Source organism: Haemaphysalis longicornis, unplaced genomic scaffold (assembly GCF_048455015.1).
Source record: "Haemaphysalis longicornis isolate Haplotype H1 unplaced genomic scaffold, Haemaphysalis longicornis Haplotype H1 scaffold_1, whole genome shotgun sequence".
Lineage (NCBI taxonomy): Eukaryota > Metazoa > Arthropoda > Arachnida > Ixodida > Ixodidae > Haemaphysalis > Haemaphysalis longicornis.
In genome coordinates this window covers 168,728,595-168,800,399 of record NW_027526203.1, presented here as the reverse complement: position 1 = coordinate 168,800,399, position 71,805 = coordinate 168,728,595, and the positions used below count along the sequence as shown (strand labels likewise).

Genomic DNA, 71,805 nt, shown 5'->3' with positions numbered 1-71,805 from the left:
GGACACCCCCTCCCCTCAGGGGAAGGCCAGTGTTTGTGTGTTGCTCCAACGGAACCTCGAGAAACAGTTACAGTAACCGCTACAGTGAAGCTTGAACATTACTTAGTTGTACTACAACTTCTTAGTGGCGTCTTTCCCAGTCCAACTTTCCATTCCCTACCCACAGGGCTTTATTGGCGGTGAGCGCGACCACGGGCGGCGCTGCGGAGCGCGCCTCCGTGACGTCGGCTTAGGGATTCTCGCATTTGTCGTCTGCTTCACTCGGGCTCGCTCTCTATGCTGTTTCTTTGAGCGCGGTTGAGATTTTGTGCTTGTCCACAGCAGATCTCGCGAATGCGCAACTTTTTTTTCGTAACAAAAGACTTAAAATAGCGTAAACTAGCTCAAGGCGTGATTTTAAGTATAGCTTTTGATACCGCTCCGGAAAAAAAACATTGCCGGCGTCGCCCATGCATTGCTGCGAAGCTGATCCTGTGCGGAGCGCGAAGAGTCGGAGCTAGGCGTCAGCATCTGTGTTCAGCAGTCTTTCGAACAAAGGCAACAGCCGCAGGCTGACAACCGACAACAGCGAAAATGGAAGACCAAAACAAATTCCATGCCTTCGGGGCTGTCGGCTTTGGCAGAAGGCATTACGATTCCAGCTAATCGTATGTAAGGTAAAACAGATTTGGCAACCTTGCCTAGCACTCGAAACTATTGTATCAAGTCACTTTACGTTTACACGGCATGAAAGTGTGCCGACATGCACTATGGGGCACAAATAATGTAGGTTGATTTCCAAATAACCTGCTGTGTGTATAGGCGCGTGCTGGTTTTATACCGGGCTTCTAACCAGTATGCAAGCTTATTGAGCAAAACGAGTAACCTGTAAGGCAAACATACAGTAAGACTATGTTTGTTCAGATTTGGAGGGATATTTGGGTACATTTGCCACAGCCATATCATCCCAATATTCAGATAGGCGTTATAGTAAAACTGCACTCAAGAGGGGGAGTACCAGGAGGAGGAGAAAACTTTAACAGTAAAATCGAGCTGGTTAGTGGGCAGGCTCCTCAGTCCAAGACTAGAGAGTAAGATTCATTCTTCAATTCACCGAACGTCATCCCGAGTAGGCCAGGAATTGTTCTTTGCGACTGAAGGGATCGGAAAACAATAAAGAGCTGTCTGGACATATTCATTGGTTTCGAATTGTGTTATACTGAAAATTGGCATGTATACTATTTATTGCGTTAGTTAGCAAGTATATCAAGTTTTCAACACCGTAATCATGCCATAACTTTTCGGGTTGAGATTGAGTTTGTTGCGATATCGATGGTTCGATAGAAATTAGGTTTACAAAAGCCGCCTTCGAGTACTGTGGACAACGTTATCTGCGCCGTAGCACAGGTCTTATTGCATTGAATATTCACACGAACTTTGTGAGCCTCGCATCCCAGGACGTTTAGGACGGTGCAGAAAAATGAATGCGTTGGGCACAGAAAAAAAAAGCGTTCATCTAACAACAACGAAAGAAAGAGAAAACACCCGTTTTATTTCCTGCTGTGCGACCCGCTGCTTGATGCGCAGCATTAGACTGTTGAGTCTTCAGAAGAGCATCTCAGAAATAGTTAAGGGAAGCCTAAGCATTTTGAATACTTATCGAGGAGTTCTGAGCGCTGAAACTCGCAAATACGCTAGATAGGACGAGGGCGAGTTACACACGATTGTCTGAGCGATGCTCTCCGAAAGTCGTTCTCTCTCTCCTCGTGTGTTGTAAAATTGTGCGGGACAAAGCTTGAAATTATTCAGAGCCGTCAGAATCTGATTGAAAACACGCTTTTTAAAGCACCAAAGCATCAAAGCGGGCAATTTCTAGCAAAGGAACTGCAGCCAGTCAGAACCGGACGACCGCGGCGCGGGTGTAGCAGCGGCTGGCAGCGGGGCGAATGTAGCAGACGACAGCGGAGCGGGTCCCTAAGCTGACGTCAGATCCAGGGGGCGCCACTCAAACATCTCACCGCCAATAGCCTCCTCCCTGAAATAAAGTCATTCATTCACTTCATACATCGGCCGAGAATGATCTTGAAATACCAGACATAAAAACCTTTGTAATAACGGTGAAGCGCTTCACCGCTTAAGCGCTTCACCGCTTCACAGCGCTTCACAGAAAAGAATTGGCGCCAATTCTTTTCTGTACAAATACGCCGAATGCCGTGACAAGAGAAAGGTTTCCATAACAAGGAAAAGTTCCCGCGCTTAAATTAAGCAATAATTTAGGTTATGCTTAATAGAATGTTAATGAGCCGTTAATGAACCGATGAGCCGTTCAAATGAACCGGTTCACTTCCGTGAACGGACCCGTTCTGAGCAGCTCACTGAAGGGAGGCGTTTTGCCCATCTCTAATCCCCGCATTCTAGCCTCTCTAGATACGAGCAGGGGGTTAAACCATAGAGTTCGTTAAACAAGTTAGTGGTACTCGTTACCTCAAAATCGCGATGCCGGTAAGGCCCCTCATACGAAAAAAATAAAAAATCTGTATGGAAAAGTCGCTGGCAACATTGCTCATCTGAAGTCTTCTTTAAGCTTTAAGCCAAGTCAAGACACGCCAAGCCAATGAGGTTTGTGTAAAATAGCGGTGAAGTTAGCAGTTAGCAGCTATTCTAGAAACGTTGCTAGCTGTAAGCATCACGTGCGCTAAGAAGCGAGTCAACAATTAATTATGGGTCTATTCGATTCAGCCTGCACCTCTTGAACCAGTTCACAGCGGTGCAAAGTGGGTTCCGCCATCGGCGGAACCAGCCCTGCACTTTTTTCGTCTGCTTCTGCACCTCCTCGGCAGGGAGTGCAGGCAAAGCCGTGAACCCGTCCTGCACCCGTCGGCACCACCGGTGAATCGAACGGCGCGGTTCAGGTGCCGCGAGCTGCACCGCTGAAACGAACGGCGAAGTGCGGCACCGCCTGAACTGGTTCACGCGGTGCAGGTGAAACGAATAGACCCTATATTTCTAGAAGGTGTGCTGCAACTAGGCAGCTTTTTGAGGGAGTGCGCACATTGTGTTGGTAATGTTGAAGGAGGTATGCAGGGCTCCTAATTACCGGGAAGGCATGTAGGCCTAAGGCCCGTTCAGCCGGTTCAGCCCTCATTCCCACAGCCGTCACCTTCTCCGTCACGGCACCGTCACGTCAAAAAACCGCGACGGAGACGTAGCGGAGTAGCGTTCGTACTGGAGCTCTCCGTCAGAGTACAGGGTCGTCTGCCTAGTGATCAGTTTAGCCTAGAAATGAGCGTGTTTAATCGGAAAAGTAAAGATACGTGTGCTCATTTTTCGCTAAATTTAGCCCTAAAAATTTGTTTTCTGATTGGCTGGTCTACCACGGGGCGTGGTCCCGTTGCGTTGACGGGACGGAAACGTAGAGCTCGGCTTCCCGTCACCGTCGCACCGTTTTCGGCGAGAAATCGTCCGAAAAGCCGTCGCCCATGACGGAAGACGTTGACGTGACGGGGTGAAAAACGGCTGTGTGAATGAGGGCTAATTGGTCCCGACCATTCGCCAAAAACGATCGTCGCGCGACAAAGCGACGGAATTCTCTTGTTTAAGATTGAAGTGCAGTCATCGCAACGGTTTTATCGCATCGAGTGTCGACGTTTACTAGTCCTACCTTCGCGGTCGCGGGAACAGCTGTTCCCGCGACCGCGAAGGTAGGACTTGTTCATTACCTGTCTTTTAGAGATCAGGGCCTGAATACAAAACGGAGAGCTGAAACTGCACGCACACACAGAAAGGTAGACCTGTTTAATTTGTAAGTTGCCATGCACCAACTAGCCCAACAGCGCATTTGCTTGTTTTCAGTTTCCCTAATGCATAATAAAATCTTTTGCTGTACTTTCCACTCGTGTTGGTTTTGTTGGGTATAATAACGCTGCCAGCCGTGGCCAATTTCTACACAATCGAACCATTGTGTAGAAATTCTTTTGCAGTTAATTTAGGTAAGAATGTTTGTTCTGCCTAATTTTTTAAATGCGGATGTACTTGCGCGTTCATTATCTTCAGACGGAAGCACTTTGCCTTTTAGAACGCTTTTTTTGCACTGAAACGCGTGGACAAAAGTGTTTTTTTTTTTTTTTGAAGCTCGTAGCTGTTAGCTTCACCTGAGGCAGCAAGATTTTCATGGCTTGCACTGACGTCACTGTAGCGGCCATCTTGGAGCACCGATTGCACGGTGGAAGGCCGCGAACTTATCTCCCCCTCCGATCTCGAGCAGCACTGGGAAAGCGGAGAGCGGTGCTCCAGAAAGGGCTCTGAGGACGTCACATGCAAGCTATAGCTGTACTGCGCGTCCCACCTGGGTATGTAACCGGAGGAGGAGGAGGAATAAACGTTTATTGTGCACACCACGATGTGCTCAGCCTCCCAAGTCCAGGAGGCCGCGAGTCCGAGCTGCGTCCACAGCTCGTTGCACCAGGGCTTGCTGTCGCTCTGGTGCTGAGCTGGTCAGCTCGGACTCCCACTGCTCAGGGTTGGGGGATGGGATGGGGTTAGGGTGGTGAGGACAAGAGAAAACAAGGTGGTAAGTCGTGAGAGGTATGTGACAGTGCGGGCAGTTGTAGGGGAAAAGGGACGGCGAGATGTGGTGTAGGATGGGGTGATTATAGAAGGTTTCAGTTTGCAGGCGGCGATAAAGGGTGGCGTGGTGTGTTGGGAGGGAGGGGTGGGGCGGGGGGGTATATTCTTCGTGTGTGCCTGTAGTGGGACAGTATGGCACTGAAGGTGGAATAAAGGGCAGGGAGCGTGTCTTCAGTGGTGGGAGGGTAGCACCCAGTGTCGGTCCTTGAAGTTGGTAGTGCCCGGTAGTGCAGATCGCGGGCTGCGGCATGAGCCGCTTCATTCCCAACCAGGCCGGCATGGCCAGGAGTCCATACAATGGTCACTTCTAGGTCCGGAGGTAGGCAGCGTAGCATGGGTAAGGCAAGGCTTGCTGTGGGGCGAGACCGGCCTGGTAAAGGCGGCAGGCTGCTGGGAATCGCTAATGATGGTGAGATAAGGCTGATTTCGATTTGTAGTAATGGCATGGGCGATGGCCAGGGCTTCGGCTTCGTGTGTAGGCATATTCGGTAAGTTGCCGCAGTAAGGGTGTTGAACCCTAAAAAATAGAGTTTTAGCATAGCGGCTAGCGGAGGCTCACGCTGCCGGGACCCGACCGCGCATGCGCGCTCGGGGAGGGCGAGGAGGTTGCCCCTCAGTGGAGAGAAGGCGCGGGCATGGCGAAGTGGAAGGCCGACCGGCGGAACTAATCCCCCTACCGGAACGAATTTTCACCTTCCCAGACGGGCCCCGCTACCCGCCGCCGCCCTATTGGCGGTGAGATGTTTGAGTGGCGCCCCCTGGCTCTGACGTCAGCTTAGGGACTCGCGCCGCTGTCGTCTGCTACACTCCGCTTGTGAGGGGCAGCAGTGCCTGGGCTAGAAATCACCCGCTTCGTTGCTGTAGTGCGTTAAAAAGCGTATTTCTAGCGACTCAGTTATTTTGCCAGGTTCTGACGCATCTGAATAATTTGAAGCTGTATCCCCCACAAGTTTGCAACACACGAAGAGATAGAGAACAACTTTCTTCAGAGTATCGGTTAGAAGATCGTGTGTAACATGATTCGCGAGGATCAGCGATCAGAGCTTCTCGATAAGTATTCAAAATGCGTAGGCTTCCCTGCAGTATTTTTGAGATGCTCCTATAAGACTCAACAGTCTAATACTACGTACCAAGCAGCGGCCTCTACACGCTCATCGCACAGCAGGAAATAAAGCGGCTTTCTTCTGTTTCTTTCGTTGTTGTCTTGTATCGGATCAATGTTTCTTGCTTTTTTTTTTCTGCCCAACGCATTAATTTTTCTGCGCCGTCACCAACTTCTTATTAGGAGGTTTCAGGATGTTTGGGAGCCTCACAAAGGTCGTCTGGATGTTCCCTTCATTTTGTTTGGCATACATTCCCTTCTTCACAAATTGGCTTTCATTACGGCTGCGTGCAAGAACGTGCATATCCGCAGCGTGCTTTGTTTATTCACATGCAAATACAATGAGAAGGTTTGTGCTACGCCACCGCGATCGCGCCCTAAACAACGTGGTCCACAGTACCCGAAGGCGGCTTTTGTACTCCGAATTTCTATCGTAATTATATCGTTATCATAACGAACTGACTCTCAACTCGAACAATGATGACATGATTACGGCGTTGAAGGCATGATATACTCGCTAACTAACGTAATAAATAGTATTCCTGCATATATTACAAGACTCGAAACCGAAGAAGAATTCCAAGTAGCTCTTTATTGCTTTTCAACCCTTCCAGGCGCGAAGAACAAATCCTATTCTAATCAGGATGGCGTTCTACGATTTGAAGAAAATTACTTTTACTCTCTTGTCCTGGACTGAGGACCCAGCCAACTAACCAGAGCGATTTAATTGTTAAACAAAGCTTTCCCCACCTCCCCTTACTCCTCCTCCTCCTCCTCTTGAGTGCAGTTTTCCTATAACGCATATCCGAATATCGGGAAGATATGGCTGTGCAAAATGTTCCGAAATATCCCTCCAGGTCTTAACAAACATATACGTGTTACTATAAATTTAACGCAGACGTGACTCATTTTGCTCAATAAACCTCCATACTGGTTAGATGCCTGGTATAGAATCAGCACGCGCGTATATACACACTGGGTTATTTGGAACTCAACCTACAGTTTTTGCAGTCTATAGTGCATGTCGGCAAACTTTCATGCCTTGACAACGTAAAGTGATGTGACAAAACGCTTTCGAGCGTTCGGCAAGGTTGCAAAAACTGTTTTACCTTACATATGATTACCGGGAATCGTGATGCCTTCTGCCAAAGCCGACAGCCCTGAAGGCCTAGAATTTGTTTTGGTCTTCCATATTCGCTGTTGTCGGTTATTGGCAGCTGACTGTTCCTTTTGTTCGAATGCTTACATGAGAAGCTGACGCCTAGCTCCGACTCTTCGCGCTCCGCACAGGACCTGCTTCGCAAGGAATGGGGTGGCGCCGGCAATGTGTCTCCCGTAGCGGTATCCAAAACTATACTTTAATTGACACCATGGGCTAGTGTATGCGATTTTAAGCCTATTATTATCATAAAAAGTTACCCACACGCCAATTCTGGTGCGGACAAGCATCAGACGTTGACTGAGCGCAAAGAAACAGCAGGGAGAGCGATCCTGAGTGAAGCAGACGACAAATGCGAGAATCCCTAAGCTGACGTCACGGAGGCGCGCTTCGCAGCGCCGCCTGTGTTCGCGCTCACCGCCAATTGCGTTAGCGGAGTCGGTACCCGGTATGCTAAAACTCTCTAATACTTGCAGGAAATGCAGCGGGAAATCGCATATCCTCATCTGGAAATGCAGCCAGAAAGTACAAGATTTCCAGCTGGGAATGCGAAATTTCGAGCCGGAGTTTCCAGTTGTATTATGGAACTGGCAATTTCTTCCGGCCGGGAATCGTGCATGCCAGCTGGACAGGCGAATTTCTATAGCTGGGATATTTCTCAACTAGAAGAGATTTTCAGTTCCATAATCCAGCTGTATATGGGAACCTTTTTCATCTGACGATCCTGAGCGACTCGCAAGAGGCCGTCCATAGCCTGGCGAACGGCCAAGTGAGCGGCAAGGCAGCCAGGATCATAGAGAAAACGGGTGTCCAATCCAAGAAGAAAGAAAGCAGAGATCAGATGGATCCCGGCGCACGCGGGCGAATCGAACCATAACGAGACGGCCCACAGGGAGGCACACACCGCGCCCCCAGCGTGGGGAGTCGTCCCGAGTGGGCATGGTGAACGGAGACAAAAGACAGAGCCAGGGGTTACGGTGAAGCACTCAAGAATATGCGGCTGACGAGAAGAGCGTATCCGCCGCCCCACCGGACGCTGGGTCGCGAAGAGGCAACGTATCTCGGAAGACTACAGACGGCGTCGATCACGTCACCGGCAGCGCTACACCACATGTACCCCGACCAATACCCAAATGCCCAATGCAGCGTATGTAAGAAAGGGCCGGCCAACCAGTGACACGCCATGTAGGACAGTGCCTCCGAACCAGGCGGCGCAAGTTTTGAAGAATACCCGGCGAAACTACAAAGATCCATCGAGTCAATAACAAGACGGATCAAGCATGGGCCATCCAACAGCTCTTTATTGCGCTCGAGAGGCACGGGCTCCGCAAAGGGGCTAGTGCTTAGTAGGGCCGCAGAGAAGATGCGACGGCGGGCCATGTCGGGGCGGGGGTCGTAACAAACTCCAGCAGGTTTCGTTGGAATGAAGTCATTTCCAATCCAGTCCAGAGGAGATGCTGGCGTCCGCGTTAACTGAGATTGCATCCCATTCTGCGCATCCAGCAGGAGGCTCCTCAAGCTCAGCTTCTCGACTCTCGTATTCATCGAGCTTGGCCTGAAGGAGGTCCTGGATCTCGAATTCTTCATCGGACATGAAAACCTCGTTACCGCTCGGCTGACCTCCAGAGTCGCCGGCACAGCTGCGGTCGTCGCTGCGGCAGAGGCGCACTGCTGTGGCCTCCCACCTGAGATTGCCGGACGTATTCTTGATGCGCTTGGCGTTAAAGCGGACCTTATCTCCAACGGTGAACACGTCTGCGAGATTGTTGATCGACGGGCCGCGTGGCTTGTCCACGGTGTCCGCATGGAAGATGGCCCGGTCCCTGTGATTGCGGTCGAATTTTATGAAGCCATAGCTGGGCTTGACCGTTTCTACCACACCGTACTGCTTGACAGTGCGCGTTACGGTGTTGCGCCGTCCTCCGTCATTGTCGCCGTGGAGTGAGGGACCAGGCGACGACGAGGGAGGGGTCACGGGGGCACGGGTGACCCGGCTGGCTCGGAAGCGGGCTTTGCACTCCTTGGGCCCCTCCTTGGCGTCGAGAGTGACGCAGTCGCCCACCCGCAGCCCTGAGGATCGCAGGCTCCTGTGCTGGGCATTCTCAAAGACCTTCACGTCGAAGTAAACGCTCGTACTGATGGGATACTTGACAGAGATGAAACCGTAGACGCTGAATATGCGGTATACCTTGCCCGTGACGTTGGTCAGGCAGGTGACGTCATCCTCGTCCGTGCAGCTGAGCGACGTGGTAGCCATGAAGCCTGTGCCGTTGAGCGTCGAAGTCGGCCTGCGTTTTCTGCGCCACACGTACACCTTGCCCTGTTTGCCTACGACGTACACGTTGGGGAACTGCCGCAGGAACTCCTTGAGGGACTCGACAGAGTTGCCGTACTTTGTCCTCGTGCGAGGCGGCAGACGGGACAAGTGGTTGGTCAGCTCCTGGAGCGAGATGCCCTGGTTCGACTGCACTCGCCTCTTCAGTAATTTCACCGCGGCGTTGCTCAAGCAGCTCCTCCGCTTCGACGTGGGTGGCACGTCGTGCACCGGTCGGATAAAGCCTCTACATCGGCGCAGTATCACACGAGATTCTGCCTTGATCGCGGCTGACTAGCTGCTGGTTCTGTCTCGCGCTGGGTGTCGTGGCACGAACAGCGAGTGCGCGTGCGAGGCGTGCACTGCGCGCTCGGAGCGCCCCTTGTTTGTGGTGTTTGCGTTGACAGCTATAAAATAATATGGTTAAAAAATGCTAAACGTCATAAAAGAATAAAGAGAAAGTAAAAAATTGTACCGTCACCGTGTTTAGAGCCCAGGTCTTTATTTGGGGAGCGAGTGTTCAGTCCATGTCTCTCCACAGCAATCAGGGGTAACGATCGCAGCGCCCCTAAATGGTTTGACGCCATTTTTGCCACACTTTATCGGGCCCGTTTGAACCACGCGAAAGTTCTAATTCACTGTAATAATGGTTTGGCGGCATTTACAAAAAATGGAGGCCAGCGTCTCTTCGCCAAAAGTTAGGGTTGAGTAAAACTTACAATGCACCGTTTGTTAATTCCTGCGTCAAACTGCAGCGCAAAATTTGCGGAAAGAGCTGCTGGAAAGGACGAGGAAAACGACAAACACGGGCATGTCCTATTGGCAGCAAGTTACTCTAGCACAAAGCTTGCTGTCTCCATTAGGGGTTGCGCTCAATAACGTACTTCCATCTCTCGATAGGGGTAATACGTTAACGGTCAACTTCCGGAACATTTTCCCCGAAAATGCTAAAATGCTACCTGCCCAACTGCTCAATGGTATCCTACAAGATCATTTGGCCTTAATTCAGCAAGGTACTATCATATATAGAGATGCTTCTCAACGAGATGAAAAATCCGGAACAGGAAATCCGGAACAGGAAAAGGACCCTTCCCTAAATTGGTCCTTTTCGGTTCGTCTGGTGGGTTTTATCCCCATATGCTATGCGGAATTCTTGGCAATTGTCTTGGCACTACGAAAGTTTGCCATGTCGATATCGTCTCCAGTCATAATTGCAGATTCCCTATCCGTAGGCTTAGCCCTTTCTTCTCCTAAAGACTCGCCTCTTCTACGGACGTTTCGATCACTTCTGCCACCTCACATTACTGAAGTTTACCTTCTTTGGGTCCCTGGGCATGCGGGAATTACCTTGAATGAAATCGCAGATTCACTGGCACGGGTAGCACTCTCCGGGCCTGTTGTCGATGTCAATGAGACAACGCCTGTATTAACCGCCGCAAGGTTCCGTAGATTGCTGAAGCTGCAAGGGCAGCACGAATCAGTCTTATTGTCGTCGAGGGATTTTTGTCAACTAAAATTCCCCTGGAAACCGAATTGGTGCCCTTCACGCGACCTGGAGGTGATTGTAACGAGCCTTCGATGTCGTGTGCCCCAGTTGAATAGCTACCTCCACAGGTCTCGTCTGGCGCAGTCTGCTATGTGCAGTTACTGTAATGAAGAAGAGTCTGTCGACCATTTCCTTTTGTCCTGTCAACGATTTTCAAGCCTCAGACGTCAGCTCCATGAGGTGCCGCTTCATAGCGTGGTAATTGACATTATCAGTGCCGGCTCTGCTATCATTTGGGGCTTCAGAAACGGGATATTGCCGCCGGGATGTTTGTTCTGCTCTTCTGCGCTTCATAGAAGATTCCAAAAGATTCACAACGTAATTCGATTCTTATTCTGGCACCTCACCAAAACCCTCCAAAAGCCTCCATTTCTGAATATTTTTCTAATATTCTTCCCCCTCCTCCTCCTTCTTCTTTCTTTATTTATTCCATTCTTTCCCTTTTTTGTTTTATTTTAATATTGACTAACTTCCAAACTCGATTCCTCAAACACAAGAAGAAAAAAGCTTCCATTTTCTATGAGAGGAGGAAATACGTTTATTGAGATCTCTGAACGGTCCAGACGGCGGCCCAGGGGAGTGGTTCCTTCTTCACCGGAGCCCATATGCAGCCCGCGCCGCCTGTGCTCTGTCCACCAGCGCTGGGTAGGCAGAGAGGGGCTGGACAGCAGGATCTCCCATTTCTCTTGTTGGGTAGTTGACGGGGAGAGAGGAGGGTGCTCAGGGATGAAGTCGCACACCCCGATTACGTGGCGGAGTGTTCCTACTTCTGAGCAAAATTTACATTCAGCGTCGTAGGGATTGGGGTGCATTAAGGCAAGACGCGTCGGGTGTGGGAAGGATCGAGCCGGATTGTAATACGAGCCGTAGGGTAGTTTGTTGTTCCCTGTATAGGTAAGGGTGGGGCAAGGGTAGGGTCTGTCTCTGAAGGCGATAATGCTGGGTTATATATGACAAGCGGGTCCTCGTGCAGCTCCACATCCTGGGGGGGGGGGGGGGGGGGGGGGTAAAAAGCGCTGGCTTATTGGTGGGCGCATTCGTTGCCCTCCATGGAAGCGTAGCGGGCGTCCAGATGAGCTGCAGGATGAACCGATTAGTGAGTGACCTTGCAGTGCAGCTCGGGACACCCACCCCGGCTGGCAATTACGGTAGGCTTGTTGGGAATCGGTGACTGCCTTTAAAACCTTTGATTGAGTTAGAGCCAAGGTGATGGCTGCCTCTTGTGCTGCCGTCATGCCTTGTGTCTTGAGTGAGGCACACGCAAGAAGGTTGCTTTTGGTGGTAGCATCGATGTTGGGAGGCGCCTGTGTACGCCGAAAGCTTTGCTAAAGATATTTATTATACACGGTTGTTTGGAATAAACATTCGAAATTCTGTGGGTTAGGGGCAAGGAACGTAAGGGTTTCTAAATTTCTTAGCAGCCTCAGCGAGGCTTTTCTTATCCCTGCTTTACCCGCCCGTTGGACGTTGTTGTATTGGACTCTGTGTGGGTGTGACGAAACAAACCGCGAAACTTTTGGTCGGCCTGCCTGCCTGCCCGCATGTCTGTCTGTCTGTCTGTGACTCTGTGTCCCTCGATTCAGCCACTAGGCCAAAGCTAAAGGAATTCGTTAACGAAACATTTATATGGACGAGAAATTTTCAATGAAGGAAATGCAGAAACTGTTCGGTCTCACGTGAGAGACGACCGACTCATTCAGCAGCGGGTCTACACTCTAGCTCCTGATAAGGTCTAGCTGCGTACTGGGCGCCCTCGTAGGTTGGGTGAGTATTGGGGGTAAGGGATGGGGTTTAATTGTTGACACTCCCATACCACGTTGAACAGGGTGCCAGGCTGGAGACAGAAATTACAGGTAGCGTAACATTCTTTACAAGCTAAAACTAGTTGGGCCGTCGTATCACATTTCAAGCGCAGGTCCTGCTACCCTCTGCGCATGCAGTCTTCACGAGGTCAGGAGCTGTACTGCACAAAACAGCCGTCAATTGCTTTCATGACGGTAACTTTGCGCGCACTAAACGGGACACAATAAAAAGAGACACGAGGACCTGCGCAGCCTACGGAAACTCGGGCTGGCGCCTCGTAGGCGTTGTGAAGCGGCCGCCGCGAGAGCAGTCTGTCTTGATTTTACCTAACCGGCCAAACCACTTCCGCTCACTGACTAGCCAGAGTCACTGTTAATTATTGATAGTGACTCTGGTTAGTCAGTGAGTGGAAGCGGTTTGGCCGATTAGGTAAAATCAAGACAGACTGCTCTCGTGGCGGCCGTCTCGGGGTAAGGGGGGGGGGGGGGATTTCACAACGCATACGAGGCGCCTGCCGAAACTCGGGTTGGTTTACTTTTCATGAAGGCAACGGTAGGCGGCCCATGCGGCTGCACAGGATCGCATACACCATATTTATCTCCACTGTTCCCTCACTTGACTCCCCGACTTCACCACCTCGCTTTTCAATCGCGCGCCAGCAGGGGGGTTGTCAGGGTTGTCTTGTACCCCTCGTAAGGCGCAAGACATAGCCAAAAATTAAACCTTCCATTTGTCACTGACCAATAAATAAGGTAACTGAAATAAAAAAAAAATTATACCATAGCGTAACTTTAATTTCATCATAATAGTTTTTTTATGCTGACTTTTGCACCTTACGCACCTAACAGCAGCGATTGTGGATAGCTGGCTGAAACTTCTCGACATCCGTCATCCCGACGCGATGCTCTTCGTGGTGTTTTGCCAAGCAACTGAAAACTGTTTTTTAAACAGCTCGTGCTCACGTGCCATAGTTCTGAGCTAGCAATGATTGGCCGAATCTTACAATGGAAAGTCGTCATTTGTTTCTGCATCGTGGTTTCCTTTGTTTCTATTTTCCTCCGGTTTGAAAACAAGCTCGCCCTCCTTGAATCATCTCGTCTGAAACTGAGTAAGTTTTTCTTAACAGTTTGCTTGACTACGTTTGTGAGAAGCAGTTGAGTGTGCTAGAAAAAAAAAACAAACAAACAAACACACACACACACATTTATGTTGCATTGCGAGCTGTCATGCGGCGGTAATGTGCGTTGTTTGATTTTAGGTTACTGCCAAATTGTCCACTGTGGAGATGACATTTTCGGTTGTCCCGAGAGGGTTGGTTCTTTATCTGCGCTTGCTGTTCTTGGTCATTAATCTGGAGTGTGAAAATAGTTCGTAGATGTGGCTCTGTACTAGTGTACACTACAGTCACTAACTGTCTAGCGCACAATGTTTAACAAAAAAGGGAAATCCTAAGAAAATGTTTATCATTTCCTCCCGGCCACCTGTGCGACTGGAAGTGGAATACATCGTCGTTCTGGTCTCCCTGCTACATTTGTTGTCGTTGGCGTGCTTGTGAATAGCAGTAAGAATAAACTTCAGTGAGCAATCAAGTGGCCAAGGAGTTCACGTCAACGCGTCGCGCGCTCTTTTAAATGTGAGTGCACTCAACGTGAGCAAAATAGTGCTACGGGCTTCCGCAAACGCTTTTTTCTTCCCTGTTCGAACCTTAAGTGTATCGACCCCGCTTGTATCGAATAGAGCTATTTCGGACTATAGCAGATACCGACCGGTCCGAGAATATTCGTAAAAATTTCAGTTATGAGAGAGAGAGAAAGAGAGAGAGCAAACTTTATTTTCCTGAGGACCTAGGTCCAGGTCCTAATTGCATAGTTCACCGGGTCCACGTAGTGCTGAAGAATGTTCGTACGGATCCGGAGCATATGTTCACACGGAGCTCCCTGGGCAGTCTGTATGTTCACTGTCGACGGGGGAGACAGCCGAAGTCCCAGGGAATGATGTAGGCGAGGGATGGGTTGGGGAATGTTGAGCCGCACCCCTTGAACAGTTCTCCTCCCGAACTTTCCTTATTTAAAAAATATCGCAAAAAGACGTGCCAGGATGAAAGCAAAAAGAGTTCTGACCCCACACCAGGATGTCCGAGGGTATACATCCTTAATTGTGTGGCCTTCAGCATTCCGATCACAGTGGCAAAACCGTACAACTTGTAACGTAGACAGAAAGGAAGAAAAGAGGATGTCTTCATTACAAGTTGCGCTTTTTTGCCACCATGATCGATATCCACCAACTTGTCTAGCTGTCCATCCTTCTGCACTTAAGCATTTTGGTCATCGAAATCACTTCCCAGCACCTTACTTTGTTGATATTAGTGGGAAGGGTGGAAAAGCAATGATCCAGTGAGACAAATTGCTTCCTGTGTGTGATAGTTTGTTAGAAACGGAGGTTTCATTTTGTTCCCCTGGTCCTGCAGAAGCTTTTGTCCATTCACTCCCAATTACCCATGTTTGGAAACCACTAAACTTGTGAAGTGTCTCGCAGCTTCGATGGTAAAAGCACTGCAATTCTGATGGTAAAATCTTTGTAATAAAATTCAGGGTTTTCTGATGGGTAATTCCTTGTTTGGACCTCCCTAATAAGCTCTTTCCTTCATCCCATCAAACCTGCATTGGCAGAGTTAACGTGGAGGGCATTTGCGGTCTAGCTCTGACTTGACCAGCCGTAGTCCTGTTTTCCCACCATGTTATTGCTACCCTGTACTTTTGAAATGCTTTTGCATCTCTCATGCGTCGTGGTTATGAGGCCTGCATAATGAACCTTGTGGCTTAGAACTGGAAGTGGGCTGGTAGATTGCTGTGAAATAAAATGTGCACGGTAGGGCTGTGTGATTGATTTAACTTTTTAATGAATCCGACCACGAGCTCACTGCTACCATTGCATTTTAAAACTACTAAAAATGTGTCAGTGTTTCTGTTGAAGCTTATTTCAACATATTTTATGTATTGAATAAGTGATATACAACCGTCCGCAATCTCCTGTCAATACCTAGGTTTGACAGTATGAGTAGTCTGGCTGGGTTGCACGATGCGGCTGACTGTGCAGCCAACTAGGGGCACACGTGACGAGTGCCTGTACGGTATTCTTGTATTTGCAGTACTTGAAAACACTGAAATGTAAAAACAAGTTGGCCCATATTGGTACGTTACAGTGCCATGTGTACAGGTATAACTCTTGCAACAGCATTTTTTTAGTAATACTAGAAATGTAAGAAGTGTGAAAATGCATAACATGTGAAGATACATACAGTTGAACACGGATATATCGAACACGGATATATCGAATTATTGTCTATATCGAACAGTGCAAACATCCCCTCGAAAATCCCATGCAAAAGTATAGGGCTGTTGTGCGCGTGTATCGAACTCCTGATCATGGGCAAATTCGATATATCGAATTCCGTGCCGAAGGCTCCCCTGAAAGTTTGCGTACTGTGATGGGGTGGAGTTGATGATAATGTTGACTCATCGCAGGCGCTGCCTGGCTTGGTGAGACAGGGGCGGCGTCCGCGGCATTATATCGCTTCGATGGCCTTCAACAGCTGTTTTCACGCTAGCACGAGGGGCAGCTCCATGATATCTAGAACGCGGATAGTGGTTGGGGCGAAAGGACATAAAGGAGGAAAAGAAATTGACCGGAGGCACTCTTTTTCTGTGACTGAGCTGTTTGGTGGCTCGTGCAGGGGGACCGATGCGGCGTTGTATGTTTGTTTTGTACAAGGCATTTATTTCGGAGCAACGAAGGCGGGAATTCGTTGGGTGCAGGCTGCTGAAAAGATGTTGGTTGAAAAGGCGTTCGGAATTCCTCGCAGTAGTTTTGAGGGCGATGCACCCATCAACGTTCACGTAAAGGCGAAGGCAGCACAACCCGCCCCGGCTATTCCGGAGCGTGTCGGGTGCAAAGCGACTTCGTTGCATGCCTCCAGATGGGGGAGGTGTTCGGTTCGGATACTGAAGATAACGGCACGCAGTGCCTGACAACGTTCCCAACCGCCTACTGCAGCTGAGGTTACTTCAGCGTTATTCGCCTCTGTTGTGGCACAGTGTACAGCATTGATTTTCTCATTTGTGTGTGTTTGTAATCTTGAAGACAATTTGGCGAACTCTACGACGCAGAAAAAAAACAACAAGCGAAGCTCAAAGACATTTCAATGATAATTGAAGTGCGGTGGTCATCATGCTGCGGTTAGAATTTTCCGTGCTTTGACGGTCAAAGCGGTAAATTACCGTTTACCACGACTTCAGAAAACTCTCCGTGATGTGCGGAGTTGTCAGATAATCTTCATATAGGCCTATTTTATATATCGAATTATCGATATATCGAATTCTTTCACGATCCCCTTGGAGTTCGATATATCCGTGTTCGACTGTAGTACACTATAGCAGGCTATACTTTGTAATGTCACAAGTGAATAGTGCTATAGGATTTGTGACATTTGTGATGGGATTGTGACAATGGGAGGATAATCTATATGTAAAATAAGTGAATCTGGGAAATTTTGCTGAGCACATGTTGTTTCCTAAACACGAACTTCAGCTGAGAAACATTATAAAACAGAATATCTTGTTAAAGCCAGCAGTAGGTTTTGTTTCAGTTTTGATTTTGGTCAAATGTTTTGTGTGCGTGAACGCATGGGCTATTCTTCATACATAAACTCAATTCACATTTTTGATTAATTCAAACAAACTTCGAAATTTTAGTCGTTAATGTATTTTAATGTTGCTTAATTCAAACTGCTCTATTGCGTACATTCGGTTAATTCGTACTTTTTGCTTGTTCTCGCCAGAAAATATCTGCTGCATTTGCCACTTCTAGCTGCACATTTGCATCCTTTCGGCATATTTGTGGGATCCGCAAGTTCCCGACCAGTGCACAAAACCCTTGCAATGAACTGGTTGCCCTTGCTGGCATTGCAAACTTCATTTTCAACTCTCATGCTAAGACAAAGCAGTCATCCATTCGTGATTTTTTTTAAAGAGTGAACAGCACTTCAGTATTGGTGTGAAGGTTGTATTATTGAATTCATGTGAATGTTTTATTACAGCACGAGTTGGTATGTTGCCCCGAGTCATATTATGAGGACTTCTGGTAATTCGAACTTCTGATCATTCAATCAAAATCCTGGGACCCCTTGGAGTTTGAATTATCGCGGGTATACTGTATATATATGCATACACACAGTAGCCAGTGACATAAGGGAGAGATAATTAGTGTTACTGGCTATGCTGCCGGCTGGCCGGTTGTAAACTTTACAGGTCAGCATCCCGGCAGTGTAATTTTCAACACCTTTCTCCTAGGTGGCAGTACCGCACAAGAGTGGTCGTCTGGGATCGACAGGCTTACTTTTTGTGCTCTGAACTTGGTCCTTACAGGTTGCAAAGAGTGAAGGGGAAATGGGGAGTGAAAAGTCAACTTTAAAGGGGCCACGAAGACCAAATGCAACCTTGTCAATTTGAAAAAGAGTTAGCCTTCGGTAACTCACTCCTCTCTATTCCAGCCATGAAAGGTGTTTTTTAACCGTAAAAAGAAACAAGCAAAATATTGAACAACTTTCGAATTCCGCACGACATGACGGCAGCAGGGATGCAGTAGAGCGAAACACTAAAAGCATAGTCATCTGTGTATTAGCTGCGTGTCAGCATTCAAGTGATATGATCAATTAGAACTAAAGGCCCCCCACTACAATAGCACAGTCATATTTCTTGGTGGGTGCTTTATTTCGATGGCCGCCAATTCCACAAACAAGATTCTGTGATGTTGCAGATACCTCGCCAAAAAGTGGCTGGGGTATCATCACCGCTTCATCGGTTTTCTTTAATACCTAGATTATTTGCTTGAAGTTTGCGATACAATTTGTGTTATTGTTATGGGGAAAAGCAGTCTTTTTAATAGACCAAACTTGTATTCTGTTTTTGTGGCTCCTTTAATTAGTACGTACTTCAAGGAGGACGTGGTAAGTAAAACGACTTTTTAATTTATGGACCAAATTGAATAACATTAAGAGTATTTATGTAACTAACCATTCTAACAACAAAACTAAAACCGGTTTAAGGATACCTTCCATACTTTTTAAGTTAGAAGACTAATTACCTGAAACTTGTATTCAGCATAATCTTGTTGGCAAGAAGTCAACAAGATGTTTACGTCAAAATATCTATTCTATGCAAGGAAGCTATTAGATTATTGCATTATATCCTTTAGGCATAATGAAAGCACAAGAAAAGTTTCACCTTCCTTTCGAAATCGTAAATAGCTTCATGTCAAAAAGAAAGTGAAACTTCTGTCTTTTTTTTCGGATACCTAAAGGAAATGAAGCAATAATATAATAGCTTCCTTGCACAGAATAGACCTTCCTTATCACACTGACATAAAAATCTTGTTGAGTTCTTGCCTAATTAGCTAATTAATCTTGGGGCGACTTTGTGGGAGTAATTAGTCTGGTAACTCAAAAAGTAAAGAAGATATTTTTAAACTGATTTAAGTTTTGCTATTAGGTTAGTTAACTACATAAATGAGCGTAATTTGACTAAATTTGGTCCACGAATAACAAAAATGGTTTTACTTGCCACGTCCCCCCTTGAACAAATGAGGCTTTGTTTGTTGTTGAACACAAGCTGAAAGAGTTATGGCAAGTGTTAGCCTTCATTTCAAGCTAAAAGTTATTCAGCCCAGTGGGAGTTTTTGACAGTAACTAAAGAAAAATCATCTTTTTTGTTGTTGTTGTTACCTTAATCAGAACCCCAACGCGGAATCCTGTGCCTGTGGTCTATTATTGTTGTTCAGTGCAGCTAGTTGCTATGACATCGCACCTATGAATTGGCTGCTTTGTTAATTGCAAATTGTTCTGCTTAGAAGCATTCTTTTTGTGCCTACTTGAAGCATTGCTAGGGTTATGTGGTCAAAGAAAAAAAAAGACAAAAATAGAGCGACAGAAAGGGGAAGTTGGAAAAATGGCTTGCTCTGTGCTGCAGTTTGGCGACCAGTGGTTGCTGCACTTTGTTCCGTCGAATGGCACATGTCCACCTTTGTGACCCCGCAGCGGACACGGTTGGCAGGCTGCAGCTGTTCTACCTGAACGAGCGGCTCCATGACTTCCCTCCCGTGCAAGAGAGCCGCACGGATCCACCGCTGGACGACTTTGGGCTGCCGGAGAAGACGATGGACAACCTGGTCATCGTGTACAACCGCGTGCCCAAGACAGGCAGCACCAGCTTCATGGGGGTCGCCTACGACCTGTGCGCCGTCAACAAGTTTCACGTGCTCCACCTGAACACGTCCAAGAACATGCACGTCATGTCACTGCCAGACCAAGTGAGCAGTGGGCTCTTCCGAGGCGTGCTTAGGCCTTTTTTCAACTGCACAGTATAGCAAACATGGGTGCTGGTTTTGCTTCGGACATTAGGTGTTTGCCTTTTTGTCTTGGTCCTACCTGTTGCATGCAGCCAAGGGCCATTATGGCTTGTGACGTAAGGGCTGCAAGTTGGCTAGATAAAACCATTTTTCGTTTCCCTCGTGGAGAGCAGACATGCATATGGCGAAGAAATAGTGTGATCATTGTTTTGCTCATGGACTCAATCGGTGCAATGCCCAGATGCAGCGCAAGGCAGGTGAACCATGCATTAACCACACCACTGCAGGGTGCAGTAGCTGTGGCATTCTACTACCACAAGGAAGTTGTGTGGCTCATTCTTGGCCACAGTGGCCGTTTTCCTGAGGCAAGAAACGAGGATGCTCATTTTGACCGGATTTGGGTGCTCGTTAAAGATCTCCTTAGGTTTCTGAACTTGTTCGTAGCTGTCCACTGCTTCATAGCTGATGTGCAGTTCTAGTACATTAAAGGTGATAGTTTCAGACGTGGTTGTACACAGGTGACTTGAACCAGCACCATAACCCTACATCAGTTAGGAGGAGCTAAAGTAGCATCCTTTCCTGTTGTCCATCGTATTTCCCTTTCATGGAAATATGCTGGCTGTCCATGATTCCAATCAAGGGCACAACACTGTTCTGGCATCGCTGCACTGCAAAACTTGCTGTTTTACACCAATTTTTCTTGCACTGAATTGGCATGGTAATTTTGGATGACTCCTTGGTAATGGGCGTCTTTCTACCCAAAGTATAGGAACAATCCTGGGCGTGGGCATTTAGAAGAACCCTATTGGGAAAAGAAAACCCTGTCCCAGCCCACCTGTTAAACCCTTTGAGGGTCGAATTTGTTCGCCAAACGCGACCCCCCAGGATCGATTTTTGTTATTGCTGATTTAAATTCTTTGGATGAATCTATTTCGAGAAAAAATGATAGTAATCTTTTTAGGGTGACCATAAAGTGACAAAAAAAATCGTTTATGTTGTTACATATATGTGGTTTATTCATTAGTAACACAAGAAAAATTCTAAATAAAAACGAGAGAGTAACAAGGCAGCACCTTTTGAGTGAATCAAAATCAGATAGACATCAGTTTCGCGGGCGCAAAAAGGGGGAAGCGCACAGAGGACGATACCAAAACCAGCCACTGTGTGCGGGTGCGCGCGGCCGGATGCGGGAGTGATAGATGGCACTCCGCTCATAAAATACAAAAAAAGGAGAAAAGAGCCTCATCAGTTTCGCAGGTGACCTTGGTCTGTGGCAGGCGCAAGAAGCGAGAGGTGCCCGGGTGCCAGGTGAGCAATACCCAGCGGGCCCCCTCGTTAGCGGATGCGCAAACGATAGCCGGCGCTCCGCTGAAGTAAATCATAAAAAAATAAAAAGAAGAGCCATCGGCGCAAGAAAAAAATTTGACGTACAGTAATCCCTCGTTATAACGAAGTCAGCGGGACCGCGAAAAATTTCGATATAAGCGTCCAGTCAAGAAAAACTAAAGCAGTTGAGCTTTAATTGCGCCACAACTGGGAGGACTAAAAACAATGTATTCAGAGAAGCAAAACTTTAATTCGAGTGCAAAAAAGGCAGTGAGCTTTGACTGTTTTAAGTTCTTGCCGGTCGCGAGCAACTCCTGCTCCAATTTGACGACGCCTTGCATGAGGCTGTGGTCGCCGTGATTGGGCGCCGTGAAGAGCTGTGACTGGTGGCCGAACGCCTCGCAGACTAGATAGCGAATGAGGAGGAAACGCAGTGGCAAAATTTATAGGGGCGCGCGGGCATCACGGAACGCTACGAGATTTTCGTTCTGGGAAAGGCCGCAAATGCCGTGGCTTGACTCTGAAGTTGTGTTTGTGAGCTCAAAAAACGATTAACGGCTCATTGTAGGTACACAGCGCAATCATGAAAACAGACCGGTTTCGCACTAGGGACTTTGTGTGATCACTGGAATATTTTTTTCTGAGGTGTGCAGCCGTGATCTTTGCAAAACAAGAGTTTTTCGGCGCCCCATTGTCGATGCAGCCGCTAATTCTACGGTTCGAGTGCCATTGTACGCGCACCATCGCGTCCATGCCATTGACCAATGTCTAGGAACAAAATTGAATGACCCTGCCACGAATTTGGACTGTTTGTCTAAAGTCCGATGGCGCACATTGTGCATGACCGGTTCGAGAAAATCGCCGGGGAAACACGGGCTTGCATTGACCCGCCATGTTGACAGCATGACTCGCCGCTGGGTTGCCGCCACTCGGAGACACCCCTGGTCGCCTCTTCGCTATAAGCGGGTCACACTCTTCGTGTGCATCGAGTAATGCGGTCCAAAATGCATGTGTTTTGGTTGGAACCAGAAGAAATTTCGAATAAAGCGATATTTCGAATAAACTGATTTCGTTATAACTCGGGATTACTGTATTTCCGAAGTGTGGCAACATGCCAAGCAAGAGAAGTTGGCAAAAAGGCGCGCTTTTTAAAGATACAAGCAATGCCGTGCATATACGTCATGGACCATTTTGAAAGTGTTTGCCGATGCCGTACATGTACGGCTGTGACCCTCAAAGGGTTGATGAGACAGTTTCAGTGTTGGGAATCACTCATTTCGTTTCCTCGCACCAACCGCTGACTCCACTCCCCTGTGTGCCTGGTGCCACAGCAACACAGTTCCATATTTTCAACAAAGGTAACAGCAATGCAGGTGCTTAGCATTTTTTCAGTGAGGTCATTTCTTTTAACAGCAGAGCTGTTTAAGCTTTTAGTTCTGCCGGCGAGCGTTGCCAGAAAACTCAGTCCAGCCAAGCGCACGTGAGCGTGCACCTTGTGTGGAGTGCCCGGAGTCATCCAGGCTTGTGCGTGGGCTTTCGCCACGTGAAGAGCTCAAGAAAGGAAGGGGAAAAAAAAAAAAAAAAGATTGCATGTGAGCTTGCGCCTCGTAAGGAGTGCCCAGCGTTGGCCACCTCGACTTTCGTGAACACTCTTCCCAGCGTTCGTGGAGTGATCTCTCGCGTGCTGTTCTCCTTGTCAATTCACGTGCGTTCGTGCCTGAAGTGGGGAGCACAGATGCTGAGTTCGCACTACAGACGTCGAGTTCGCTAAGGTGGTTGCCGCGGGGTCAAACTTTGGGAGAGATGTGAAAGCCTGTGGATGAATCCGGGCCTGCCAGTCATGGAGAGCTTTCAGCGGCAAGTGTAAAAAACAATTCTACTGGAATTTTTGCAGTGTTTCTGTGTCTGCAAGATTTCACAGCACAGTTGCAGCAGTAAAAATATTCAATGCAGTGACAGCCCTGTGTAAGACCAGCTTCCCTCGGAGCTTCTCTCAAAGTGCTGAGCTACACTTCATGCAGACTCCAAAAGGCCTTTAATGGCTGTACCCATAACGTTTAGCTTGTAACTTGGAGCAATAGATTTTTTTTTTTTTCAGAGTTATCGATGCCAGCGTTATTAAAGGTGTTGACAAAAAAAGCAAGTACATAGAAAGTATTTCTCAGCCTTTCGGGCTGTGAAATACTTTCTACTTGCCACTATGTTCCGGGCCACAGGCACAGCTCTTCCTAGTCCTAGGGAAGAAAAACTCTGTCCCTAAAAATCAGTTCTGCAAAAGGTGGACCAAGTGCCGTATAAACTCAATTATTATAACTCTGGTTAGAGCACTGTTTTGTATTTATATAGCAATTTACATCAGTGGCATTGGCAGCTTTATGAAGCTTTATTAATGAGCTGCTTGTTACAAGCCTTTCATACCATGTTTTTGGCTGTAATAATGATTTCTGGCTAGAATAAAGCAACTTGGATGCAAAATACAAAAGTAATCAAAAATTATGAGGACACCTAAAAACTTATTATCCATTTGAACGTTGCTGAGTGCTCCTTTGGGTTTGGTGCTGCAAGCAATGTTTTTGAGTTTTGATGTGGTGTACTGGTGTGGACAGTGAGTGACGTTTCACTACTGCTTATGTTGTGGCCGCCGACGGTGTAGAGGCTTCAGACTTCATACTAAGTGGTACAGTACGTACTGCCACAAATCGTGGCCTGCGCAGAGCACACAGTGGAACGCGTTGCAGCCAATGTTGGGGGGGGATTAGGAACTGCTTTGCATCTACAGATGCCAGACGCTGGCTTTTTCTTCAATGGGCCATTTAATGCTTTCACAGTAAAAATACCGATGCACATGGGAAGGACGTTGTGCCCTGTACTACTCGCACGCTTGTCATTTTTCTACTCTTTAAAAGCATCACTGGCTTCAACACAATATGTTCTAATGCACTCAATACAGGTGTACTTTAGTATAGCCCAACTCTGCAAGGTGTGAACCAAGCACGATTGGTAAATAGACTGGCACAGTGGATATTGTAATCTGGTTCTTTGTTATCTCCTTCATTATTGAACACTTTAAATTGTTTTTTTCCCCCTTTTTCTTAGCCTGGTTGCAACAATAATTTGTTTTAATTAAGATATAACAATGACATGTTGCCATAAAGCATTTTTATGAGTATGTTTGACAGTGTCAACTGCATTATATTATGCTTGTCATTTCATAGATCAATGATTCCCTTGCCTTGAATGTGTCAGAAGCCCTCTCGACTTTAAGCATAGTGAGACACCTCAAAAGACTTAGGATTTGGAGGAGGGTGTTGAGACATGGCGTATTGTCAAAGCAATTCACTCATCCATTTAAGTCTCCTGCATTCACTAGTTTTCCAAATGTATTTTGTGGATTTGGCTTTCTTGCAAAGAAATAAAAAGATGCGTGTGAGAGTGGTCATTGTTGGAGGAGGTGAGGTGCTTTTGCACTCCCTTTGACTCCCATTTGGGATTATTAATCACGTATTCTGTACCATTCACATGCTTACACCAAGCTTGTCTCCTTTTCATTCTATTTCAGATTCGATTTGTGTACAATGTGTCTCTGTGGCAGTACATGAAACCTGCTATTTACCACGGGCATGTTGCATTTCTCGACTTCGCCAAGTAAGTAAAAGGAGACCAAAGCCATGTTCCCTCATGGATTTTTTTGTGCTCTTTGCCACAGTGTTGAGTCTTAAAGGGGGTTGTCTTGAAACACGGTTCGAGTAGTCTTTTGTGGCAAAAATGTGGTTCAAGCAACTAGAATAACATGGTTATGTACTTGTTTCTTCTCTCCTGCATTATTATCAATGCTATGCTTGGGACAAAGCCCCCTCTTTCGTTACTGCTGGAAATTGACCGATTTTTAGGGGTCTAAGAAAACATTTTTTTTTTCTGCAGGAAAAATTGGTTAGGCACTAATTCCAGAAACGCAAAATGCAGATGATTTAACCCTCTTTCCAATAACACCAGTTTTTTAAACGTTTTCATATGTCATAGTTGCGGAAAAAAATCAAAATCAAAATGTTTGTCAAGTTGTTGAAGAAAATGGTAATAAAGGAGTTGTGTATAACAAACCATCGATAGCAAAAAAAATTTCGAATGTGCATTTTGTAGGGAAAAATTTAAAAAATACGGCCTAAAAAATTTTACTTTGCGCAAAACAGTTTATCAGATTTAAAGAAATGTCATCATGCGGGGTGCCTGTGCCATGCAGTGAAGCCCAGCCTCCATTTCAAACTGGGCAATTTCGGGTGATTCCCTGGAAGAAATCTGGCAGTTTGACGTTATCAGATGCACCAATTTGTCCCCATGTGTCGTAAAAACATCTTCTCAATGACTGACTATGCATTTTTGGCCAGCACACTATTCGGGACAAGCACGCACTGGGGAAAAACATGCATGGAGTTGAAAACGAAACTCCGTGGTTGATGCTTGTTGACGTTCACTGTCAGTTACCTCTCAAAAAATAAACTTGCAGTTTATTATCATCTTCTGACTCTCTAATGTAGCCGTGCTTGCAGGAATAAGGTGAGATGCGCTAGAACCGGCCCCTGCAAACTTTGGCCGAGTAGCGGTTGCACGATAAACAAGATCAGCACTACGAGCCTCCTCCATTGCAGCGCTACCTAACATTTTTGAAATAAAACAGTACAAAACTTATTGGAGACTCCGTCTGAATAGACAGTTCAACTAAGAAGCAACACTAGACCCCCGGAGGTACCCTCGTATGGAAACGAAACTGGCAGGCAAACAGCTGGCGGTGTGTTAGTCCGGTTTGAAGCGCACTTCTCGTCGGAACAGATATCTGGCGACTGGGTGTTATTTTTTGACTTGCATCAGATGTTCTTATCGCAGAAATCAGGTTAGGGTTGGGTGAAATCAGGAGCGGCATGCTTTTTTTGAGGATCAGTCGCGGACACTCAAGGCGCCATGGCAGGTACCCTTGTAGTTGGGTAACTGCGTAGTAGCGCCAAATATGAATTTTGTTATGCAGAAACAAAATCGAAATTGTTGTAAGCTGTCCGTGACTGGTCCTGTGGTAAGTAGAACTACAACACATCTTAGAACAACGTGCGCAAAGTGCGCTGCTGAGCACGAGGTCACGGGTTCGATTCCCGGCCGCGGCGGCCGCTTTTCTGATGGAGGCGAAAAGCAAAAACGCCTGTGTGTACGAGATTTCGGCGCATGTTAAAGATCCCCATGTGGTTAAAATTAATCCGGAGCCCTCCACTACGGCCCTCCTCATCACCGGCATTGTGTCGGCGCGTTAAAGCCTACAATCAATCAAATCAACGTGCGCAAAGGCAATAAAACTGCCTAAAATCATAGAGTAGCTTTGCAAACAGGCACTGCTTGACATTTTCAGCCAATTTCAGGGATTATTACTGTCAGAGTGCAAACCTGACGATTGCAAATCGTTTGCTGATTCACCATTCGTGCCCTGATAACAAAAACCAAATGCTGACGCAGAGTAATTATGAGTGGCACGCTTTCTTCGTTGGTAGCAGTGACGTGCGATGACCATGCCCCTTTTCCACACTCACGTGATGCAAATGCGTGTCAAAAATCACGTTTTTGTTGCACAAATGAAAACAAAACTGATTTTAAAAAAGAATTTTATGAGCTAACTTCAAATAGCTTTACTTGTTCCAGAAATGCCTGGAACGCTATGAAAGGGGGCTCCCAAGGGATCGTTCAAATTGAACGATGTTGAATAGGTGTGGTAATGAGAGTTAAAGAAACACTGAAGTGATTTGTAAACATTGCGGGATTACAGTTAAATCTCGTTATAACCAAATTGAAGGGGCGCTGCGATTCGTTCGTTATAACCAATATTTCATTATAGCTTTAGCAGGCCTTTATGCCAATATTGGGCTTTGTACTTGCCCAAAAGAAATAACTGGTGTAATTGCATGGTGGTACACAACAAAGTAACCGCATTCCGGAGATAAAAAGCAACATTTGCGCACCTACTTTATTGCAGTCCAAAATACGTAACTCGTATGTCAAACAGGCTTAGCTGCAAGGAAGCTCGTAATTGGACGTTGATGCATCTTTCTGATGCGAACAGTGGCTCGCTAAGCTTTGTGTTTGATGTCACGGATTTTAGAGAGTTTTAGCATGGCGTTAACGTGTTTGCGGGAGTTGACTGCGCATGCGTGAGAGTTACCGCGAACGGTAACTTACCGGCACAGGCTTTACCGTTGCCAGCAAGCATCCTGAGCAGACGAAGTGTGCCCTCGCGTCTTGATTAAAGCAAATGCAGTGCACTTGGCGCTTGATGCTTGGTACAGCCAACAAAGGTATTCTTAGTTGATGTTGTTTGTTACGCTTTTCGTGTTAAATGATGCTCAAGAGCACAACAAATGACTGTTTTTTTAAAGGAGCCATGAAGAGAAAACACAAGTTTGGTTCATTCAAAAGATTGTCTCGTTAGAATCATACTGACACCACTTTTAACGTAAACTTCGCTCAAATAAGCTACATAATTAGGAAAAACGGGAATGGTCATGCGACCCACCAGCTCATTTCCCGCAACAGAACCTGTGATGTCACATGGGCTAAGCTCTGCGATTGGCGGAGGCTGGCAGAAGCAGACGCAAATTAGGTAGAGCTTACAAACTAGACGAACGAGCGATTTGCGCTTAAATTTAGGGCACATTCTTTACAAAGCAATAGGAATGATGGGACAAACAGTGGAAGTTACGAAAGCACATGTAAACATAGAAGTGATGTTCAAATATCTAGCACATGTAAACATAGAAGTGATGTTCAAATATCTAGGTATTATCTTTGACAGCAATTTAAATTGGAAGAACCAAATTACGCATGTTTGTTCGAAAGTAGCATCCGGATGCTACGCTATTTTACAAGCTCGTGATTGTTTTGACGCAAACATCCTGCTTATACTTTACCATGCCTTTATCAGCAGTCACCTAACATATTGTTTAGAGTCCTGGGGATGGACGTTCACAACGTACCTTAACCCCATCAGACGATTGCAAAAACGTGTGATTAGAATTATGAATTTCGCCAAATACAATGAACACAGTAAGCCTTTGTTTACTCAGCTTCGACTATTACCTTTTGATCACATGCGTGAGGATAAAATGGCTCGAATCACGTACAGCATAGTAAGGAACAATCATCCATTTCCTGTCTCCTTATTTAATAGTCCATTACGGCACACAAGAAATTTCAGCCTTAACAATTTCAATCTTCCCCTTACTCATAATGTTTATGGAGAGCGACTTATACAGTACGTTGGTGCGAAAGTGTGGAATAAAATCCCTGTTGACCTGAGGAATGACCATAACTTCTGTAAAAAACTGAAAAATCATTTTCTGTTGTTATATGCCCATGAATGTCCCCAACACTAGAAACGTACTTGTTTTTTTTTTTTTCTTTCCTTTTTGATCGCAGCACGATCACTTGCGTACAGTCGCAAAGTTCGCGGCTTTTCTTTTCTTTTCTTTTCTTTTTTTTTCGAATAGTCATCACGTGTTATGTTGGTACTGGTTGTATTGGTATTGGTTGTATTAGGTATTGGTTGTATTGGTAGTTACTTTAATCTGACAGTATGTTTATGCACTGATTGATAACAATGAGACTGCTTATAACTATGTATTTCCGAATTTGGACCCACAACTAGCCTTTGGCTAAGGGTCCAAGCACTGTTTGCAAATATTATGTACCTATGCTTGAAATAAACCAATGATTGATTGATTGATTGAAGTACTGATGCGTTCTGCTGTTCGTACTGCGCACAGCATGCTTTGGTTTAGCTGCACAGCACTATGGGGCTTGGGGTTGTCTCAGACGACACTGGCCGATTGACGCAAGCAACGGTGTCTTACATGACCCCATTTGTCGAGCGAGCACTGTTTCTGGGAACGAATATTTTCTCCCAGAACAAAAACAAGCCAGGTTTAAATGCGGGCAAAAACAAACCAAACGCTTGCCACGGTATGGTGGCGCCATCTAGGTTACGGAACGTAAAGAAATGCGGGAACAAACCAACACCGCTACAGGGTGGAGACAACCTTTGAACGGTCCCGTGCCGCCGCAATTGGGCCAACGGGCTCAACGCGTTATTCTTTTCGTTTCCCACGAGACCTAGCAACGCGAAACAGACAATATGATTCAAACTTCTTCAGTAAACCGCGTTGCGGCGATAATTTTAGCGCGGTTTTGACACAATGACTTGCTTTGGCGGCGAGCGAGCAACCGAACATGGCGGCGCCAGCGTTACGTGTCTCTACCCTGTACGGCGGATGCGTGAATGAAGGTACTCTAGGCTGCAGAGCGGTCGGTTCCCGTGATGTCACTTGGGACCACGAAAACGCACGATTGAGCGGGAAAATCAAAATTTTAACCTAAATTGTTTAATTTCTCAGTGAATAAAGCACTGTTTGTATCCGGACAAGCGCTGGGGGCACTATAAAACACGAAATCTTTCGAATAAAACCAACTTGCATTTTCTCTTCATGGCTCCTTTAAGATGGGTGAGCAAAATGGCTGGCCCTAAGCCTCGCCCGCCTCCAATAATTCAAATAAGTTTCTGAGCTCGCAAAGTGCTTTTAGACTTCCAAAATTGTGCTGGGCAAGGTAGCGTAGTTTATTGAGTAAGTACTACAACATATTTTGCTCATTTCATGGTAAAATATTTAGCGTGAATACAAATTCTAGTTTACCTTGCTGTCAACTACTCAGTAGGTGGCGCCACCAACATGTTTTCTTTTTTGCCTTCTTTTTTAAAGCACTACAGGTGATGGCTACGTATTTGCAAAACAACTTATGTTATTGTGAATGCTTGATCCGAAAAGTGAAACATTCAAGCTACTTTAAATGAAAGCAAATAGATATGAGCAACAAAATTATGCGTGATTTGCTTTGAGGCTAATTCATCAGATGTCGCTACCTGCACAATGGAGGCCTGAATACGCAAACTGCAAACGATGGGCTAAAATATGTCCTACTGTTTTCAGCAGCAAACAGGAACTCCGGCTTCCGGTAACACGGTAAACGGTAGCTCAAACATGATAACAATATGCTAAAACTCTCTTTTATCTCAGCCGCCTTCATGTTTATCATCTTTCGCTTACCGCCTGGCGCATTTATGCTGCTCAAGTCGTGCGCAGCGCGATAAAAGATAAGGCTGAAGCAGCAAAAAAGGAAAATTCGGCGATCGTTCAGCGCTGCTCGTCGTAGTCGGCGCTAGACAGTGCCTCACTCCACTGCTCCTCTGTCAGAGGGTGTTTGTGAATTTTGTGGCACCTTGCTGCCGTATGGTGGAGGTTGGCTTGTTTGTTGCTCTTGGGGCACAGCTTCAGGGAATTGGGTTGGGTGCAGTTTGTGTAGTTGGGAGAGTGGGGGAAGGTGTTCGTTTGGGTTGGTCGGTGTGCTGTTCGATGAGGAGGTGGAAATTTAATTCGAGGCCACTTAGAGAAACCGACGCCCCACCTTGCTTGTGCTGCATCGCATCCGGGTTGTCTGCTTTCAGGCAATCAGGGCTTGCTCGAAATGGATGCTTTGAAATGGACATGAAATGGACAAAACTGAGAATTCTATCCCAGAATTGGTATCTCGGTGGTGGCAGATGTTTGTTTATTTCCTTTTCACGTAGTACGTGCATTGAGAGGGTGAATCTCATTTGTGCTGGTGGTGGCGTGATGGGGAAGTACATGCTTGACCTCGCCACATTTCCCGATCATTCAACAACCAAGACTACTGCCGCACAGCCACAAAACTAATGATTCAGAATGGACCCGCTTTTTCGAGGGTTTTTCGCCAGATTCTCTGACGACTAGACACTGCAAAGTAGGTGTAAACTGTATTTCAGGGCTTCAATATGAATGATTTGTTGGCTGTCTGTATCAAACAAAATTTGTGTTGTGTTAGTTGGTAGCGGACAATATGAGAACACGAAGTGGCAGCATTGTCTGATGACCACCAAACGACTGGTAAATGCAATACTGGGACATATTCAAAGGGACTTGACAGAAGGACCTAATGGCTTGACTCATTGGTGTTTCAAATTGAATAAAGGGGGAGAGGGGGTGATATATGTTCCGAAGTTGCACCCAGTCTATGGGGTTACACCCTGGGTAAGAGCTACAAGATAATTCAGGCCGCCTGGAGTCCGGATACAATTGTTTTTGTCCATCTCCTCCACTGGCAAAATAGCTCCCATGGCTAAGAATCGAACTGGCAAGCTCATTCTCAGCAGCACGTCTCAGCCAGCCAGCTATTGGGGGGCAGGTCCTTGTTGAGGGATGGGTACGTGCCAGGATGCCACCCCGAATCGAGGGCTTCAACGTGAGAGAGGGGTGTGCCTTTCCATCCCCATTCAGGTACGGAGTTCCCCAGTGGCCCATCTACATCAACCTCATCAGGCGGCCCCTGGATCGCCTGGTCTCATACTTCTACTTCCTCAGGCATGGGGACGACTTCCGGCCTTACCTCGTGCGTCGAAGGCAGGGCAACAAAATGGTGAGCCATGTCAGCGTGCAGGCCTTGTTTGCACTCCTGTATGTGCAGTTCTGCAAAGCCCTGTGGGGCACTGTGGCAGCGCCCCACAGCGCCTTACACAACTGGCACTGCGCTGATGGTGAGGTGCAGTTTGCGGCTAGTGTTTGCTCATCATTGGCTTTTTGTGGCTTTGCTGCCTCACTGGTGTTTGAGATTGCAACGGCTTTGGTTTACGCAGTAAACACCTGTTTGGTGCATTCCTAGGTTACTAAACTTCAACCCCAAGTTGAAGCCATGGACTTTGGCACGATCGAAATCCTCAGTGGAGGAAATGGAAATGATTGACTTGTACATGTTAGCAGTTGAATGCATTGCACGCGGGAGGTATTTTCTGTGACCCAGTCACATTCCGGTTCTCTTCTTGACCTGGCATTATCCCTTGCCTACTGCCTTGGAACTAGGTAAAAGAAAAGTGACCTATTGATTAACCTTGCCAATTTAATCAAAGGAGTAGGAAGATATCGCCTTTGCAAAGTGGTTCGGTCATGCATGCTGGCCTGGAGCATAGCACTGATTATGCATAACACAGGTTAGGCACTAGCCTCATGGGCATGCCTAGCCTGTGCCTTTTGCCGATCTTGCTTAGCTCGTGCCTGGCTTTACTGACGGTGTGCTCATGTTCAATAGCTGGCTGTCCACATGTGCACATTGGGGCCGGGAATCTGCCGTGTTCAGGAATTCACTTGAACTGCTTCTGGGAGGGCGAGGGAGAGGTGCATTGCTGTGTCGTTCCTTGTGTTTTGTTTCTGAGGCATATCTGCTGTGACCTTGAACAGCACTCATGGCCTCCTCCCTCCTCTGATGAGCTCTCCTCCTTTCCACTTTTGGGTGCCTTTCTCCTCCTCTGAGGCTCACTTCGCTCTCCCAGTTGAGAGGCCTTTGATTTTGATCCTGCCAATTTCACAGATGGCACACTTATGCTTGTGCGCTAAGAATAAAAAGGTTCTTAGCAAAACTTGAACCTTGCACTCTGCCGAAAACTGTAAATGTAATTATTTTAGGTTATACCCTGCAGTAAGAACTACATACTTCAGTTCCAGTTTTTGACGGAGAGAAGGGGGGGGGGGGGGGGGTAGTGTTAGATATTAGAAAGGGAATGACATGCGCAAGTCTTTTGCTTTTTTTACTTTGAGTTTGTGTTTCAAGTTTATTTAAAAGACCGCGGCATAATCTGTTTACAATTTAGAGTGAAGTGTTGTGTCTAATTTCTAGAAAGCATCCAGTTTAAATTTCGGTTCAGCTGGGCCCACTGCTGTGAAGCCAAAGTGTATTCAGACCACAGCAGTTGTAGATTTTATGTGGTTGAATCTCATCGGCATTTTCATTCGAGCTGTACCTGTTGTTTCCTAGCCTTCTGTTGTTGCAAATGCCGGGAGGCAAGCAGGAACTTGCTGAAAGTCCTAGTTTCTCTGATACATGGAATACGTGTCGTCTTGCCCGCAGACGTTTGATGAATGTGTCATCAAGAAGGGTCCTGATTGCGCAGAGGACCGCCTTTGGCTTCAAGTGCCATTCTTTTGTGGCCATGCTGCAAGATGCTGGTAAGTAATGGGGTCGTAGGGACAATCACCCAGCTGGCATTTTTGAAAGTGGCAGCTGTTCTTGGGGAACTTTGGTTGAAAAGTTCAGGTGTATCTGGGTGTGTGTGCATGTGTATGTGTATACGAGGGTCAAAATAATTTGCACGAAGCCAGTACGTTTTGCTACCTCCTGGCATGCCTGGTGAAAAGGGGAGGGAGGAGTAGAAGGCACATTGGGAAGGGTGAAACAGTTCAAAGATGTGTATATTACACATCCAGAGGAACTGGCACAAAGTTCCGGTGATTTCAAACGTCCGCGAAAGCTAAAAACAGTGCCTGTCGGACAAATAACGCCATCTGGAGTATTTATTGACAACTCATTTTTCGATTTTATTATGTTTTGTTGATATTTCGCGTGCAGAAACCGCGCCAAGAGTGAAATTTGAACCTGCAGTAGTGGCGAGTTGTGTGAAAACGGTGTCCCGCTGTATTTATAAACAAAATGGGCTTCCTATCTGACGACTGCGGCTTTACATTGGTGTGTAGGGTCTGGACAATGTACGGTAGGGATATTTTGCCAAATGCGCCGTGTCATATCGCATTATTACCTTCATGATAGCCTGGCACTCGTGTCAGATTACCTCTACGGAGCGATGTGCGACACTTCTCAAGAGCGCTGGATTTTTTTTTTCTAGTTTTTTACTACTAAAGTGAAAAAGATTTTGAGTCAGAACACAAAAAAGTGTGCTTGGATGCATGACCGACTTACACTTGAGTGGCTTCGAGGAGTGGCACAGCCGTCAGTTCCGCTAGTTTGACGGGCCCACAAAAATACAAAACTTAGTGTACAGTGTTGATATATATATTGAATCATAGCCAAGAAATGTAGGAACAATTTGTATATCTTAGAATTCCTAAAATAATTTTTAGGCTCATTACAATTGCCTATATACGTTGCGTGTATACTTTTTGTGCATTTTTTTTTTTATAATTTGACTAATAATCTGTAAGTAATTGTACCTTTCACAAAACTGCTGGTATGTGTTTGTAAGAGCAATCTATAAGCTACAATTACATGCATAGCAATGCTAAATGTGTCCACTAGCTTAAGAGAAAAAAATAGTTTTGTGGAAGCACTCAAAATCGGCCGTTTTTTTCGCCGTAACGAAAGAGTTAACCTATGTCGAGCGCTTGTGACATTATCTGGCCATGCTAGGAAGCCTCGTTTCGCTTCCGGTCTTACTCTTGCTCCGTGACCACAGCCAACACACTTTTATTCAGCAACTTTATGAAGTAGCTAGTAATTGTTGGTTGGAGTTCCGCCTCGCACGCCAACTGGAGGTTGGGGTGGCTTTGCGGTCTTCCGGGTAGCCGATCTCCTCATTGCAGACAAATGGGGCCTCGAAGACGAAGTTGAAGTAACGCAAGGAATATTTATGTACACTTATTTACATTTGTACATTACAGTCAAAAGCGGAAAACATTGGGACTGACTTCCTCGGCAAAGCCGATGGTGCACGCACCGCACCGTAAATCAGAACGGCCGGCCGGACTCTCGCGCTCCGTTTTTAGAACACGGAGAGTCCAGCCCACATGCAGAAAACATCCAATCATGACACACCACCAATATGATGGACACGTACACTCGCTCCCTCTATGTGGCAAGAGCGCACAGAAATATACAAGACGAAAATACCCCTCTCCCCCCGTGGGGTACTCTTTGACCTGTCCCCCTCGCATTCCCCACCAGGCCGTCGCCCTCATCGGCTGCGTGTTTCTCGGAAAATGAAGGGTGCGGACAGGCCGGCGGGACGAGGTCCCTTGGCCTCCTGAACGGGTTGCCGCGGGCAGCCGACACCACTGCCTGCGATGAGTCACGCATTCCCACGTGCGAGCGGCTCACGCGTGTCCCTCCCGGTTTCCGTGCGCCGCGAGAAATTCTCGGAGGTCTGGTTGCCATCCTGCCCGGGTGAACGGCCTTCCCGATTCTGTGCGGAACCGTCGACATCTTTACACGCCCCCCCTAAAATTCTCCAAGGGGTCCCACGACTTCCTTTGAGAATAAACCCAACCAAAGAATCGACGGTTGACCGTACATGCCCTGGGGAGGGATAACGCGTACTGGGGCGCGCTTGCCTAATTACGGCGCGCCGGCGCTGAAAACACTTTGTAGCGAGAACAAAACAAAAACAAATACGCCATGCTACATAGGCGCCTTATTACTGCGTGCAGACGCGCAACAATACTCGTGTAGCGCGAACAAAACGCGCCAAACACGCACTTGAGGGAAACACTGTAACTTCAGTTCTACACATGCATACACCCTACACTGTTGCACTCCTACGCGCACTGTGCACATGTTGAGTCTGCTGCAGTTGCGTCCCATGGAAGTGTCACTGCACTTGTCTTCTAGGAATCGTGTCCTCTCCACCCTTCTCCCCGTCGCGACCACCGCTGTCTGTTTCCCAGTTCTGGTTCGGCAACCTAGACAGTGCGTCGGCGTTACCGTGTGCGTTCCCTTTTCGGTGCTGAACCACCACATTGTATCGCTGCAAAGCGAGCGCCCAGCGCGTTAGCTTTGCTCCCTGTGGCACGTTCAGGGTGAGAAAGGAGAGGGGGTTGTGGTCCGACACCACCGTAACCTGGGTGCCAAACAGCCAGAGGTCAAACTTTCCCAGCCCCCAGATCACCGCGAATGCTTCTCTCTCGATGGTTGACCATCGCGCCTGCGTTGGAGAGAATCTGTGACTCGTGAACGCGATCGGTCGCTCGGAGCCATCCGCAGCACGCTGTGAGAGACAGGCTCCCGCCGCAACCGCTGAGGCGTCCGTGTGCAGCCAAAACGGCTTGTCGATATCTGGCGTAGCGAGCGCTGTGGCTTCGCAGAGTGCCGCCTTGAGTCTCTGAAAGGCTCTTTCAGCTTCGGCTGGCCACGGAATTTTGCTAGGAATCTTTTTCCCTGTCAGCTCCGTCAACGGCGCTGCCACCTCCGCGTAGTTAGGCACGTATCCTCGGTAATAACCGCACAGCCCGAGCACACTACGGAGCTCTTTCTTGGTTTCTGGTGCTTTCAGCCCCCTAATTGCGGACAATTTGTCAGGGTCGGGCGCGTGGTTCCCCGAGCCTACTACGTGTCCCAAGTACCGGATGGACCCTCTAACCACTTGGCACTTCTCGAGCTTTACTTTCAAGTTCGCTCTCTGCAACGCCGCGAAGACGGCATGCAAGTGTCGCACGTGATCGGTCAGCGTTTCGCTGAACACCGCAATGTCGTCAAGGTACGCGCACGCGTAGGCAGAGTGCGGGAGTAGGAGCTCGTTCATGGCTCGTTGAAATGTCTGAGCTGCGTTTTTCAGCCCAAACGGCATCACTCTCCACGCAAACTGCCCCCGGTGGCAGACAAAAGCGGTGAGGAGCTGAGCTGATCGCGCTAGCGGCACCTGCCAATACCCTCTCCTAAGGTCGAGTAGAGTGATGTAATTCGCACTTCCTACGCTCATGACGAGCTCTTGCTGCAATCCCATTGGGTAAGCGTCAGCCACTGTCCCTGCATTGAGCTTCCTGAAGTCTACACACATTCTTATCGACCCGTCCTTTTTGGTGACGCATACAACCGGGTGAGCATAGGGGCTTTCGCAGGGGTATATAAGATCCATATCGAGCAGCTCGTCCACCTGCTTGCCCACTTCGCCTTTCAAGCTTGCGGGTGTTCGGTACGGGTAGCCCGACTTCGGGGTGAAGCCCTCCTCCAGGAGAATCCTGTGCTCCGCTACTTTAGCTACCCCTAGCCTGTCATGGAATAGGCCTCGGTGTTCTCTGAACACTTTGCGAATTAGGCTGCGCTCTTCCGGCTTCAGGTGAGCCGTCATGTCCTCTGGGAGGATCGATACCGCCTCTCGTGTCGGCCTAGGTCTAGGTACATATTCTATTTCCCCGAACGCCCGGTCCTCATCGAAGATCACCCCGACCGTCATTGCTCGCCTCTGATACCACCGCAGCTTGCTGGCGTGAACCAGCTTCCTACCTCCTTCTGGTATCTCCACGAAGTATGAGTGTTCGCGAAACTTTCCGACAACACTTCCCGGCCCCTTCCACTGTGGAAACATCTTTCCTGGGCGCTGATCGTCAAACACCAGTACACTGTCGCCTATCTCAAAGGCTTTGCTCTTCGCCCTTCGGTTGTGCTGGGTCGCGTACGCGTTCTGCTGCTTTGAGCTTATCAACTCTGCTACCTCCGCCGCATGCTCCAAACGCGCCTTCAGCTCTTGCATATACTGTGATGGGGACAGTCCCAGTGTCGCTGGTACACTCATCTGCCCTTCCCAGCCGCGCTTTAACACGGCTAACGGGCCGGTTGGCTCACGCCCATACAACATTTGGAACGGCGCTATTCCTGTCGTGTCGTGCAGCACTTCGCGGTACGCCCATAAAAGGAACGGTACAAATTTGTCCCATTCTCTTCCTTCGTCCTGGATTATATGGTACAGCATGTTTTTGAACGTTCTGTTCCAGCGCTCTACAGCTCCATTGCTCTCGGGGTGACCCGGAGTAGAAAACCTCGGGGAGCAGCCTAACCTCTTCAAAAATTCCTTTGTGAGTTCAGCCGTGAAGTTCGTCCCGCAGTCGGAAGCGACGACCTCGGGTATCCCTGTTCGGCTGAAAACCGTCAGGAGGGCGTCACAGGTAGATTTCGCGCTGAGGGAGCACAAGCACACCACCTCGGGCCAGCGTGTGCACAAGTCGATGATGCACAATGCGTACCGATGCCCCCTCCCTGAGGGTGGATCCAGTGGGCCGATAACGTCGACGTTAACCTGCTCAAACGGATATCGCGGCCTCGCTAAGGGTTCTATCGGCACCCTGTCCGTCTGTCGGCGATCGGACCTCGTCTGACACCCATGGCAGCTGTCGCAATATCTCCGCACATCTCCCTCAATCCCTGGCCAATAAAAGCTGTACTTGATTCGTGCCTTGGTTTTTCTCAACCCAAGGTGGCCTCCCCAGTTTGACTCATGGGCTAACTTAAGGACCTCCTCCCGCCGGGACTCGGGGAGCACCAACTGCATTACTGGTTTCCCCAGCAATTTATCCTTGTGGTAGAGTAGCCGATCTACCTCCGTCATGCCTGCTTTCCCGACCCTGGCGTTTTCCCAGCATTCTCGCAAAGTAACATCACTCCGTTGCTCCTTTTTGAAAACTGCCGTAGCACTGCTTTCCCCTGTTACGCTGTCATCTGTTTTCTCCGTGTCATGCAAATCGCTTTCACTCTCTTTCCCGGTGACGATGTGCACTCCAGCGTGGGGCGCTGCGATCTCTTTGACTGGCTCTACGTCCGGTTCGACCGACGCTTGCTCTGCCTGTTCGACCCCCCTGTAGTCTCTGACCTGGCGGTTATCTGTTGCTCCCACGCCTTTCACGTCCCACTCTTCCCTCAGGGACTCCCAGGCTTCTTCTGACAGCAAGCAGTCTGTCTTCGACACTAGTTTGTCGGTCAGGGCGCATACTACTGGCACCGCCTCTCGTATGTCCGAGAAAATGCCCAAGTCACGGTTTATTATAAGGGGCACGACTGCGAGTTTAGCCTGCACTTTCTCGCCAAAAGCTGACACTAACTCAATGGATCCATACGGTTTAATCAAATCCGGAGGAACCATGCTCTCTTGCACGACCGTTATTTCGGCACCTGTGTCCAAAATTGCGTTAATACGCCTATCCTGACACGCCAGCGTTAACGGTCTTAGTTCGCTTTGTGCGGCGACCCCTTCCTGTGTTGCCACACGTGCGGAGAGGCTGTCCCCTTTGGCGTTGGGTGCCGCTCCCCTCGAGTTGTGTGGGCAGTCGGCCTTCTTGTGTCCCATTGAGCCGCACGAGAAGCACCCTCTATACCATTGCCTTGTGTCTGTCCGCTGCGTGCCTCCCGAATCGCGTGTGAGTCGGTCTGTGTCTCTCTTTCCCTCTCGTGTATGCGAGCTCTCCTCCGTTCTCTGCTCGGGCTTTTTCACCGCGCTGTCTTTGCCCCGCGCCTCCTCGAACGTTTGCAGCAGCGCCGCCAATGTTGGCGTTTTCTTCCACCCCTCACCCTCCTGCAAAGTTACGTATCGGAGAGCCTCTTCAGATAGCGTGTTCTTAAGCTGGTCTGCTACTAGCAACTCAACTAGCCCTTCAAACGTGTTGACACCCCTTTCTTCAACGTAGCAATTAAAATAACTCTGCAGGCGAGTTGCGAACGCCCTCCAGCCTTCACTAGGTAGCTTCTTCGAGGTTAGGAACCTCCTTCGATATTCCCCTGCCGAGAGCTTCAACTCCTCTAGCACCACTTTTTTCAGCACTTCATACTCCCTGTGCTGCGATGGTGTCAAGCGCGTTGAAAGGAACCGCACCTTCTCCGCAATCAGAGGGAATACAATTTGGCCCCAGTGTTCCTTCGGCACAGCGTACGCTTCCAGAGTGTGTTCTACTGCCTCGAACCAGACAGGCACTTCTGCTTCTGCCGGAAACTTCGGTAGCGCTCCTGACAACCATTTTGAGTACCGACACAACTCCGCCCGCGCGTCACTTCTCTCCAACACTGCGGCGTTTTGCGCCGCATTTTCTTCTCTCCTACTCGCTCGTAATTTTTCCAGCTCGAGCTCGAGTTCGAGGGCCCGGCGCCTCTCCTCCGCAGCTCTGACCTCCAGTTTTTTCATGTCCATTGCCGTCTGGCTAAACGGCGCTCCAGGCGCGGACAAACTGCCGTCCGACACAACCGTCTCCTCTCCGTCGCCCATTGTTCTCACCTTCCGCCTGTCCGGGTTTAAATGCGCGAACCGCGTGTTCATGCACCCCTTAGTGCCCACCCAGACAGCGATGCTCACGCCAAGGTGAAGAACAAAGAGGACTCACCCTCCGACGAGATGCGACGCGCTGGCTCTTGACTTCCGTTGCTGTCGTTGCCGCTGTCGCCGGTCTCGTTGCCGCCGTTGCCAATGGAGTACGCGGCCGGTCCTTGTGACACGCCGCCCTCCCTCCAAGTGGTGGCTTCCCAGCTGTCACCGCTGACCCAGCAGTGGACTCGTCCCGAATCCGCCGCTGCTCGCCTCTCCGGTGTCTCGAACACCGTCGTCCGACGTCGTAGCCGGTGACCGCTGTGCTGAATCCGCTGACTCCCTTTTCATTCCTTCCTTGCTCGTCGTTGCTCTTAGTCTCCTCCTCCGCTACCCGTTCTGCCGACTGCGCCAGTAATTGTTGGTTGGAGTTCCGCCTCGCACGCCAACTGGAGGTTGGGGTGGCTTTGCGGTCTTCCGGGTAGCCGATCTCCTCATTGCAGACAAATGGGGCCTCGAAGACGAAGTTGAAGTAACACAAGGAATATTTATGTACACTTATTTACATTTGTACATTACAGTCAAAAGCGGAAAACATTGGGACTGACTTCCTCGGCAAAGCCGATGGTGCACGCACCGCACCGTAAATCAGAACGGCCGGCCGGACTCTCGCGCTCCGTTTTTAGAACACGGAGAGTCCAGCCCACATGCAGAAAACATCCAATCATGACACACCACCAATATGATGGACACGTACACTCGCTCCCTCTATGTGGCAAGAGCACACAGAAATATACAAGACGAAAATACCCCTCTCCCCCCGTGGGGTACTCTTTGACCTGTCCCCCTCGCATTCCCCACCAGGCCGTCGCCCTCATCGGCTGCGTGTTTCTCGGAAAATGAAGGGTGCGGACAGGCCGGCGGGACGAGGTCCCTTGGCCTCCTGAACGGGTTGCCGCGGGCAGCCGACACCACTGCCTGCGATGAGTCACGCATTCCCACGTGCGAGCGGCTCACGCGTGTCCCTCCCGGTTTCCGTGCGCCGCGAGAAATTCTCGGAGGTCTGGTTGCCATCCTGCCCGGGTGAACGGCCTTCCCGATTCTGTGCGGAACCGTCGACATCTTTACAATAGCTCGTCAGTTTTCGCTGAACTTTATTTGTTTCGATGTTATTTGGGAAATAAAGAAAATGAAGACGCCATTTACTCACTTAACTGAGCATGTGCAAAAAAGCCCCGGAGAGTGTCTAACACTGCAAGTGTATCGCCCGCCACCCCGTTTGGTGCTGTCATCTTGGTCGTCATCACTGCCGTCTTCCGTGCTGTCATCTTGGTGATCAGCGTTTTTAGCACCAGAAAGTGAATGGCGTTGAAGGTCACTCTTGCGTTGAAGTCAGCACCTGCATTTCCTTGGCATAGCCATGGAGGCCAAGACAAGAATTCCCAGATGAAAATGGTTGAAAACAAAACAAGCGCAAGTGAAACCTGACACGAGCAAAGGAGGCATTGCATAATACTAGCGGTCCAGCTGACCCAGACGCGAGTACAAAAATAGCCAGACCAGCGGCTGTCCTTATGTTGCACTTCGTTCGTCTTTGTCTGAGTTCGTGCTGGTTTTATCCAAGAATGTCTTTCCAACTAGCCCAGCTTGCAACCCTCCTACAAAAATAGCGGTCAGGCGGGTCCACACGACACCAGTTTCCCTTGCGTGCATCACTGATAGGGGAGCTCTCATTGGTGTCCTTTGCTTGCGGCTTGCTTGCTGTTGCAGCGTTCGCAAGTAGCAAGTTTTGCGAATACCAGTTTGCAGTTGCATTATCCATTTCAGGTAAAAACGCGGTTGTGTCAACCGTATGAAAATACAGTACTCCTATGGGGTGTTGTTGGCCGGGAAATGAAAAAAGGAAAAAAACGAAGTGCCTAAGGGACTGTATCATGCGTTGGGCCTCCTGTGAAGACACTACCTGAGTAGGCAGCGCAAGCGCGTCGTCAGAGTCGTCCCTGTCACCGCTGTCCGCAGGATGTATCCGCACAATGATCGCCTCTTCAGTGAGGCCTTCGGAGGTTTCCAAAACATCGGCTCTGACATCCCTTCCGCGGAAAAACGGAGGCAGCTGAAGACGCATCCAGTCAAATGCAAAGCGGTGCGCACGTGACACAACAAGCAAACACGCGAGCAGGTGCGGGGACGATGCCAAAGCGCCGGTGCCGGGAGGGGGGTTTGGAAGGAAAACTGCTCTCCTCCTCCCTTCGCTTCCTTGTAAGCAGCGCAGTCGACTCGTTTTCTGAGGGGTGAAAGGGATGGGAGGCTCATCTCGGCTCGTGGCGCGTGCCACTGGCGCGGTTGGCGTGGAGAGCCAGCGGCAGCTCGCATTTTTGGTGCACGCTGTAACTGGATTCAATCATTATATCCGTTATCGCGCCTTTGGATCATTGTAATAAGCGGTTTGTTTTACCGTAGAACGCATACAAAAGTCGACGGTGCCATAGTTGTTCATCGTTATATCCGATATATTGTTATAAATGGTATATAGTTATAAGTGGACTCGACTGTACTTGCAGAGCCGCGAGGAAGACAAGCGTGGAAGTCGGTGATGTGCGCATCACAAAGCCAGTTGTCGCATTCCACTGAGGGTGGCCTATCGTTTACACGTCATTATTCGCCATTGGTACCATCAAGGCTTTTAGTCTTCAAAACGATGGCTCCAGCTTGCATTGTCTTGAGGCTACAATCTCAACCAAAGGTAGCCTTTTGAGACTGAAACCGTTAAGCCATCCATGCAACTGTCCAAAGATCACTTATACCCTTCATATTTGCAGTATCATTTTATAAGTCTTATTTTCAAAGCGCATATAAGAGTCTTATTTTCAGAGTGCATATTTCAAATTATTTTTATGTCTACCCTGTGCGAAGTAGCTGAGGTTATCAATTTTTTGTTACTTTTTTTGTTTTACAATTTTTCGATAAAATTTCCAGTACATCTGTTGTTTAAAATTAGTACTGTTGGAAAGCCCCATTCTTCCTCTATCATTTCATATCTTACACTTCAGCATACATCATTTTCTGTGGCAAGAAAAAAAATATTTCCTGGACTACCCAAAAACAACCGGTAGGCAGTAGTGTTTGTAAATTGTATGTACAGTCGAATCTTGTTATAGCGAACACTGATATAGCAAATTATCGGATATAGAGAAGTAAATATGAAGTTTCTTTGGTCACGCTTCATTTCAATGACACCTATTCTTTTTATAACGAAACCGAAACCTCGAGAGCCGCGCGATAGCGGCTACAACGGAGAAATATTTGGTTTCCGCGAGGCTTAAAACTAGACAGCTAGCATATTAAAAGCAAAAAAAAAAAAAAAAAGTGGGACAAAACAACCATTTTTTAGTAGCTTGAAAAACTGCACAAGTAGAAAAGGCCCGTTATGGAGTGGACACTGAAAAACTTTCTTCCGCTTAGACTGTAAAAAGCCACCAGGTGAAGGCCACATCCTCCTATAAGTAAATAAGAACGTAGGCCTGTTTTGCCGAATGAACTTTGTTCTGTTGTAATTTCACGATCTCACGTTCCGGTTTGTTTAGTATGAGATGCAACAAGGAGACAGATAAGGATTACCTCGTTTATACTGGGCTCGAAGCCTAGAACAATCCGTTTTTTATATAGGATTGTTGCGCGAGCCAGATTGCTGATTTATTAGAGCCAATTTTTTACATCTGCGGTTACAAAAAAATATCGGATTAACAAACTAATTTAATGCCTTTATACTAGTTCGTTATAACGAGGTTTGACTGTATGTAAATAACTTTTGTACTTACAGAGCTCATTTTTGCAGTATTACTCTATAAGGGCTTTATGTTCAAATTCTATATATCACATTTTTTTATGTGTACCGTGTGCAAAATGGCATTGATGTTTTCATTTTTTCTTTTGTTACTTTTTTGTTTGGATAATTTTTTAATAAAATTTGTAGCAAATCTTTCATTTGAAATTATTACTGTTGGAAAGCCCTATTGTTTCTCTATCATTTCGTATCTTGCACTTCAGCGTCAATCATTTTCTGTGGCACGAAAAAAATATTTTTTGGAACACCCAAGAACAATCGGCTTTTCTGCGGTCAGGAAAGTGTTAAGTGTGGCCTATCGTTTGGTGGACACCGCGTGGTGGCGAGCCAACAGGGGCTATCGTCCTCTGGGCTAGACGACGGAGAGGTTTTGGAATGCATGCATCAAAGTCATCAACGGGAACCAACGGCAAGGTATTTGGCAGGCAATCCAGCCTCCACCTGTACGGCCCATCAATTCTGCACGCCACCCCAGTGTGCCACGGCCAAAAACTGCTGCGCTCACAGTGCCATCTCCTCAGCCAAGTGATGTGCTTGAGACGCCGGTTTTGCGGCCGGTTTTACGTGCTGCATTTATGTCACCAACTCTTCCATTGGTGTCCAGCCCCCACTAGTAAGAGGGCCGTTGGGTAGGGATCCAGGTTGGCCAGGTTTAACACCTAAACAAAATGTCCAAATATCCCAGAAGGTATTTTGGTGCCTTCTAATTCATTCTTTAACCCTTTGAGGGTTTTTGCCGTACGTGTACTGCGGCGGTTTTCCGTCCCGCAAGGTCTTTGCCGTACGGGTACGATTTCAATCATCCGTTTGAAATTTCGCGCCATATTAACGATACATGCTCCCTGGGAGGTGCTGCCACCTCCTGGGACTTACAAGAAGTGTTTGAAATTTGATTGTGCTACCTTCTTGCGGTGAAAAACAGAACTCTCTGGCTTCGGCGCGTTACGGCGTCTGTACGTGTCAACGCGTTTCGTGGTTTCAGTTTCGCCACGTGATCGCATCGGAGGCGCGCGAAACTTGATCGGCGCTCGCTATCAGGGGCGGCAGAAGTTGATTTCTATCTATATTGGCGCTGCTCTTATCTTGTTTATTACCCACGCACACTAGGTATTCTTGCCCTCCTTGCTTGGAACTGAAGTAACCTACTCGGAGACTCCGTTGCGAGGGCGGCGGAAGTTGATTTCTATCTATATTGGTGCTGCTATTGGCTTGTTTATCACCGGCGCGCACGAGTTATTCTCGCTCTCCTCGTTTACTGAGTTGCCTTCGAGTTCTTCAGATGCACGGCAAAGCGACGATATGGCCCAACGAACTGCCCGTTCTGATGAAACTGACCGCGATGACTCTTCTGACTCTGAGCTTGCTCCTTTCACCGAGTCTGAATCGGAAGACAGCCTTTCTGCGGAAGAAGACAGCTCATTTTCGGACACGCGCTTTATGAGTGCAGAATGCGATAACGCACTGTGTGTAGACCCGTGTTTCAAGGAATACCACACTCTGAAATACTATTGAACATTTTTCAGTTCTAAGTGATGCTGACCCCAAAATACTGTTCCTGATAATTTTTTACCATTTAATCTAGACTTTAGACATTTTGTACATTCCAAATCCACAATAAACTAATTTGACCACCAGGGAAAGTTTTTTTCAAAAAAATTCGACCCTCAAAGGGTTAAATTGCAATTCTTTAATTCTTTAAAAATTTTGTGACAATTCTGCAGCGGTGAGATTTGTTGGACTTTCTCTCAAATTCGTTGTATGTAGTAGGGGGATTCGCTTGCACATTCTTTTGGACTCACTTTTTCTTTGTTCTTTTATTAATTTCACTCGCTGTGGAAAGGCATGATAGTTCAAAAACTTCACAACTCAAACACGTTGTGTTGCTTCTGAACAGTTTACATGGTGCATTTCGTTAACATTTTCTTTTTTTTTTTCAGGGTTCCAGGCAACCCATGGGCTCTGGAGCAAGCCAAGCGAAACCTTGTTAATCATTATTTCCTAGTCGGGCTCACCGAGCAGCTGCAAGAGTTTGTGGCCATGCTGGAGGTTTCTTTTCCTCGCATCTTCAAGGGAGCCACAGAAAAATTCCTCTCAGGTGGGTGGGCCCTACGAACCATCACTGTGGAAAACTGGCTGTAGAGGTGCTCAGCAATTGCTAAAATGAGGTGTGGGAATTAAGGGCAATCTTGGCTCACGTCATATTGCATTAATCTTCATGTTTTATTTTTGGGGAGAAATTGCAGACATGTGTCTTTTGTGGAGTCAGTTTTTTTACGCACAAGTAGTAAAAGATTTTATTTTCCGGGTTTCCCAGCAAATCTCTGAGCTTGTCTGTAATGAAGTTAACTCTTTCATTACCGCGCCTATTCAAAATCGTTCAATTTGAACGATACCTTTGGAGCCCCTTTTCGTAGCGTTCCAGGCATTTCTTGAACAAGTAAAGCTATTTGGGGATAGCTCAGAAAATGCCCTGTCAAAATCAGTTTTGTTTCCATTCTTGCAACAGAAATGTGATTTTTGACACGCGTTTGCATCACCTGGGTGTGGAAAAGAGGCTGGGTCATCCCGCGCCACTGCTACCAAAGAAAAATGCATGCCACTCGTAATTACTCTGCATCAACGTTTGGTTTTTGTCATCAGGGCACAAATGTTGAACCAGAAGATGACATTCAATCGTCAGGTTTGCACTCTGCCCGCTGCGGTGGCTCAGTGGCTAAGGCGTTGCGCTGCTGAGCACGAGGACGTGGGTTCGATTCCCGGCTGCGGTGGCCGCTTTTTTGGTGGAGGTGAAAAGCAAAAATGCCCGTGTGTATGAGATTTCGGCACACGTTAAAGATCCCTAAGTGGTCGAAATTAATCCGGAGCCCTCCACTACGACACGCCTCATCGCCTTCGTTGCGTCGGTGCGTTAAACCCTACAATAAATCAGGTTTGCACTCTGACAGCAATAATCCCTGAAATCGACTGAAAATATCAAGCAGTGCCTGCTTGCAAAGTTACTTTGTGATTTTAGGCAGTTTTGTTGCCCTTGTGCACGTTGTTCTACGTTGTGTTGTAGTTCTACAGTGGAACCCCGATAATATGACTTTCAAGGGACTGCGACAAAGCGTCGTACGACTGGGGTGCGGGTAAATGCCAGCCTAGTAGATGGTCTCACGCGACAGGTGGGTTGAGAACTTGTTTAAACTACTATATTTAGCGCATTCTCGCTTGATTTGCGAACCTTTAGCTGAAATCCGAAGTAAAAAAAAGCAACGCCTATGTTGTGCCCCCCTCCCCTTTATGGCATCCAGCTATCCCTCCAGCCAAGCGCGCTACACAATATAAGGCCGATGGGGTTGAGCAAATGAAAGGGGAAAAGGCGAGTGTGGAACTGCCAAGGCCAAGTGAAATGAACTATGGTACAAGGCGGAGGTGAACAAAAAATGGCATTGCCATACCTGGTCAACACATAGCTGTTTTCGTTTCCCACAAGACCCAGCAGGGCGAAATAGATAAGATAATTCAGCGAGTAAACCGTTTTGCGGCGAAAATAATAGTGTGGTCTTGCTACAGTGACTTGCTGCGGCGGCCAGCGAGTGACCCAAAATGGCGGTGCCATTGGGTACGTGTCTCCACCCATCGCCTCCAGTATTTTGCTCCACCCTTGTGGCGGACGTGCGGGAATCGAGGCACTCTAGCAAAGAAAAGAGCGGAGTGACAACGTAGCTTTGAAAGACACTGATAAGCCGAGAGCAGAGATATAGGGAGAAAGAGCGTCGTGAAAGGAAGAAACCTAGATCGAGCGGGCGGGGAAAGCGGCTGTTCGGTCATCGCCGTGGGGTTGTGTCGTATGTGTTTTCGCGTTCGTCGGTGGTTCAACGGGAGCTTCAAATTCGCGGGCCACCTGCCACCTGAACTTCGACTTCTCGTGGTTGGTGCGTTGGCGTACTGCTGCCGCGTGGGGCCGTCGCAGTTTAACTCCCGCTCACGAGTACCCGCCTGCTTGCTTGCGTCTGTTCCGTATTTGGTCTGGTCTGCCTGTGGACCTTTGCACATCAAGCAGCGGCAAACTGAGGTTAAGAATAAAGAAGGTCAGGACGAGGCGGCGGAGGGGTGTAAAATGTGGGAAAAGCGCCGGTTTATCCGCGCCAAGGTCTGCCGTATGAAGCGGACCGCGTGCACCCGAGCGTCGCATCATTGGGGTTTTTAATGCATTGTTTCTATGGGGAGTTTGCTGAAACGGCTGTGATCCATCATAAGAAGCGGGTCGTTGTAAGACCAGGGGACGTATCAGCGAGGTTCCACTGTTCTTACCACACGACCATTTGCAAACAGTTTACAACAGTTTCGGTTTCGTTTCTGCATCGCGAAATTCATATTTGGCGCTACTACGCACTTACCCAACTTCAAGCCTACCTGCCATGTCGCCTTCAGCGTCCGCTCCTGATTCTTGAAAAAAGCATGTCGCTCCTGATTTCTGGAATAAGAACTTTCAATGCAAGTCGAAAGATAACACCCAGTCGCCAGATATCAGTTCCGACCAGGAGAGTGCTTCAAACAGGCCTCACACACCGCCAGCTGTTCGCCTGCCAGTTTCGTTTCCATACGAGGGTATCTCCGGGGGTCTAGTGTTGCTTCTTAGTTGAACTGTCTATTCGGACGGAGTCTCCAATAAGTTTTGTACTGTTTCATTTCAAAAATGTTAGGTGGCGCTGCAATGGAGGAGGCTCGTAGTGCTGATCTTGTTCATCTCGCAACAGCTGCTCTGCGAAAGTTTGCAGGGCACTATTCTAGCGCATCGCACCTAATTCCTGCAAGCAAGGCTACAATTACCGAGTCAGGAGATCATAATAAACCGCAAGTTTCTGTTTTGAGAAATAACTGACAGTGAATGTCAACAAGCATCAACCACGGAGTTTCGTTTTCAACTCCGTGCATGTTTTTCCGCATTGCGTGCTTGTCCCGAATTCTGTGCTGGCCGTAAATGCAAAGTCTATTCATTGACAAGGTGTTTTTATGTCGCGTGGGGACAAATTGGTGGCTCTCATAATATCAAACCGCCAGATTTCTTCCAGGGAACCACCCGACATTGCTCATTTTGAAATGGAGGTTGGGCTTCACCGCAAGGCATGGGCACCACCCATGCTAACATTTTTTTTATATCTGACAAACTGTTCCCCGCAAGTCAACATTTTTTCTAGGACATATTTTTGAAATGTTTCCGTACAAAATGTATATTCGAAATTTTTTCTATAGTTGTTGACAAGGTAACTCTGCGGGAGAAGCTCCGCCCACAGGCGTGATGCGGTCGCCTTGGGAGACTTCCGTGATTCAGAATGTAGTTCCGTAATGATAATGTTGTTTTGCGTGTAAATGATCACTACAAAGAAGGGAATTATATCCGTATCAAATTATTTTTATGGCATGAGGAACTACTTTAGTTAGAAGGTACACACAAACAACTTAAAAAAAAACGTTATGGAAAACGTGGTGCGGCAAAAAAAAAAAAAGAAATGCGAACCTGCTAAAAGAAGAAATTAGCTTTTGGGAGAATGTATGTAATTGGTTTCTATTTTTTAGTTGACATGGCTCCATAACGGAATGTTTTTAGCCATTTTTCCTTAAAAACGTACCAGGTAAGTTACGCGTGCGTTAGTTCTTACGTCAGGTTTTGAAGCATTCGCGTATGCATAGTGTGCTGCCAACAACTCTTGAACTGCGCGTTCCCTCGTCGGTTCTCTGAGTGCGTTGTGTGGCTTTTCTTCCGTGATGGATCCCTACGTGGTAACATCAGCGTGCGATTCTTTGTTGCCTGGTGAGTCTGGTGGAGCTTGTGGGCTAACGTACGGGATAGCAAAGGACCTCGGCCAGCTTCGCTAGAGAATGCTACGCGCCGTACACTAGCCCTGCGGAATCCGAAGACTCATGCACGGGTTCGGGTACTCACATGCGGTAGACAGGCTCCAGCAATCTAAAGTGAGGCTTTATTGCCTGGCAGATACAGGGCATATACCAGACAACACGACTATCGCTTGCGGGGAGACAGTGGCTCCTGTCGCTGGCTCAAACCGCGGGACTCAGACCTCGATATCCGTCATCACGGCCGCGGGAGCAGAGGAGGCATCCCGTGCGACCGATCAGGGCAGAATATCTCGGCAGAGTCCGTGGAGCCAACTGGGTTCACCGTCATCGGGGCATTCGGCGTAGGCACTGCCGAGCCAACCGACTCCGACCAAATCGTCCAGTCGACTCCCCGGCAGAGCGCTCGTTCGTCCCGCAGGTCAGCTCGGGGGGGAGAGGAGGTCTTCCCCAGGTCGGGGAGAGGGTGGCGCAAAGGAAGGTGACAAAATGGTCCTCCTTCCCTCGCAGCCTCGCGCACACATTCGCGGTGAGCCGGTTCGGCGCGCGCACGGGGTCACGAAGAGGACATGACCTACGTGACGCGCCGGCTACCCAAAATGGCGGCTCCCAGCTCGCGGAAACATGTGCAGGCGAGGCGTAGGGGAACACGGGCCCCCACAAGCTTCAACCGCTACACCGAGGACCCTAAGCAAGAAGAACAAGAGCGGCAATGTGCTCAACAGCACTGCACGGAAACTGATCTTTCACTGCTATGAGTTCTGGCGGGCCAGGGAGTCGAAATGCACCGTGGAAGATACTGCTGCATTTGTCGCCGATATGCTCGGAATTGGCTCGCGGACTGTGTTTGTGGTCAAGAAGGAGGCTGCATTTTACTAGCGAAAAACAGACGCCAACAAAGAAGAAGTACACAGGACACTCGCTAGCGAGTGTCCTGTGTACTTCTTTTTTGTCCGCGTCTGTTTTTCGCTAGTAAAATGCGGTCAGATAACCAACTAGCCCAACTTTCTGCCTTAACAAGAAGGAGGCACAAGCCACTGGTGGAGGGCTGCCAATGCTGTCTCGAAAACACCCGCGGAATTCCTAGAAGAAGCGACGCAGTGCCTTGTACAACAGCTTCACGTTGAACGCGCTGAGGTCTTGCGTGCACGACTTTTCTCGGCGCAACGAGATACCGACGGTGGCAAAGATCACAAAGGAGTTCTCGGAGCGTACAGGTGACCCGTCGCTGAAGCCGTGGACTGCTAGTCGTCTGCTTCGAGAGATCGGGTTCAAGCGAGAGAAAATTAGCCGGAACTCTCTGCTGCTTGATCGGTAAGACATACTCGCACGCCGGCACGAGTACCTGCGTGACATTCGGCAGTACCAAGCAGAAAATCAGCACATTTTCTGCTTGGATGAGACCTGGGTGACGGCAGGACACACGACGTCGATTGTGTGGACTGACACCACTGTTAAGTCCAGTGCAGACACCTTCAGGCGCGGCCTGACGACGGGACTGAAGCAGCCTTCAGATAAAGGTCAGCGGGTCATTGTAACCATAGTGATGGACAATGCCTCCTACCACTCACAGCGGAACGAGGCACTGCCAACGACGAATTCCCGCAAGGGAACGATCACAAAGTGGTTGGACAGCAAAGGCATCCAGTACGGCGCTGGGCTGACCAAGAAGCAGCTGTTGGAGATATTTGCTCGAGTGAAGCCACATTTCATCAGCTACCGAGTCGACACAGCTGCACAGAAGGCAGGCTTTATCATGGTAAGGCTGCCGCCTTACCACTGCGAGTTCAATCTTATCGAACTGATTTGGTCTCAAGTGAAGAGCACTGTGGCAGCAGCCAACACGACGTTTAACATTACACATGTGGAACAGCTGCTGAAAGATAAGGTTGCAGAAGTCACAGACGAACATTGGCGGGAGGCTGTGAGGCATGTGCAAATGCTCGAGGCAAATTTTCAGCAAGTGATGTGCGGAAGTGACCACATTGACCCAATCGTCATCACGCTTGAGGAAAACAACGAAAGCACTTCCAACGACGCCACTGCTTCTGACAGCGACGTCTCAGGTGTTTGACCTGTGCGGAAGTGACCACATTGACCCAATCGTCATCACGCTTGAGGAAAACAACGAAAGCACTTCCAACGACGCCACTGCTTCTGACAGCGACGTCTCAGGTGTTTGACCTGTTGATTAGCTTTAAAGGCAATGGGAAAATTGGCCAATTCTTAAAGGTCCAAGAAAACGTTTTTTTTTTCTGCTAAAAAAATTGGTTAGGCAGGAACGCAAATTGCAGATTATTTAACGACCTTTCCAATAACACCAGTTTTTAAAATGTTTTCATACATCATAGTTGCAAAAAAATATATCAAAATCAAAATTTTTGTCAAGTTGTTGAAGAGTGATAAAAAAGGAGTTGTGTATGACAAACCACCCACCGGTAGCAGAAAAAAATTAGAATATACATTTTGTAGGGCAACATTTCAAAAACACGCCCTAGAAAAAACGTCGACTTGCACGAAGCAGTTTGTCAGATAAAAAAAAAAAAAATGTTAGCACGCGTGGTGCTTTTGCTGTGCGGTGAAGCCCAACCTCCATTTCAAAATGTGCAATTTGGGGTGGTTTCTTGGAAAAAATCTGGCGGTTTAACATTATCAGAGGCACCAATTTGCCAACATGTAACGTAAAAACATCTTGTCAATGAATGACTTTGTAGTTACGGCCAGCACAGTATTTGGGACAAGCACACGATGTGGAAAAACATGCATGAAGTTAAAAACGGAATCCGTGGTTGATGCTTGTTGACGTTCACTATCAGTTCTCTCAAAACATAAAATTGCGCTTTATTATCATCTTCTGACTCGCTATTGTAGCCTAGCTTGCAGGAATGAGGTGTGATGCGCTAGAATTGTGCCCTGCAAACTTTGGCCGAGTAGCTGTTGCACGATAAACAAGATCAGCACTACGAGCCTCCTCCATTGCAGTGCCACCTAACATTTTTTAAATCAAACAGTACAACACTTATTGAAGACTCTGTCCGAATAGACAGTTCAACTAAGAAGCAACACTAGACCCCCGAGATACCCTCGTATGGGAAGGAAATTGGCAGGCGAACAGCTGGTGGTGTGTTAGGCCGGTTTTAAGCGCTCTTCTTGTCGGGACAGATATCTGGCGACTGGGTGCTATCTTTTGACTTGCATCGGAAGTTCTTATCGCAGAAATCATGTTAGAGTTGGGTGAAACCAGGAGCGGCACGCTTTTTTTGAGGATCAGTCGTGGACGCTCAAGGCGCCATGGCAGGTAGGCTTGAAGTTGGGTAACTGCGTAGTAGCGCCAAATATGAATTTCGCGATGCAGAAACGAAGCCGAAACTGTTGTAAACTGTTCGTGAATGGTCCTGTGGTAAGTAGAACTACAACACGACTTAGAACAATGTGCGCAAAGGCAATAAAACTGCCTAAAATCATAAAGTAGCTTTGCAAACAGGCACTGCTTGATATTTTCAGCCGATTTCAGGGATTATTACTGTCAGAGTGCAAACCTCACGATTGCAAATCGTTTGCTGATTCACCATTCGTGCCCGATCACAAAAACCAAACGCTGACACAGTAATTATGAGTGGCACGCTTTCTTCATTGGTAGCAGTGACGTGCGATGACCATGCCCCTTTTCCACACCCAGGTGATGCAAATGCGTGTCAAAAATCGCGTTTTTGTTGCAAAAATGAAAACGAAACTGATTTTTAAAGGGCATTTTCTGAGCTTACTCCAAATAGCTTTACATGTTCCAGCAACGCCTGGAATGCTGTGAAAAGGGGCTCCCAAGGTATCGTTCAAATTGAACGATTTTGAATAGGCATGGTCACGAAAGAGTTAACTTACACCCCTCTGGACGTGGAATTCAGTTCAATTTTTTCACTTTCGCGTAGCCAGAGTCCTTCAATACTGTTCTGGTGACGAAACTTCTGCGTCACTCTGTGGGAGAGTTTGATATGTGGCCAAGAACGGCTGCTTGGCCATTCTTGGCCGAAGCCGATAGGCGACCCAAGCGGCCCGACCTTTTCCACAGTGCTGGGCTTGCCGGAGTCACTGGGTAACGTGGCTGCCTTTAGCCAACGTTGCCTGTATAACAACGTCCCAGCGTGCGAAACACTAACCTTGGAAGAAATCGGGGCAGAATCACGCCATGAAGCAGCACTGGCGCTGGACGAAGCCTCCGAGAAAGATGGCGGCGATGACGGGGAGGAAGAGGTGGTGTCTTTGATGGCCACATATGCTCAGGCCATAGTTGGATTGAAAAAAGTCCAATTCATCCCATGATTGATTGATTGTGGGGTTTAACGCGCCAACGCAACGCAGGCGATGAGGCGCGCCGTAGTGGAGGGCTCCGGATTAATTTTGACCACCTGGGGATCTTTAACGTGCGCCGAAATCTCGAACACACGGGCGTTTTTGCTTTTCGCCTCCATCAGAAAAGCGGCCGCCGCGGCCGGGAATCGAACCCGCGACCTCGTGCTCAGCAGCGCATCCAATTCATCCCAGTGTGGACGAAAGTCTGCAATGTTTAGAAAAGGAGCTCTTGGTTTCAAAGGGCTGCAGCATGTGCCAGCAGACGTTGTCAGTCATGTACAAGTGAAAAAAAAAAAAAGGCCATTATATGCGCATGTTCGTCTCTCGATTGATTTTTTTATTTTTAGCAGATTAGCGGATCATACATTTTCCGGGATAGTACGTTTCTTCCTTGTGTTTTTTTTAACGTATCAGCGAGGTTCTACTGTATAAGAAGGGGTTCGAATTAAAAGAAGTTCGAATTAAAGAAAGCTCATTGAATTGAGGACTTACCTGCAGCGGCACGCGTGCAATGACTGAAAACACAAGTGGGAAGTGCACGAAGATTTATTCGAGCGTATTTGCATTTAAAACTACACCACAGCTATCATAAAGAACAGTAGTTAGTTATGTGTGTCTTTATTTCAGGTCCTTTGGTGGGCGATATGTGCCTCAGCTCGCCATGATTCTCGAAAATGTTACGTGACGCGCGCACACTGAACTAGGCTAAACACATAGCACCTTACTGCACAAAGACTGGCGACCACGATGATTTTTTGTTGCCGCAGCGTTTTTCTGCTAACACTTTTTTTTTCCGCAGCCAGGTGAGGAGGCTTACAGGTCGACATGTTGGTTGGAGGGGTTGGTTCACGCTGATTGGTTACAGCAGATGGAAAGGGAAGAGCCGCCAGAGCTCCCGCCATGGCCGCATTGGACTCCTTCCTCGGAGGGGACGGAGGAGAGAGTCTAGTCCGGCTGTGTCCCGGCAGCGCAGAAAATCGCCGCGTGATTCAAGGCATTTTCGGGGCGTGGTATGTTCGAATTAGCCGTCACAGATGCTTGCGCGTTCGAATTACTGGGTGTTTTCGGCCATTCAAATACACATTACTTTGCCAGGGCCGCAGCGTCAGTTCAAATAAACCATAAGTTCGAATTAAGCATGTTAGACTTATTGAGATTCGACTGTATATCATTAAGTTGACTTTATGGCATCTGATGATTTAAAAGGTAAGAAGGGGTGAACGGGGACTGTCCTTCAAGTAGTGTTCTTGAAAAAGGATTGTCCCTTCGTTGAAATAAAGTTGTTTTTATTGCGCCTCTTTTTACCTCATATCTATAATTTTTGGTGCAGCTCTGGTTCTGGTTTGGCTTGTTGAAAAGATATCAGTTTCGGCCCGGTGTCGGCTATTTTGGTCACCGAATTTTTCTTTTCTGCCACCAATTAGAGGTAAACTAAGGCCTTAGGCTTACATTGAACAGTCACATAATGTATTAAATGGGTCAAACTGCACATTGCAGGTGGAAAAATAACTTGGGCAAATTCACTTCGGTGTCTTCTTTTAAAAGAGCAAAGGGCTCAAGCGCTCAGGGTAACATTGTGCAGTAGCTGCTTTTATTCGCATAGAAAGGTGATTGCTCCCCTCCTCCACTTTCTCACCCCCAGCCCTTTTGATTTTAAGATTATTTTTGTTATTATTATCATTTACGTTTTTATTGGGTGATTGTGGAATACTGGTGCTCTTGCTCACTTAAGTGCGCTACGATGGTTGCCCTACAATGTAGGTAACAACAGGCACTTGCGAGTGCAGTTTCAGTGTGTACTCGGTTCTATCTGCATACAATGTTTGGACCTATTTTCATGGGGGAAATGTGAAAGCTAGATTTGAATAATTACAGTAATAAATGTTTATTCCTGGTGATGTGGCACGTAACCACATTTTTATGCTTTGGTTAAGTTACGAGTTAAGATGTAATAATTACCTTTTTAACATCTGAATGTCACAAAAATTCTTCAACAAACTGAAAGTCCAGAAAATCGCAAAGATTTGTGTAATGTACTTGCAAACTGCGAGAAATGTGCATCTCATTGTAGGAAACAAACATCAAAATAAGCTCCGAAGTTGCACAACTCTTTTCATTCTCCAGTCTGTGCAATTTATGTGAAAATTTTACGTAAGCTGCATTTCAGGGCCCCTTGTTATGCCATTATTGCATGTTGCTCAAGTGTGTCTCACTCACCTCTGTGTACAGGGAAGAAGTCGCATCTCAGGAAGACCTTCAACAAAGTGCAGCCGACCGAGGAGACCGTGGAACACTTCAAGAGGTCGGCCATTTGGCAAATGGAGAATGAGTTCTACGAGTTTGCAGCCGAGCAGTTTGAGTTTGCCAAGAAGCGGACATTGGGAGCAGCTCAGGACGGTCAGTTGACCGACCTTGGCCAACAGTTCTTCTACGAGAAGATCCGCCCCAAGTGACCGTGAGCGAGCCGCGGACAGCGCCTTGAAACCATCTCGGCAGGGCTCCCCCCTCTCTCGGCTGTGCCACGTTTCACCGGGGGTGTGCGTGGATGTCCCCAGTGCTGGCTCCCGAGAGCAGCATACCCAGGTTCAGGCAGGTGTGGCACTCATCCCAAAGTGCTAATCAATCGTTGTCTGTGTTGCTAGGTGTCAATAGCAATGTACCTGCATTGTAGCTTCAAGTCGTGCACAACGTAGTTGTTTTTGCATCTGGACTGGCTTGCCAAGGGGGGGGCAAGACGGGTTGGCACCATTCTGTTTACTTCGGACTGCTTTAAACGCTAGGAGGCTTCATGGAGGCTGGGCTATTGCAGATAATTTCTGTTTCGCCTTGAAATTGTCTGGGAGGCAAGCTTCCCAAGTCTGCTCATTGTGGTCGTTGGTACTTTTGTCACACTTAGGAAGTGTGACCTGTGTGTGTGTGCATCTTCTCCTATCCTCCTAACTAGCCTCAGTGCCACTGAGATCTTGCAGTTAAAAAATGGGTATGCCGCCAGTGTGGTGAAGGTTTGGGAAGTGGTGGTTTTTTAAATGCTTAAAGGATTACTGGGTTACTCATGAAGGATTTGCGTCTGTGTGGGTGCCTCTATCCCAGCCCGCCCCCTCAACAGCAGGGGTTCTCAGAGTGGGTTTTTGAAGTCACGGGAGCTTCACAGGACTGCACCTGTGGTTTTCAAAATGCCTCTGTCAATGCGTCTCTCTCCTCAGTCCCTTTCTTCAGTGGTAGTTTTCATTAGGTCATGGAACGAGTTCCATGTTTCCAGTACAGAAAATTTGACGGCACCGAGATTGTGTGCATCCAGGTTTAGATGTAAGATGGTACCCTGGGCGAAACAGCCATTTATTCACCCATCACTGTTCACCCATCTCTCCAGCATACTTCCCATTGTGCGAACAGTAGAGCATATGTTTTGAGCAAAGTTATAAAGGCATATTCAGTTTACAACTCCCTAGCCTGAGCAACAACGGTACACAGTCTGCTAGGAAACGGCAGTGATTTGGTGGCCTTGGCGGGGGGTGCAGCATGGTTGAGAAGTTAGAACCCCTGCTCACAAGGATCCCACTTGCTGCGTCGCAGAGGCGGGGGCAGTCTTCACCCACTCTTCATGTTGAGCACAGAGGAGGCGCACCCCCTGACACCGGAAGATGTCCTCACCCAAACCCTGCACTGTTGTGTAGCAGTACGGCTGAGCAGAGAAGGCCCACCAATTTTTTACCCTCCCATAAGATTCCGCGGGTTTCCTGAAAGGACTCCAGAGTTGAAGGGGTATTTACAAGGGGGAAGGAAATCGCCCCTCTGTCACTGCGCCATATGTGCGTCACGACTAACAGTGGCGGGGTGGTGGTTAGTTGTTTGTCCAAGCAGCATAACTCATCCTGCAAGGTTGGGAGAGATTGTGCTTTCTCTCCCCTCACACACGTCCTTCTCCAGTGTGTCCCTTCTGTGAATGCCCCCCGAGGGGTTACCAGATTTTAATAACAAGTGCCCGTTGCAGTGGATTTCAGTGCGATGAACGCTCCACTCTCCACAGCAGCAGTTTTCTCAACGCAGGAGATGCCGAAAGTGTGAAAACAAGTATTGCCAGCTAGCCCATTTTTTCACACTGCCATCTGTGACATCACATATTGTGAATCGGTGGAGCTGGTCTAAGCTATTGAAAACGAAAAAATGCTGTGGTAGGGACATGGAAATGTAAATGCACACGTGGAAACTTCTGCTGGACATGTTTTATTAAAAACTTAGAATTCAGCCTTTAAGGTTCTTTCGTTACAGCTAGCCTTTTTTCAGATTTGGTTTTGGTCAAATGTTTTGCCTTTCAAAGTACGGCAGAAAGAATTTATGTGGGCGGCCTAAAGAGCTATCGTCCATTTTTACTGTCAGCGCCTGTGTACAACAACCAGCTGCCCAAGTCGGAGGATACTGATACAATTGGCTACATCACCAGTAGATCCGCCTGCATTACTGATCACCACGCTGGGAAATTGTTCAGAAATTTTCTACATGCTCTTCTAGTCCTTTCTTTGTAGACTTTTGGGGCGTGCCGTGCCTCACAGAAAAACAGGAGGGAAGCAGGAGAGAAATGCCAGTTGAAAAAGCTGAAAGAGCTTTGAAAAGTGTAATCCTTGAGTCAGAGCGAAGTCATTCAGCCTTCAGTGTGCCTTTAAAGCAGTTAATAGGCAGTTTTTAGACTATTGAGACAGATGTGTCTCAGAATGTTACGAGCAGAATTTTTTCAAGCTTCCACTTATGAGCTGACCTCGGTTCCCGCTATTAAAATCAAGATGCAAAACTAGCTGCAAGAACAGCTTACATTGAAGAGTTCGTTAAAAAAACATTTTTGCAATGCACACTTCATGACCAGTTCTTCCATTAATTTCACAGCATGTGATTTTCAGTAAGACTTTAAGCAAATGACACAAATTTTGTTTGTCTCGTTTTTAGTTTTTAACCAGGTTTTCGAACCAGGCTGCATGATCAAATCCATGTAACCAACCCGTGTTCATATGTTCAAGTATCAAAAGGAAAATGCACATTCAATTTTATATTTACCCACAAAAGTTATCTGCTTTGTTGCAGTAATGATGAAAAGTTACTTTTTAAAAGCCCTTCTCATTTTGATGCATCATTTTCGAGTCTGTTCGTATGAGGAATGATGTGTTCACAGTTCTTGGTTGCTTGCACGCATGTCTGAAGGTGCACTTGTATGGAGTTTCGGTTCTTTGCTTACTATGGTTCAGTGTGCAAATCAAATATACCCTTCATGTGAATATTTTCATTTTGGTTATCTACACATTCCTCAAATGTTATGCTTGTTTGTACTATTCTCAATTGTCTGATGGGGAATGTTTTTTGATAGCAAAGTAAATGTTGAGACTGAACTGCATGGAGCATGTCTGGCTGAAGAAAATCAGACTGCTTGGCAAGTGTCCCTGCCGGCGTCAGTGAATGCACTCCCTCATGCAGCAATAGCAAACGCGACACCACTGGCGGTGTTCCTACTTTGCCATGTTACCGGAAGTTTGGTGTGCGAGCTATTTTATTAGCTATAACATGAATAATAGAGCACCTGGGAGCACAGCAAGGTTATGAAACACCTGCCACAGTTAATACACATCTTGTATCTTATTGGGAATCCTTCACACTTCACCAAAATACATAGTACGTCGGGTGCAAAACCATGCATGCCAAGCTGTTTTCATCAGCCTGGCTATCTTTGCCATTGGGTTTCTTACTATTCCAATATGAAACTATTTGGTGCTTGTGGGATTGTCTATCATTTGTGGAAGCATTTCTCAACTCCAGCTGTATCACAGTGTGCTCGGATGTGACAGATCCTGCAGCCAGTGCCACAGAACACGGGTCATTGCTGTCAATGCACGTGGATTGGGCATGAACACTCCGTGTCGTTCAGCCTTTAAGCTGATGGTGCCACAAGTTTACTGCTGTTAAAGGAAACCAGAATATAGTTGTGGGCTTACCAGCTCGGTCACTGTGCCATTGTTGTTACATGAAGTGCATTCTTCTAGTAACGGGAAACGCTTAAAACACTAGGCAATGTTTAGTTGTAATTTTTTTGGCTGTACTAACAAGCAAGTAGGTAGCTTTTGTTTACTGTCGCACAAGTGCTCAAGTAGTTGAAAATCCATCTGAGCTTTGACACAAATGAAAGACGGAACATGGTTATTAAAAGCACCGGGAGAAAAAATTATGAAAACAGGTCCTTTGTGAACATAGTATGCACTTTGTTGTCATCTCCAACTTCTCAAAGCTGCATGCAATGAAGCAAGTTTGCAGCCCACATTGTAGTTAACTTCCGTGTGAGGTGCATAGTTATTGGCAAGGGCTTATTATAAGTCCCACGTTCCCCTTTGCACAAATTTCTGTCTTGTATAAGGGGTCAGCTCTTGTAGACAATTTTATTCGTTTTTTAAGGAGTCGCACTGTGCATAATAACATGCTATTTTGTTATACTATTTGTCATGGCTACTTTGCTCTGGGTGGCATTGTAGAGATTTCAGTTTCCTTGAACTTCTGGGTTGTCACGTCCCTTTCTCAGTGCTGTACTTATTGTGAATGCTGCCTTTTCGAAATATTTGTTTTATCAATATAAACACTGCGATTCACAGCATTGTGTGGAGAGTTTTTAAAATTCTCAATGAATGGTTTATAATTCTACTGCAGCAGCCAAGCTTTACAGCTCTTGCCTTATTAGATCAATGCAGTTCTTTGTTTTTCTTGTGAGACATTTAATTATCTTTGTAAAGGTTATATGTATGCTCTGTATTTATTAATGGTGTGGCATTGGGGTAATATTGAGTTTTAAAGCATGGCGGCCATAATCGGGTAAGTGCTGGTCGCATCACTATCATCAGTAAATGATTCGACAAGTTCGTCACATGGATACTGAGAACTGTGGTTTTAGTGGTAACATTCTAGACTTTTTTTGGTATTGGGGATGTTACCCATACGGCGTGGAGTGTACTTGAACTTGGGCAATATATGATGCCGTGTACAGCACTTTGAAAAGCCGATCGTTCAGGGCATCAAAACAAGCGTGAAGTTGCACTGAGTACTTTTTTTTTTCTTGGTTGGCATCATAATGGACTATGATGAAGATTCATCAGTGGGAAATTTCAGGCATTTTTATGCCCTATCCCATTTTGTTCAGAATGAAATACATAGAATTCGTCTGGAGTCACAAGGACTTTGCTTCAACTGGAGCAGTGGACTGTCACTGAAGTGATTGAGTTTATTGTCTGTCTGAGCACACAGAAAGTGTGAAAAATTTAAAGGAGTCACTATAAATGTTGTCCGGCAAAACATGAATTCCTTGCTGCATGACCCTTGAAAAGCAGTAGTTGTGACATTGGAATAAGTCAGGTTAAAACGACGGTATGGACAAGACTGAGGGTCGTACTGTGCAAGCCTTAGTGTGAATAAGTTGAGGACAGCTGTGTAGTCAATTTTTACCTGTGACACGTACCTAAATAATCCTTCTGCCTCATTCCCTTTTGGGCTTTTGTGTTGGCATGTATATTTTGGGGAATACTTGTCCCTAGTCTCGTTTATCACTTGTTTATGCTGCTTGCCATCTTCAGTACACGCACAAGTTTGATTCATGGATCTTTTTGTGGAAGTTTATTTTGCAGTGAACACTTTTAGCAGCCATGAAAATGTAAGCTTGCCTTGCTTTATGTTTTCGTCTGTAATTGTTGTTGAGGTTTTTGCAAGCTTGTGTCTGCGGGTTAGTGTCATCAATACACTAAACCCTTTTTAACTTGAACTCATATGGTGTGGTTAACTCTGACGTTTTTCATATTCCAAAGTGATTGCCTATCTCACTCGTGTACATTTACCAGCTTATCCCTGAAAGTTTTTTTTAGGCGTGTTTCAGATAACTTTAGTCTTTGCCTGAAAAGGCCTAAAAAAGGACCATCAAATGAAAGAACATTGGAACCCTGCATCAAATAGCACACTTTGAAATTTGTAACCATCTGTCTCAAGAGGTTACATTAACAAAAGTAGAATTTATGATTATTAATAGGGAAAAAAGTTACCAGAGGCACATACAGCAACGCAGCTACTTTCCCCCTTGCCTGATTTGCCTATTCCCGTGGGAGTCACTGTCAAATCTGCTTTTTCCGTTATTTGTTTCAGTAGTGTTTGCTGCTAAACCAAACCTGACTGCAAAACAAAGCAACCATCACAGCAAGTTAGACAAAAGAGATACTACATGTATGAAAGCAATGATTTTAATTTAATTTACCGGTTTTTCCAAACAATGCTTCTTGAGGCCTCTGTGTCTACAGAAGGCCAGGTATTTAATATTATTTCTGTATAATCACCTGTGTAGCTACACTTGAGTTACAAAAAGAAAATGGAGTATTGGCAGGGTTGTTGGCTTTACCAGATCTCGTGGGCGACATATGCATTTCAATTTTTGGTCATTTGAAACCCCTTTGGCACGAACTTTCTGAAATTATTTGACTTTAAGGGTTGCACTGTGTCACTAAGAAAATTGACCAAGCTCTTTTGCCGCAATGTCAAGCTTCTCGCGTCAATCGTGTCACTTCTAAAATTGACCTTTCACGACACTGTCAAGCTTTTCGCATCAATCGATCGATAGATTTATTGCAAAAGAATGAGTACAGCATCATTTTATTAGGCACGTAGCAAATGTAGTGCTGAAATTAAAGATTCATGGGCATGATCTATTATAATCACTAGAAATCTTCATGATAGAAAAGGTGCAAAACTGACAGTGACACAATAGAAAACGCAGAATGACGTACCTACAGACAGTGCATTGCTGCGATTTTGAACAATTACTTTTGCATCTAGAAACCGTGAATCTGGCTTTGGAATTGCAGAATGGATTGAGTTTATGCATGCCACTTTAGGCTTCATCAGTATTTTCTCAAGTTTTGTCAGTGTATCACCTGTGTGTGTTCCTTCTTTGTTGTGGTTGGCACTGGTGATTTTCATTCATTTGTGCTTTCTCCACATTTGTTTACGACTTTTTAAAGCAGTTTATTGCTTGCACTGGTTCTGTAAACAATCTGTCGTGACACTCTCCACTACGGCATGCCTGACAGCTGGGCAGTTGCCGTGGCATGTTAAAACCCTCATTTTCGGATGTTGCGGGGCCAAACAGGAATTGGGTCAGAAATGGACAAATCCAGGAACTGAATTTGTCCATTAACTGGCACGTCGGACGTAAAGAACAAACCACAACCACTTTTCTCAAAGACTTCCGAGATCCTGTGCCTGTTCCCTTCAAATCCATGCTTCTGTGTAAAGATGAGGTAATCATCCACATGTCGGTGCACTTTTTCATGCAAACCTGCCTGTTCTCAGTCGAGAATCTTGTCCAAGGTGCTCACAAAGATATCGCTTGGCACAGGACTTCTGGACAAAGAGTTGCCCTTCCCAGCCCACATATCATTGTAAACCACAATACAGCTTTGTACAAACTGCAACAGTTTTTCATGGGGGAGGTAGTAAAAAAGGTCTTGAACATCAACACTAAATGCCATACACTCCCCTGTATTGTGACTTTTGGATTGCGTCAACACGGGAAAATTGAACTGAATTCCACGTCCAGAGAAGTGAAAGTTAAAAAATCTCTCTGGCGTTTTTATACGCGCGTTGGGACAAAATCCTGAAATTGGTTTTTGGACAAATGTATGGGCAGCATTAGCAAGCAAAAACGAATTTTGTATCTTAATTGTAAAACTAAATTGTATAAGTGAACAGGCTCTTCAGTTATTGAGATGTGTTAAAGCACGTAATTTTCTAAAAATCATGATTGTACCTATTAGGTGTGTGTTATGGAAAAATCTTGTAAACCAGTGTTTAGATACCTGTATAAGTTATCTATATCAACAAAAACCAGTTCAATATCTGAACTGGCCCACGATGAAAAAAATATATGAAAAACTATTTCAGCACTCTTCACTCTCTCCCGGGTGTCATTTCTAAAAATTTCAGCAATATTCAGCTCCTACATTATAACGAAGATGTGCTCATGAAGCTTGTAACCGTTTGAATGAGCAGTTTGGCTAGGCGTTAATATCCCCTGTTAGGCCTTTTCGGCTCATCAGGTGGTTCATAAAAAAAATTCTTTTCGCCCTTTTACCAGCATCGCAGGGTGAATTCCTTAAAATTAGTTTTTATGTATTTGTATGAGTAACATTTATTAGCATAAACCAATTGCGTAAGTCAATCAGCGAAACAATTATTGGAGAATCTTTCAGATCGCCCATTCTGTTCAGAAATGCAGAATCTGCCCAATAGTGTTGGTTAGGGAAAAACTATAAAACTTCTTTTTTTTTATTCATAAGATCTACACATATCAGTAAAAAGCACTGGGATATGTGAACGGGTGAGTGAAATAATGGCGAATTTACGAAAACACAATTTCCCTTTTTCCCCTGCTTAGGAGTACAATTTCGGAAAATCCCACTTCATGACACGAATGTACTCCCGAAATTTCAAGTCTAGGTGTAGCAGTTTTGGCTGTGCGTTGATGAATCAGTCAGTCAGTCAGTCAGTCGGACACTTCTCTTTATAGGTATAGATTGTTCGTTTTAGTAGATAGCACTTACCTTCGTTGTGCGATCTCTGTATTAGGCCCAACCGACTAATGCACCCTGGGCATGGGAACGGGCTGTATTCGGGCAATGCTTGGGTTACACTTCTGAACTCAGGCCTGCGGGCATGGTCTAAATGCTGTTCGATATTCTGTCGCCTCTTGTGTCTGTCTGCCTAGATCTTTTCCTTCTTTTTTATGCTCGAGCACAAAACCATTGCGCACATTGTTCGCTTTAAACGCACAAGACACTTGCCTGCTCACAAAAATGGTGCAAGCTTTGTGAAATTTAATCATTTACACGTTGAATGCAAGGTACTTCGTTTTTATTTTCTACTCAGGTTGTGTTTGATGGGTATGTTAATTAGCCGTATTGTTTACTTGATATGCTGCAAGTGTTCAGCACAGTAATCTGCCGCAGTTATTTGTTTCCTTTGTGGGCACAATTTGTTCACAGTTTTCGTTTGTCAAATGTGCATAACTGTGATTTTTTGTTGTTGGCACTGCTGGTGGCCGATGTTGTCTTATGTTGTGCAAGCTTTTAGCTTCACGGTACGTGCTGCAGTCATTCATTGCATGATTGATTGCTGAGTGTCTATTTGTTGCAGCCTGCTGTTGCAGGGCCTATTGTGGGCTGCATGGTTTTGGCATCCACCCCACACGAAAAGTGTAAACATGCTGGGTATGCAAATGACCAGCAAAGATTCCTGACTACTGCTGTTTTTTTTGGGCAGGACGTGAGCAGAAGATTAACACATTAGCAACTTGGTACAGAGAATATTGGAGCACTGTTTGAGCTTTCTCTGAGTTATTTTATCTAATGCTACAATTAACAGCATTGGATATCAGCTTCATCAACAGCAAACTGAGCTGGTGTAGCATCTTTAAAAACACTGTTTCACTGCAGATGTACAGATAGCTCTCATTGCTGCTATAGAGGCAGATTCAAGTTTGGGTAATTTGATTTTCACTCACAATTCCATCAAATTTAGAGGCCCATATGGGGATAAAACTTTGTTTGATCTCCCTTCTTTGCTTAACTTGGCCAAATTTTAGTGGTCCTGCCAGGCCTGAATGGATGAAAATTGACTGGAGTTGTCAGTGGGCACTGCCAGTGGCAAAGTCAAATTCTTATCTGTGAAAAAATGCCATGTTGCGAAGCGTTGCCTTGGACAAAATGCCAGCACTGTTCCAGTTGTGGGAAAAGAAAGTATTTTGATATTTGCAAATGAGTGTGCAAGTGTCTCGATGAAGCCAATCAAGCCATTGCGAAAGGCCGGAGGTTGTGGTTGGGTATGCCCTATTTTTTTCCTTACACCATCATGTTTCACTTGTGTGCAGTTCTTTAGAAACAAATATGCCTGACAGGCCTCTCTAAAGGGACAGCCAACCACTTTTTGTGGAGTGCATGTCCTCTAGCTCATATGAACGCCAGCATTTTATATAGTGGGGTAACCATAAAGAATTTCTTTATTAATTTGTGGAAATAATTTCAATTTGTCACGAACCTTTTTAAATGTGAAAGTTAGCACCATTTAGTGTCTAAACGTGACACTACCATTTGTATACCAACAGCTCTGTTGGTTTCAATGCATGATAAAAAAAAACGCTTACGGGAATGGGAAAGACTCCATTTTATTGTTGTTTTAACTGTGGACAAGTTTCTAAACATTTCTTTTCAGCTTTTGAGAATTTCTTCTCTTCTCCATACTGTCATGTTTGGCAGCAAACTAAAAGTTAGACCTAAAAGTTATGCTTTCAAACGTTCTAGGTCCCCATCAAGAAAACTAGGGATGGGCGAATAATGAATTTGAGGTTCGAAGCGAATAGTGATTTAGTCGAATAATTTCAAATCGAATAGTTCGAATAGGGCACATAAAAAATTACAAAAAAATGAGTAAATTGTGACCCGAACACGTAGGCACAACATTTTGTTAAAATATTACCAGTTGAGTATTTATTCAGAAATTACATGCAGAGCTTTCCTTTACTGTATCCACAAGTTTTCGTGAAAAATAGTAGTTGCTCATCATGCTCCGGGAGAAGCAGCTTCCGCCGGCTGCTGACATTTCCCGCTGTCGAGAATGGCCTCTCAATCCTCGCCTGTGTGGCAGGAATTGAAAGGTACCCTCGTGCCACCTTGGCCAGCGCTGGCTGCCATGGTTCTTCCAGCACTCCACAGGGTTTTCAGACCGCGGGAGCACAGGGGCACCCCAGTAGTCTGTCACTTGTCTGTCACAGCCCCAGTAGTCTGCCACTTGTCTGTGACAGCTCACGCAGTGAGCTGCCGTATTTACTAGATTATAATTTACTAAATTCTAAGCAGGTACTGAAAAAATGTAAATACAAAAGTAATAGGTTCACTGAGATTAGAAGATTTGTATTCAAGCGCAATTAGTAGTCGCCAGAATAGAAAAGTGACACGCAGTTGGCTCCAGAGTTTTTAGCACCACCTAGAAGCTCTGCTAAAAAAGGTATTGTAGCCACAAGTATCCACGGCCGTAGCTAACCGAAGCGCAAGTTACAGGCCACCAGTTTGAACATTGTTCTGCTAATTCCGTATCAAATCGGCAGTACAAGTGCACCGGCTTGGTGTCGCTATGTTGGCAGTGGTGTCGTTTCAGTGCCACGACACTCTCGGCCACCTCTGAACGGAAAGTGTGATGGTGGCCGAGAGGTTGTAGAATCTCTCGGCAATGCAACAACTTGGCACTGATGATAGAAATGTCCATGTTGGCGGGGTCTTGTGACAAGCCGGGGATGACATCTCGGAAGGCTTGACCAAAAAGCTTGGCTTTTGGCAGCCTATTCGGGAGCAACGAATAATTTGAAAATATCGAATGCCTGCATTCGGAACGAAGCGAATAGCAAATAGGGAGAAATTCGATTGAATATTCGACAGCACCTCATATTCGCCCATCCCTTAAAAAAAACAAAAAAACATTTTGGTTCAATTTGGGTAGAGAGCATATACTCTACAAAAATCGGTTGGATGTTCATTCAAGAGGGAGACCTGTCAGTTGGTGGAAGTGTCCTGCTTGGGGATCCCAGTAATGCTGCCAAAGCTTGCCGATGTTTCCATGCTCATCCCCGGTGATCATTTTGTGCCGTGATTGCGCAGACAAGCTGCACATGCATGCTCTCCAAGGTCATGGGTCATGAACTGTTAGCTCCTTGTGTGCGTTTAGCTTGATGGCCTCGGTTACAGATTCCCTTGTGCAATATTTCCTACGCTTTTGTACCATTGATGTCACAAGCGAGGATTCCCGCTGTTTAGAATAAGAATTATTTTGTAGCAATGTCTTTTATTCCTCTGTGTTTGTTTTGTTACTAGGGAGTCCTTTTTTGAAGCACCCCACAGTGTTTCTTGGAAGGTTTTGTAGGTGTCTGTTTGCCGTCGGGCGTTGTTGAAGGAGCAATAAGCTTGGCTGCATGTGCCAGTCAAGGTCATGTACTCAACGTGTTCTTCAGAAACTGTGCAAACCGCAGTCTTTCATGTGTGCTCTCTACAATGCTGTTTGGCCTGAGACTTGATGGTTGAACGCTGTACTGTCGACCACCTTTTACTGCATACTAGGCAATAAAACAATCGCTGCCTGCTCTTCTGCCTTTGGCATTGTAATTTTTCGTTTTCTTTTTCCCCTACTGCTAGCACAAGGCACAAGCAGGGGTGGTACAGTTGGGCCATAACCACAAAACTGAGCCAAACTGCGCCTGCGCTGCGCCAAAGCACAAAATTCGACATCCCTTTTCGAGCCTATACGAGCTTTAGCGGAAAGTTGCAGCTATACAAGCAAGCTGTGGTTTGTGTTTTGTGTTCAGCATGTCATGGGTTGCGGCGGTCGTATAGTGTTGCTAAACGTTGTTCGCTCCCACCCACCATTCCCGGTGGAATTACCCGCAAGAGTTGCTGCTGGTGGCTACTTTTTGCCAAATTGGCTAATTTGAGAGGCCCGTGGTGACCTAAAATCATGAATGGCGACATGGCGAACTTCTGGCGATTTTCGGCTAAGGCCTCTCTCGATCAAGTGATGGGTTCCGGTCGCTGTTGTGGTCCTCGTTCGCTTCCCTCACCTGCTTCTCTTTCTCCGTCCGTCCCAACGGCAGTGCAAAGCGCTGTGCATGCTGCGGCATTGAGGGGTTGCTTGGCTCATTTCGCCCGAGGCGTGCGCATGTCTAGGGGGGCGCAGGGGTAGGCATCAAGGGGCGCAAAGCGAAATGCAACTGGCACGGCTCGCGTGAAATCGTCCAGGCGGCTTGGGAGCAGCGTGGCTAGCTGATTTTCTTTGACTTCTGATTGACTTCTTTTACTGCAGAATAGTGAAGCTGAGTTGGAAGTGTGCTCTTTGCGGTTTCTTGCAAGGCGACTGCCTCAGGTCTTGTGTGATGGCCAGGTCTCCTCACTGGTTGATGAGCGGCATATTTTCCAGTGCAAGGATGCCAAGGCTGCGCTGTGCCCTAACGAAAGAGCTGATATGTGTTAGGCGAAGATTTTTGCTCTAAAAATTGAAACTGGTGAGCAGGAGTATCCTGTGCGGGCAAGGGTGGTCAAAGCCATCATTTCTCTCCCTCGTGGAAACGCATACGTAGAAAGAGGCTTTAGCGAAAACAAGCACCTTCTAGATGGGTGCAGCTCTCAACATGACCAGCATCAATAGAATGCGCCAGATAAAGTACCTGAAGTGCTATAAGGTGATGCTACTAAACTTAACGATACAGCGCAACAGAAACAAAGACTTAAGCTGAGGAACACAGGACAGCTCAAGTCTTTGTTTATGTTGCGGTGTATTGTTAAGATGGATCACCAACTATCCCAATACTACACTGTGATGCTACTAAAGTCCTGCTGACTGTGGTTCTTGTTAGGAGTGTCAAATAGTCCCAAGCAAAGTACGTATGCTTAAAGGCTCAGCGCTGAAGCGAGCACCAGGAAGCAGAAAGTGGTAGAAGATGTCGCCAAAGAAGAACTCGGGCCGACAGACAGGAAGGTCTCGGAAGATCGAGTAATATCGAGCAGAGCCTTGCTCACGAGCGGCGTAGAAGAGCTGCGACTTAAATGTCACAGCTGCTGTAGGTGATCACTGACTCCACATGGCCCGTCCGCGGATAGTTCGCACGGCCGAAGGAGAGGCCGCGCTTCGTGGGGCTCGGCGTGCCAAGGATCCTCTAGAGACGATAAGTCGCGCTTGCAGAGTGGCGTACGAAAACATAGACCGAACACTCTGGCCTTGCTCGACGTAAGGTCATTGAAATGCCATGCCGTTGACGTCAACCGCGACACCACAACGATACTAAAACTCAACTTTGTGTTCGCCATTCAAGTTTTGCACGTGAATGCAAGCTTCCCCGATTTTTTTTCTCTTCTCTGCGGGCCCAAGTGCATCCCAAACAAACCAGTTTGCTTAAGCCTATTCCTCTTTGTCTAACTAACAATATAATGCCTAAAACGCAGTTCTTCCGATGTGGGTACGGCTCGGAATATTGGCGTTTGGCAAAGTTAGCTAATGCAATGTACTTTACGATGTCAGTGACCACATTACTGGCAAAATGTTTTGTGACCAGTTGTTTTTTAAACTTTTTGACCAGCTCTAATTGTGCAGGTGTTTAAACAGCGTGACGTTTTTCAGCCGTCCAAGTGTTGACACGCCTTTATGCCGTAAATAGGCAACTTAGCCACGACTGCTATCCTCGGGTATGAAACCTAGCTGCGCCACGTAGTATAGCGAGACACGACCACACGCCTGCAGGATGTTCGTCAAAGATATTGTAACGGGCAGGGGTGGGGATTGAGTGCAAGATTCATGTGTTCTGCAGCGCGAGCTTCCGCTATACGCTTTCCGAGCTGCGGGTCACCGATACTTCTCTGGGCCTGCCTAACTTGACACGATCCAAACGGGATTTCACTTCGCACCGTAGTGTGCACGTCCTGCTTTAATGGTATAGCGCGCCTACGCTATGTAAGCACACTGCACATGCCCGTGGTGCTGCCCAGTTTTCAGCTCAAGAAGAATTTACATATCAGTGCCTGTCCTCAAAACTGCAGCGCTGACAAAATTGACGACATTTCTGGACGGTTCAGGGTTCGATGGTATCGTCCACGGTATTAAGTCGGTCCGAGTTCTCCAGTGAAAGAGTTGGCTTGTGCTTAGAATTAAATGAAACGTAGAGAAGGAGAAGCCAATGTGACTCCATGATTGGTGATTGTGAAGAAACGAACTGTAGCAAATGCGTATCCGTCACGCCGATACTGGAACCGAAACTAGTTTACTGAGAACTACTTTGGTGCAGTAACACAAAGCAGTTAGTCCCCCCCCCCCCCCGCAGCTTTCTCTCCATTGCCACAGAAAGTTGTCCCCGAGTATAGTGTCCTAATTGTGTTCTCGTGAGGGTAGCTAAAGTCAGCGTCCTTAGACTAGCCTGACGTTCATTGCTGGGGCTGGTTGGTTTGTCACTGAAACGTATACACGGTTTACAGAGCAGCGGCCTGTGCGCAGCCATGTTGGATGATGTGACCTCACTTGGCATTGCTGGCCTTTTCGGATGCGTTTCTCGCCTTGCGCCAGAGTGGCTTTATGGGCGCATTGTGCTAGTTATTTTGGAGTGTAGCTGCGAATGAGGGCTTATCGGAAGCGTAGATATGGTGTGGCAACCTTCGGAGACTACTTAGTCCCAAAAGATGGCCCATAATGCTTCTTAAAACACTGTTATGACTGGCGCCCCTCGCCAAACTCCTGTCCACTCGTTTCATAGCTGTTTGACGGCATTTTTTTTCTATTTCTATGTACACAGCAACTATTATATCAGGAATGGCAACCGTTCCTGATTATGCGGCCCCTGGCACGACGTCAGAACCCCTCTACGCTTGTCACGTGTGAAGGCTGACATGGCAATTCTAACCACAAATGGGGTTAGACAGAAACAAAGCAAGGTCGCTTCCAGTTGGCATTGCTTCCCGTCTTCACACTTAGCCAGATAATGTCTTCACTTCCTTTCTTTGCATCGGTCCGATAAAAACCAGCCTCCCCCCATCCCCTCTCCCACCCCTATTTGCC

General features: G+C 46.9%; 1 protein-coding gene across 1 annotated transcript; it reads left to right on the top strand.

Annotated features, from left to right (window-relative positions):
• The first annotated feature begins 13,398 nt into the window (after positions 1 to 13,398).
• Positions 13,399 to 68,354, top strand: Hs2st (Heparan sulfate 2-O-sulfotransferase). The gene is made up of 7 exons (XM_077671665.1): positions 13,399 to 13,637; positions 19,620 to 19,891; positions 24,816 to 24,901; positions 31,633 to 31,771; positions 33,254 to 33,351; positions 45,915 to 46,072; positions 56,395 to 68,354. The coding sequence occupies exons 1-7, from the start codon at positions 13,514 to 13,516 to the stop codon at positions 56,616 to 56,618; spliced, it is 1,101 nt and encodes a 366-aa protein (XP_077527791.1). The 5' UTR covers positions 13,399 to 13,513; the 3' UTR covers positions 56,619 to 68,354.
• The last annotated feature ends 3,451 nt before the right edge of the window (positions 68,355 to 71,805 follow it).

Excerpts from the sequence above, each read along its gene's own strand:
- Hs2st (XM_077671665.1), top strand. The coding sequence starts at position 13,514 with ATGATTGGCCGAATCTTACAATGGAAAGTCGTCATTTGTTTCTGCATC. Across the intron at positions 19,892-24,815 it reads TCATGTCACTGCCAGACCAA|ATTCGATTTGTGTACAATGT; the intron begins GTGAGCAGTGGG and ends ATTCTATTTCAG. Across the intron at positions 33,352-45,914 it reads GGCCATGCTGCAAGATGCTG|GGTTCCAGGCAACCCATGGG; the intron begins GTAAGTAATGGG and ends TTTTTTTTTCAG.